General features: G+C 41.4%; 2 protein-coding genes across 4 annotated transcripts; one reads left to right on the top strand and one right to left on the bottom strand.

Moving 5' to 3' along the window:
- Positions 1-5,975: 5,975 nt before the first annotated feature.
- Positions 5,976-23,988, bottom strand: ube2ia (ubiquitin-conjugating enzyme E2Ia). The gene is made up of 7 exons (XM_067420584.1): positions 23,782-23,988; positions 12,802-12,896; positions 12,257-12,340; positions 11,993-12,065; positions 11,784-11,893; positions 6,919-6,998; positions 5,976-6,826 (listed from the first exon to the last, which is right to left on the bottom strand). Exons 2-7 carry the CDS (start codon positions 12,865-12,867, stop codon positions 6,766-6,768), a joined length of 474 nt encoding a protein of 157 aa, XP_067276685.1. The 5' UTR covers positions 12,868-12,896; positions 23,782-23,988; the 3' UTR covers positions 5,976-6,765.
- il21r.1 (interleukin 21 receptor, tandem duplicate 1) lies at positions 23,472-32,969 on the top strand. Of its 3 annotated transcripts, none has more exons than XM_067420581.1 (9): positions 23,472-23,603; positions 24,017-24,846; positions 25,092-25,215; positions 25,336-25,519; positions 25,650-25,846; positions 26,850-26,995; positions 27,091-27,341; positions 30,502-30,595; positions 31,993-32,969. In XM_067420581.1, the coding sequence occupies exons 3-9, from the start codon at positions 25,113-25,115 to the stop codon at positions 32,683-32,685; spliced, it is 1,668 nt and encodes a 555-aa protein (XP_067276682.1). In that variant the 5' UTR covers positions 23,472-23,603; positions 24,017-24,846; positions 25,092-25,112; the 3' UTR covers positions 32,686-32,969. The 3 variants fall into 3 exon arrangements, with proteins under 3 accessions (XP_067276682.1, XP_067276683.1, XP_067276684.1); XM_067420582.1 differs by having other exon boundaries at positions 23,474-23,603; positions 25,411-25,519; XM_067420583.1 differs by lacking the exon at positions 25,092-25,215 and having other exon boundaries at positions 23,475-23,603; positions 25,411-25,519.
- Positions 32,970-60,246: the final 27,277 nt, after the last annotated feature.

The raw sequence follows: 60,246 nt of genomic DNA, 5'->3' as shown, positions 1-60,246 counted from the left end.
AGACCGGAAGTTAACTTCGGGCCAGGCGCGTAACCGTAGCAACGCGCGTGCGTTCGATGAAACCGTCTTTAAATACATGTTCAGCGACATCTTCCTAAGAATTTTTTTTTTCTTTTTTTTTCATTTTGGCACAATTTTTTCTGTAAATAATGTTGATATGGCAACTAGAAAATACAATAAGTTTCATCATCCTGGCATGTAAAGTGTCAAACCATGCGTGTTGTGCCCCGCTCTCCGCTACCACCCATAGGTTAAATCCATAGCAATTTAGTTTGGCCAGTTACCAACAAACTTTTTCCACTAATTATTTTGCCTGTACAAAGCATTTGTTCATTAAAATACAGCAGTCAAATGTTGTGCATGGTGCTAATTAAATAAGTCTGTTATTGGTACCTGGATGCAGCTGAAATCACATTTCATGAGTCATTCATGCACAAATCTAGTTAATTCGAAAGACCTCAACGTCAAGTCTTAAGTTGATGAATAACAAAGCTCGGCTATAAACAGCCAGCCACAAATACAGAAATGTTTTTTCTTGATATTAAAATGACTCATGCATTTGAACTAATTTCATCAGTGCAGATCTAATTCCAACTTAATAAATGACAGCTTCTTGAAACAGGGTTCCTCAGACTCCAAAAAATGCTAGGTTAAAAACAACCCAGCTAAACTCTTCAGGACAGTGAGTGGCCCTCCAGGACAGAGTTTGAGGAACCCTGTCTTGAAATTAAATAATGTGTGTTAGATCTCCTCGCTCAGTGGATGACTACATATATATATGATGGACAATGTACAGAATGACCCTTCCATCTGTTTCCACGGGCACATCTTAAGCGCACCGGCCCGCTCAGACTATGGTATACCACACAGCTTTACTTTAAAGATGGGTATAGGCACTAGGATCTAGCATTGATTAATAGAAAAATGCTGGATCACATTACAATGATCACGTTTTAGAAATGCAAGGATACATGAAAGGAATTTCTCATCCTGGTCTCGGACTGTGACACCTGAACACACATTTCTCATTACATTCAGTTATTCCTAAATGGATATTATATGCAGCTAGACAGAGGAAATAAGTAATTTAAAAATGGAATGGATGTCAGGAGTAAAAGGTCTCTAAATGGCAATCAACATTTATGAAACGTGACTGAGGAAAATAATCAACGGCACCTTTCCAGAGACTTGGAAAAAGGGGAATAAATTGCTTCAATGTCGAGGATGTGCGTAGAGATGTGATAATGATTTAATTTGCATCGCAGAACTGTCATTTGCATTGTGTGTTAATCTTATTTAACCAGCTACTCAACAATGGCAATCAAAAAGGAATCCCTCAAGACACACAAATGACTCTAAAAGCCTCTGAGGACATTCTTATATTGACATTATTAGCAAAATGCAGATTGATGCATCGAAAAGCCCATTGTGTCATAAAAAACAGAGAATATTACTATTCAATTAGATCTCAAGAAAACATCAGAAGGTTTTTCCATTAAATCCAGTGAGCAGAGGGCTAGCTCTGGTGGTTGTTAGGCCATTTTTTATGGTTGCTATGGTGCGCTGGTTGGTTGCTATGGCACACGTCAAAGGGCCCGTTTCCAAGCTTCTATGATATTCAAACCCCAGATGGCTAAGGATTTTCATTGGCTATATCAATGGGATTTTCCCACTTATTTATTATCTGATCAAACTCATGACTTAGATCATAGGAAGGTATGATCTAAGTATGATCTAAGAAGACCTTTGACACCTAGCAGTTCATATCTGTAGCATAAACAAATGTTATATTTTTGAAAAATCTCATCAATATTGAGCAATATAGTGCAGCTTACCTCAGAAATTATATTGTCAGCTTTTAATGCTAGGGTTTAATTTTAAATGCATAAAGCCAAAAATTGTAAAATATCAAAATACTTTCAAAAAGAATGAAATAAAACCAGTAGTTACCAAGAAGTTATAATCTCCTTCTGCAATTAGCAGACTAACATATTAATGGGTCTTTCTGTCTCTCAGCTGACAGGATTTCCCACTAATAGTTTCTAGCCCATTTCCTTACAGCTTAGGCAGTAGAAATCATGCTGAATATATTCATATTCATAATTGCGCTAACCCCGCAAGAGCCTGGAGTCCATTTCCTCCTTCTATTAGAACAGCCTTGACAAGCTCACAGAACCCTGTGCTACAATTCTCATGGGAATGAGCGCACTGAGAACACCGTACCAAGTTAATGTCAGTGTGATTAAGCATTGCCTTTGTTAGAAAAAATAAATAAATAAATAAAACAATTAGCACAGAAATTTTCCATCTCGTTTCAATGAGAGGAGGTTTATCAAATTCAGGGCCAGGTATTGCTTCACCTTTAATTTTCTCTGAGGCATAGCTATCTGTCTTCTAGAAAAACCAACAAACCCTACGGTCTGTGCTATAGGCAGCATTGGAGCGCTTCTGCCAAATCTGACAGGACTAATAAATGAGTGTAACTGGTTTGTTGTCTGCATTGTGTTTTCTTGTGATTGAATAAATCGACTCTTATTTTGGCTTACTCTGATAACGAGACAAAACTGTCTAGTACACAATGTTTGCATTTGCCCATGCAAAGACATTGCAGAAATGGGCAAGAGGAGGAGCAAAGGAATAAATCAATAAAATAAAGATTTAACATGACCAAAAAACAAACATTCCTGATAAAAATAAATAAAAGAAAAACAGCCACGTGATATTTGAATTTGCCCTTGACATTTCTGTTGAAGTGCAGCATGTATCAAATTCACAGATGACAGACAATTAATCAAACTTGAAGTGAAAACATGAAAATATTTCAAACGTACGTGGAAAATAAAATCATACATATGATTTTGAAGGCAGATATGAAACTCGATTATTCAGAGCTTTAGAAACCGCTCCAGTCAGAAAATTAAAGGGGAAGATGCACACACATACAGACAGCTACTTATTCAGGTATACATGTTTGCGCAATTGTACATATTAAATGTGTAGAGTACAGTTAGTACAGTTAGAAGCATCACGTATGTGGATTTATGTAAACCACCAATATATGGCCTACAGAAGTCAGACCCAATCACAATGTTGCCTCGTCTCATTTCAGCAAACTTGGGTTAAGCCTATGCAACAAAATTGTGTAGACCCATAGACAGTAAAAGAAATGGACAGAGCTATCCCATTGACGTCAACGCTGAAAAAATGAAGTCAACCTAGGGGCACTCACTTCCTGATGGCTGAGCGAACTGCGCAGGCTCAGACTGAGCTTGACGACGTAGATGTGACGTGAGCCTCCTGTCTGACAGCTGTAGGTCTTCTAGTAGTTGTGGAACGTGAAATCTGAATCACGTTGTTTAAATATTTTCTCCCGTTGCTTTTGGCTCACTATGGGCTTCTCCCCATTCTTCTCCCTTGACTTTATCAGACTTTATGTTTCCACGTCCCTCTGACTGTCTCATAGACAGTAAAATATTGCCTCTGAGCGTCTCCTCAGGTCTATACGGTAATTTCTCAACTGTGCGACAGTCGCATTGGTTATGACGCAATCGTTAGCCTATTTTTACAAAAACAGCTTCTGCGGGGCGATAGTGTAAGATACAAGGTAACGGAGCCTTTTATGCATTGTCGTGTTTCTTTAGAAATAAAAAAATGGACAAATGGAGTCTTTAAACGCCTCAGATGTAAAGTTATTCACTGTCAAAGTGACTCAAAAATGAATGGGAGTCAATGGGATGCTAACAGCAGGTGATGGCTTGGTTAGCAATGGCCGCCCCTAGGGGTGGAACGCTTTCAGTGCTAGATTACCCCCTTGTGTAGACCTTATTCACAGCAGCCATCTTTGATTTTAGCTGCGCTGTTATTTACAGTGGTATTGGATTATTCTGCTGACTAAACTATGCAAAGAAATATTATTTGTTCTTTATTATACAGTACATGTACTTCCAGCGTATATTTACCTAAAAAGGCACGGTTAGGTTTAAGTAAGTTCACGGTTATTAGTTATTACCCAGTTATTGCAATTATTATAATAGTATGTATGGGGAACAGGACTGTAAAATAAAGTGCTAATTTTATATATATATAAATAAGCACTTTATTTTACAGTCCTGTTCCCCATACATACTATTATAATAATTGATATATATATAAATAAATCCTGGCAACGTGAGCTATGGAAAGTTATGTGATTTTTATAGGCACTTTATACAGCTTTTTAAAGTGAATGCCATTGAAAAGTCAACCCTCCACAGCCTTACGTTCATACCCGTCTCACCACAGTTCTGAATAGGTCTATTTCTTTAAAACAGGGAGCATTGCCTCCGGTGAGTCTTTTGTATGTGCTTTGTTAAACATAAAGCTAAACCTAGCATACATTTACGCAAGATAACTAAGTGAGCAAGCAAAGATGAGCATAACCAATGTCCTTTGCATTTGCAAAGGTTTATTTTTCTTCTCACTAAAATTATATTTAAGTAGAATAAGATGTCAAAAATAATCAAAGCTGATTTATTTTGCTTATAGTTAGCTGATTACCTTAAAAGAGCAAAATCATAAAGATGCATTAGATCAGGCACACAGCCTTATATAATTTCATGATTTGCTTTTTAAAAACATGTTTTATATACACTTTAATGTTCGTATTGATGTGCTGCACCATTGGGGGTATAAATAAATTTTAAAAGATGTTTTTTTTTTCCTTGGGGGGGGGGGGGGGGGGGTCCTTGCTTGTCAATGTTACATTATAGCCACATTTAATAGTTGTTTAACATTCTTTTTAAAATTCTGTTAATATGTAGAATTTATGAATATATTAGCCTAATGTATCATATTTAATACACATTTCTATGGTCAATAAATTATCAAAACAAATTGAACTAAAGCTACTTGGGTTTACTTGATTATTCATACTTTTTTCATGTTAATGTAAATGACTAGATGATTAAAAAAAAGAGACTGTTGTCATATTTGGCAGAGGCCTGGTAGGGTAGTCATGTGAAGGGGTCCAAGTAGGGGACCTATAGGTAGAAACTACTTCCCAACCTAATCCTTTCTTCTGCCATGAAAGTGATGAAAAACTGCCTTAAAAAAAATGTTTTGAACTTAATGCTCTTAAATTAAAGTTTATATTCAATAATTAGGTCATTTAATTATTTAGTTAGCTGCATTAAGTACTGAAATTATTTTATAAAACAGGCCATATAAAGTCTAGCCCAGTCTATTTTTATACCTTGAAAAGACTACAAGTCCCATTTTCCTTTTTGTTCATGTGACAATTATCTCATAAATAACCAATATTACTGTGGTTATGAAATCATATGCAAGAGCATCATAACTTAAGATGGCCCTTCACTCGCTGTCAAACGGGTGGTTCATCAAGATCATGCTCAAACAGGAGTCCTGAAACTGAGTCAAAAGCAGATTCATGCAATATCAAGCAGAAATTATAAACAAATATCAGTTGACAAAACGCATATTACCAATAGCCAGCCATATAAAAATGTTAACATTTTACATAAGGTAAATAGTTAATATAAATCAACTAACATGAACTACTGGTCATTTACTAATCTTTGTTAAAGTAATATATTTGTATCATCAATTGGTTTGAATAAAATTAATTTGTTTTCTAATTCATGTTGATAAAATTTGTATGAATCTTTTATGAAAACAAAAAAACAACAACAAAAAAAACACCTACTTTAATACTACTATGCTTATAAATAATGTTCAGTGACGTCACATAGCACAGGTCCAGGGACAGTGGACTCAATTCCAAACCACAACATCCGTTTGTTCCCACTCATATGACAAACCGAGCACACAAATTCAACCTCTCGATTCAATTAATTCCAGTCGCATAAAACATCTTCAAACATTTAAAATGAGAAACGCAAGAAGACTTACCTTTCAAGCTGTTGAAATCAATCCATTCATGGTGCGAACCATGCGAAAAATCTACCTGCAGTCACAACTGGCTTTGTATAAACATTTTTATTTACTCTATACACTTACATGAACAAAACACCATATAAACACAAAGAGACTGATGCAGCGGTTAACTAACCATTTGATTCAGAGGCCTTTTACGCATGTCTTTTTTTTTTCTTCCTTTTCTTTCTTTTTGTGAAACACAGACGGCCGAGGCAGCACGATGCTATCATACTGAACAGTACATGCTTAGTACACTGCCTGCATCAGGAATGGAAATCTCTCTAAAGACACTAATTCAAAGTAAAGAAAGTATAAAAAGTATCATTTTACAGCAGTTGAAATACTGACATTAATAGCAAGTTTTAAATCATTAAAACCATGAAAGAGACTAAGGAGGCCAGTCTGAAAGAAAACAAAGATTAAGCGAAACAAAAGTTTTAGGCTCATGCCTCTGCATCTGTGGAATCTCATTTCTTCTGCATGTGGATGTTGTTTGTGCCTTTTTTTTTTTTTTTGCAAATATGTAGCACTGTTACAAAGTAACCCCACCCACCCACCCACCAAAAAAAAGCCACACTGTGGATTTGCCCAACAGGGAAGGAAAAAAAAAATTATTATACATTATACAAAAGGCCAAATTTAAAACCTCCAGAAAGAGTTTGTTAGGGCGAGCATCAGTGGATTGACAATGGCACGACACATTCATTTCTTGAAGCCCAGCAGTAAATTAGTATGAAGTGGATGTGATTTGTGGGGTAGGGGGGTTGGGGGTAAGAAGGGTGAGAAGACCTGGTCAAAACCCATTTCCATTACAATGTGAAATCTTGAGGTTTACGGCGAGAACTTTTTGGCTTGTGCTCGGACCCTTTTTTCATACTCCACTCTGTTTTGGCTGAAACAGAAATGCAAACACAAGATTCATAAAAAGGCAATAAGAATTTCAGTCTCAATAGGCAAGACTAAATTTGAACTGCCGGCGCGTACCAGTAAATTGTGTATGCCTCAGCCTGTGCGGGGTCCTGAATATTTGGTTCATTGAGGAGTTCTTGGATTCCTAGCAAGATCTAAAAAAAAAAAAATACAATAAGAAGTCGATGCTTCATGAGATAATACTGCCCTCTTCAGGAATGCATTGAACATTTGTCTTATGGACAGTTTACAATCAAGACAAATCCATGCAACATTTGTTGTAGTTAAAATCTTCAAACAAACAGAAACTCCACTTGAAGACAAAATCCAATGAAACTACGAATCAATCCTTAAATGATCTTGAACTACACTTTGTTATTAGATATAATAATTAAAATGGACCATTTACCAGTGCCTCAATATTAGGGAAGTTCAATTTGGGAAGTCTGAAATGATCACTGATGCGTGTTAATAAGATCAAACGCTAACCAACAAGACTGATCAATTAGAAAGGATGCATGTCTGTGACAACAGCATTTTAAAAACAATAAGTTATCATTCCGTGTGTACAGGACACAACTTGTTCCCGAAACTGCGATGACTGGCACCATGGGAAACCATAGCAACGTTCTGGCATCTCACATGTTCGGAATCGTCATGTTCAGCAAATTTTAACGAAAGCGCAGTCGACGGAGGCATCGTGTTTTGCTTATGTTTGTGAAGGCTGCTAGACAGAGTGTGCTCTTGCAGTGTTGCCATGTCCACGCAGCAAGCATTCATGGGCTGGTTGTTTAAGCTTGGCTCATAAAGCGATCGAGTTTCCGGAGTTGTGTACAGGTGCAGGGATATTGCTATATATCAGGATATATAGAAATATATCGTCTGTCATCTCTTGTCATTAACAACTAGTGGTTCAGCTGGTTGGGTACAGACTGCATAGAATTTTTGTAAATGCGGTTGTCACTACCTGAATTTAATTCGGTTGTAGAATGTGGCTGTCAATCCCGTAAATTAGTGAACTGTGTGTACAGAACTGGATTAAAGCATTAGAAAGTGAATCGACAAGCAAATTTAGCTGAAGTGCGTAGGTGGCCATAGCTTTATATTATATAATGCAGCAGCTATTTGCACTGAGTGTAAATAGAATATAGATGCTATTTAAACTAAGTGCAAATAGCGATAGATGCTATTTACACCAAGTGTTAATAGCAACTAGATTCTATTTACACTCAGTGCAAATAACATTTTCTAAGTGCAAATAGCTGTAGTTTCTATTTACTAAGTGAAAATAGTGATATATTCTATTTAATCCATATGAAAAGTAGCAGTTATTTGCCACATAAATAGTAATTACATGTAATTTATCATTTATTTTTGACAGATTCATACTATTTGCAGCTCAGTTTTGTTGGACATTAACATGATGCAATAATAACGGAGTGTGAATTATTATTTTTATTTAAATTATTAAATGGCTGCAGCCTCAAAGGAACACAAAGCTCTCCTTACACCTATCCCTACCCAATAAATGGGTATTACTAAACATTTTGTATGCCACTATTTCAACATTTTCTTAATTTTTATTGAAAATAAATGCCTTTCCGATGTGATTTGTAATGAGAAAAGAGAGAAGAGCAAGCTTTACAAAAGGCGGATTCGAAGCAGTTTTGATCGTGACAGTGATCCATTCGCAATGCATACGCTTTACTGATTGCGCCACATTGATTGTTTGCCACAGCCAGGCACTGTTAAGTGGCGCCAGTTGCGAATAGCACTTGCCAACAAGGCACGCCATTTGCACTTAGTGTGAATAGACACATTCTGAATATATAAAGGTCTGTGTGAAAATTTTATTTATTTAACTAAATTAATACAAAAACAGTTCAATTCATGCTGAATGAAAGGCAAGCTACGAGAGCCCAACACTGGCACCCAATTTAGTTTAGCTTTAATTTGCTTTGGCATGATTATATGGCTACTTTTCATTCTTGTTCTGAATACGGTTAGAAATGAAAGGATTTGTGAGTGAAGGGAACTGAAACAGCCTATAGTTATGTTTATAATGTTTGGAAACATTTTGCTTTATTTACTAGTATTTTACATTATTTCTGAATGTAATAAAAGTAACTTATCCAGATTACCATCATCGATTATGCAGGGCCAAGCATGTGCATGCATCTCAACCGCAAAAAAATAAAAATAAATCAAACAAAAGCAAGGAGTTACGCTGGGGATCATTGTACAGCTGGAGTTACACCATCATGACTATAAGAATGCGTGTGCAGTCGCAGCCTTTTGGTTTGTCCAAATGCAGGTTGTACCATTGTGTGTTTTTTGTGGAAGCCTATCTATATCTGATTGATCTCAAATAGGACACATTTGGTTACAAATTAGAGCAGAAGTAAAAGTATGACAGTGTTCAGCTTTAAACGCAGCTCAAACAACACTGCACAACTAATAAATATGACTGTCATATTACATAACATCATAAAAGAGCAATATTGTAAAAAAAACATTGAATTATTTTAGTTTCATTGCATTGCTACAAGAAGAGCGCGTGCACAACACGAATAGCACGTAACTTAGTTAAAGTTCACTTATACAGTCACTTCATTTTGTCCAGATGTAATCTTTTATTTTGTATACATCCGATTCATCTCATATAGGATGCTTTTCTAGGAGTTAAATAACACGCTAGCAAAGAGCTTCAGTGTACCGGCGTTCAATCTGCATTTCAGCACGCAATTCAAACAGCAATGCACAATTAATAATAACTGGGACTGTCATATTGCGTTACATTAATGAGACCATTATTTTTATAAATAGCTGTGACATTTTTAGGTTTAGTTGTGCTCAGCACATTGTTCCAGGAAGAGTGCGGCCAAACATTCTGAGAATGAACCTCATTGGTTCTTGAGGAAGCAACAAACAAACAAACAACACTTGCAAATGCCGGAATGTCTGATTGAGGAACAAGAACTCTGACAAAATAATGGAAATTAGCATCTGACCTCACTAATGCATTTAGCGTCCCCATTCAAGACGTCACAATTAGGGAATCATACAAAAACGACTAATTTGCATGCCTTTCCTTTCACCTGCCTCTTCCCACATCCCTTCTGCAGCATTAGGTCAAAATCTATATGGTTTATTGTGAATTCTCATTACACGTTTGATATTGTTTGAAATGCCTCAATGCGACGGGTACAAAAGGTCTTATCCCCACAGAAGTAGACCAAAAGAAAGGTTTTAGGAGTTGAGAGATATTTTGCTTAATGTGTGATAGGTGTGGTGCGTCTTTGGCCAAATGCTCTCTACCTCCTGCCGTCAATACAGGTCTATGGGACAGTGATTAATGTAAATTCCCATTGTTAATACGTTTCCATTTGAAAGAGGTTTCGGTCTTGGTCTGGGCATTTAAGATGTTGCAAAGAGGTCGGGGCTCGAACCTCTATAATCGGTCAGCCTGTAAAGCTTATTTCAGTTTTACAGAAGTCAGTCAGGTATCCATATTTTATTTTGAACTTCAGAGTATTTGAGGTCATGTATAAATTATCTGAATTGATTATGTAATTGGCATAATACATTTACTTGACTAATAATAAATTGTTACACGGATTTATTCTGAAATTATTAATCATCTCTGGAATTATTAACCATCTCTAGTAGATTATGAACGGGTATAATTTCAATAAAGGGTCAAACGGAATAATTAAATGTGTAGTTAAATGCTACACCATGTAACTTTTCCGTTTGCGTAGTTTGATGACGACAAGTTTGAGCTCAGAATCTTGGGACATGTGGTTTTCACCTCACAGGCAGTGGAAAAGAATCGGGATAGGACTCGGGCAGAAAGCATGTTGATGGATGTGATTATTAACGTTACTGTAGTATGAAGCAGAGCAGGACCGAGTGTTGAGGAGCTGAGCAAGGCCGCTGGAGCGATTGTTGAGCAACACATACGGCTCGCGAGCAGCAGGACTTTTATAATGAAGGGACAAAGTCACTAATGCCATTTCCGCTTTTCCGGTCATGAGTATGAGGTAACGCAGCTCTGTTTATCATTTGATACATGTAAGTGGGTTGAAAATGATGTTATTGTGGTAGTCTGTGCATTTACACACTTGTTCACACTGCTAAGAGTAAAGTGTTTTTGCATAATAAAACCGGAAACAGAGGGTAACACAGATATGACAATTGACAGGCGACTCCCTCGGACGTCCTGGGTCCTTGATTAAAATAGCAATGTTCTCAATTTACAAATAGTTGGAAACATTGTGGATATTTTAAGAACTCAACTAAAAAAAATGTATAACACTGGCCTGGTGGTTTTTGTATATTTTACTGCAAAAATACTACATAATGCATCTTTAAACTATTAAATCTAAATGACGAAATAACCAATTAGTATTCTAACCTAATTCCGAGGTCATAAAATGGAGTCAGATAAAGATAAATTGGAATTAAAACCCTTTGCCCTACTGAAAAGGCAGAACATGCAGGAGACACCGCCCACCAATCGTAAGCCTCCATTAGGACAATTGTGCGGGCTTAAACTGCCGAACACGTGAGAATGAACCTCACTGGTTCTAGCATGTCAAACAAACACGCTTGATCTCCCATTTACCATATCTGATGTGTGTGAGGAATGTTAATGTGTAAATAAAAGCCCAAATTAATTCATTACATAAAGTGATCACTCACTTCAGAAAATTTGGTCAAAACTGCTCAATTCAGACAGATTAGTTTTACATTCCCTTTACAAACTACTGTCAAATCGGTAGTTGCTTAAATTGTCAATGTAGGGACAGAAAGCTCTAAAAATTTCATCAAGACACAAGACAGTTAGTGATAATATTTTTTTTTTTTACCATTTAATCTCATAACGCATCCCTGGTCAATTTACAAAGATTTTTAGGGGTGCAGCGTTTGGATCTTACCTGCTTGATTGTAATGGCAGGCCTCCAATCTTTGTCTTCCTCTAAAATAGACAAGCATACGGTACCAGACGGATATACATTCGGATGGAATAAAGGAGGCTCAAATTTACCTGTAGAAGAAGTCACATGATAAAAAACTGGCACAATTAAAAACACAAAGTGCATACGAATACAGATAATGGACTAGCTCAACTGGACATCTGATTTACACTTTGGTGGAGAGGAAGGATAGTCGTCCTTGAACAGCATCCGAAGTTTGAACAAGCCTCCCTCCCACGGTGTCTGAGGAAAAAATAATAATTTGTACTCAATTATATAACATTTCATTTTCATTTTCCAATCATACAAATGTTATTTATTATAGTTTTTAAAAAAATTAAATTAAAACGTCACAGGTGCAGCATTGGATATGAATGTACATACCAGGCATAAGTTGGGTGCGCTTCTACTGTAAACATTAAAATGGCACTTACTCCTTTTTTCCCTGGGATGGCACACTCCCAATTCATCAAGTTCATAGTTCCATCAGGGTTTTTTGTCGGTACAGCTACGAAACCCTTAAAAATAAAAATTTAAATGCTGTGGGTGGCTGCAAAAGTTTCAAAATGTCAAACCTTTTTAATATATGGTCTTGCTTGTATGAGCACATACACCCCCAACAGTTTCAATATTGACTTTTCAGTTGAATTAAAATAAAAGTGACATCTTAAAACAACAGCTTCTCTGCCACAAATGGAAAGCACTCCCCTTCAGTAACCCCATTCATTGCTTTTCATCCAAATGTTAATATTGCAGCTCTAACAATTTAACAAGCTTCTGGGGGGGGGGGGGGGGGGGGGGGGGAAGAAAAGAAAAAAAAGAAAAAAGAAAAGTTGATTTGGAACTGATAAAAACACCCTTCACGGGTCTACAAAAAGCCTGTTCCCTCTCAAACATTTAAAAGCAAAACAAGTCATCTCTCCCTCTCTATTCATTTCTGTAAAACAGCCTCTCATCTGTGATCAGAAAACATACTTACAAAAGGATGGTCTTTCCGCCAAGCCTTTCGTTCTTGTGCGAGACGACTTAACGCTATACCAGACATGACTTGTGGCCGAATAAATGATTGAAAACCTGCAGAGAAAAGAGACAATTTTCTCTTTATGCCTGATGCTCACATCTGTAAAACTATACACAGACATTGTGCAATTTTCTTCATTACTATTCCCTAATATTCACATTTCAACATCAATATTTACCTCAATAATAACAGTTTAGTTAAGATAAACAATTATGGGGAAAGACAGATAAAAATTTAGCAAATAAAATACATTTGAACTTCATTTTAAATAAAACGGTCTCAATTAATTGCTTGAGATTGTTCTAGTACAGAATAATTGTACATTTCTGACGGACAGTATGATTTGACGGAATCATACGATTCCTGGTTCTCTCAGTCTAAGGGTCCTGGAAAACCCAGCATGAGAAACCATGTACAGTGTAAATTAAAGGTGTGCCATTTTATCAGCAGTGATAAGCCTAATACTTTCAAACATCTTAACCCTTTTAACTGAACAGGTTGTCAAATTTAATACATTTCTAAAACCTGTTGCCATTTATGTACTCTGGGGTCTAACAATTGCAGCTCTCCCTTCAAAATTAGTATTGATTGTCATTTTTTTTCTTTTCTTAGTCCTGTGTCAAATACAGGCCACTGTTTATCAGGGCTGTGTGATATTGAAAAAAAAAATTTGATATGCAATACCTTGTTAAACAACGTGATATTCAATAGGATAAGTGTGTAAAATTTGATTTAAAATACCATTTACGTTTCACATTCTTTCTGTGAAAAGCAAGCATCACTACAACTTCTGAAAGTGACCAGCAGTGTTTTAGCAAAAACGAATGTCACAGATCTTACAATTTAATTTTAACAATCAATGTAAAAAAATTAATTAAAACGAATACCAATATTTAAATACCAAAACCAATTTGTTTGACTTGGTAATATATAGTTATATAAACCTAGGCTAAAACTTAACATCAAGAATATCCAGGTAAACTGCACTAGCGATGGATGTTTATTTTTGTCATTTTAGTTTGTCTTTGTTATCAAAAATAAGAACTAAAACCAGTAGTCTTCACATTCATTAAATATACACCGATACATAATAAAGCTACAAAGTCCATTCAATGAAAGGGCAAAGTGATTTTCTCTTGTTGTTTGACAGACAGCGGCAAGTTTACTGTATAAGCAGGTTAACTGTGTTAGCAGATTTACTGTATAGCAGGCAAAGACCTAATTCACAGATCTTATTGACACACATTCAGCTTCTTTCCCCAACTAATATTGTTCACTTTAAACAAAACTGAATGTTTACATGAATACTCATTAAGACGGCCATTTTGACATAACTGTGTGCGTACTTGACAGTTCAAGGGTGTAACAAGACAGGAAACAGAATTGAAGGGATCACACGCTTTTAGAGAAGCAGCTTGTGCGCACGTTTCGGTGTGTGTCAGACAGCCCAAAACTGCAAGTTGTTGTTTTTCGCAAGTTATTGCATTTAATATCCCTTCTTAACGTCCAGCAAGTCACATAAGTAACAGATGTGTGCCCAGTCTATTCTCTGTGAAAAGTGTATGTGTAACCCCTTCTATTCGGACCGGGACTCGAACCCGGGTCTGCCGGCATGAGTCGGACGCTCTAACAAGGAGGCTAAAGGCTGCAACCTCTAGCATCAGTCGCTAGAGCGTCTCTTGAGGTCAGCCTACTAGCTGGCCTCCGTAACATATGTTTTTTAGGTTGACGTTTTAGTCAGTGAAAATCTTTCATCATGCTGCATAAATGGTTAAATCGATAAAAATTATTATTTTGCTCAATTATAATTGTAATACGTGTCACCCATAGACCGGTAAAAAATATGGACGAAGTGGACTTCATCCGTTTCCGTTGACCAGAGTTAAAGCTTTCAGATGCCCCACACGGCGCTGACATCTTGGGACTGGAGTTGCGCAGTAGAGAGCAGAAAGTACAGCAGCGATATCAGAAGCCCGCCCACACTCACAGATGCAGAACAATTATTTATGTTGGTGTGAAATAAACAGTTATGGAAATGTAGAAATTAAAGCTAAAACTCCAATCTGCTCCCAAAAATCCAGAAAAAAGTCTGTTAGTGCCTCAGTGACAACTTCACTTAGAAAAGACGTCGATCTCAGCTGTCAATTATGAGGTCACTCCCCCCGTTTTTATAGCATCAAATAACTAACTAAAACTAAACTTTTTTTTTTTAAACGAACACTTGAAATGAAACCATCGTGATGATAACTGCCTACAATGACAAACTAACTTTGGGGAAAAAATATTTGACGTGTAATTTGATTGTTTAGTTTGCCTCGCATACATTAGAAAACACAGTGGCAGAAAGACTGGCGATCGAGGCGCGAAGGCTTCAGTTTCAGAGAGGAGTGCTGCAGGCTTGGTGTCCGCATGCAATTAGTTTACTTTATCAGAATTATTGCACTCTTTCACCAATAAACTGAAATTACACATGGTTTATTTTACCTCATGTAGATTTATTACCTCCTATTTATCATCTAAAATAATCACTCTACATTACAAAAAATAAAACATTAGCATGTCTAATAGGAACTCCAAATTACATTAAAGTGTTTCTATTAAAAACACAGACATTGACTTATATATTCATTAACAGATCACAAATAATAGGCGAGATCCATGTTTGGATTTATTACAGATCCCTGAGAAAGTTTGAGGGAAGATTTAGTGGCTCGTGACGGAAAACACCGACTGGCTGAATGACACTTTTGTTTAAGCAAAATCACCGTGCAGAGCTCTGTTTGTCAGCATTCACATCATTGGCAATGCTTCCCCGGCAGAGAGAGAGCATGCGTAGATTTGCCAAATTGCGAAGACGAAGCAAAACACACAGGGCAGAAAATGGATACTTTTAAAAGAAAAGTTCTGATTGGGAAATTTAAGCTTGTATGACATTGGCAACTGCAAGAATAAACGCTTGTAGTAGAGGCTTTTGTAGATATTTTGCCTCCTGACAAAATTAAATATTTTATAAATTACATTTTAAGTCCTGTCTCCCTTCCCCCATTATTGATATTGCTTGTTAATATAGTCAGTTATGGAATGACCTTGGTGACGTCTTGTCATCGCCTCATCTTAAGCTGGGCATACACGGTGTGATTTTAGTCCGATTTAGAGCCAAATTCTGACTCGTGCTTAGGGCTGCATGATTATGAAAAATCATAATTGTTGATTATTCTCTTGAAATTGAGCAGCTTTATACTAGGGGTGTAACGATACACTTGTCACGATTCGATATTCACGATACTCAACTTATCGATGACTTATTCTTTTTTTCCGAAACCTTAACCCACGTCTCGCAATCATTTGAATGCTTGTGTTTACTAGCCTACAGTATGCGAGTAGTGGTAAATCTGGTCATCAGATAAAGTCAGTATTGTGTCTCTTCAGAAGACTTGGATTAGACACTCGATTAGTTATTTTTTACAATGCTTTTATGACATTTATTGGATCTTTTTGATCCAAAGTTTGAGAGGAAGGAGTACCCAGAAAAGCGCTATATAAATGTAACTAATCATTATAGGAATGGACAGTCCCGCCGCTGGTCGTCTTGATGCCCTGTAACGGCCGTTTCACACCGCAAGCGTGAGCAGCGCATATTTTTTTCAGCACCCATGTTAATCAATGAGTGCATTCACACCGGGAGCAGGAGCAGCGCGTGAGCATCAAGCAGGAGCGTCGCGTGAGCAGCAGTGAAGCGGGGGTTTCGGCTGCGAGCCTATTTTTGCTGCGCTGCTGACGCTTCTGACGCTCAATTAAAGTGAAAGCACACTTTTAAAGGACAAAAAAAAAATGTAATTCCAAAAAGTGCCTAAAATGCACACAGGAAGCACGTGTAGTGTATTTGAACAATAACTGGAGTATGTCATAAAAGAAAACGAAGAATAAAAAATCTGTGGAAGATTTTAGCAATTTAAACTTATTTTGATTATTCAGTTTTGGTGAGAGTATAGGTTATGATTATAACAAATAAAGTAAACTAGCCAGAAAATATAAACTTTCGGTCTGCAGCTGCAGTCACGGTGTAAAGTGAAAGCACACTTTTGATGGACAAAATAAATATAATATCACAAAAGCGTTCAAAATGCATACAAGAAGCTAATGTGATGTGTTTTAACAATAACTGGAGTATGTAATTAAAGAAAACGAAGAATAAAAATCATCTGTAGATTTACCCATTTAAACTTGTTTTAATTATTTAGTTTGGGGTAAAGTATTATAAAAAGTAAAGTAAACTAGCTAGAAAATATAATAAAACTTTTGTTTAGTTTAGTATTTAATACTCAGACAGGTATAGGCTCTATCATTGTGGGAGCCGCTGCTGTGACGCTTCCAGTGTGAATACTCTCGCGCGTCTGCAGCTGCAGTCACGGTGTAGTTACGCTGAAGTGCTGCTCACGCTTGGTGTGAAACAGGCGTAAGCGTCAATACTTTATGATGCCCTGATATGATGCAGTAATCACGGCTTTGAACGATTACATAATCATGGCATCCATAGTCGCAAACGCGATTAGAAAGTCGATTTTGTTTTGTTTTTTCCTTCCTCCCTCCCTCTCTTCTGTGGAAGGCAGATTTTCAGCGTTATCGTACATCCTTTGCTGTGAGGTGTTCGTGCAGTGTACAGGGAGAAACCTCTCCCCATTCGGATTCATTTCTGGCATTCAGAAATTCTGGTCGCCTCTCGTGAGGATGTCGCACAGCTGAAACTCAAGTATCATCAAGTTCTGTAGGCAGCAATTTAACAAACTGCTGTATGCCTCCAGTTCAAGTTGTAAAATGTAAAATCCAATTCTTCCAAACCACCATATAGCCCATCCAACGCCTCTTATTAAAAAGCTTCTTGATCATTAATTACGTCTTTCACTTTTCCCTTAATAAAATTAAGTAAATATTAAATATCACAGGAAATGTGAACTGCCGTCCATCATTTGAAGATCGGAGATGAAAAAGTTTTGGAGAAGAATTTTTTTTTCGTTTACAGTAGGCAATTCAGTGGATATCACCCAATATAAATCACCCAGGCGCGAGAGTAATGGTGAAAACATTTTCACTGAGACCGATATTATTGCAGTGGTCTGACAGATTACAGACTGTCAATCATTTTAATTAAAAGCCTATAATTCATCATATGATCGGCCTAAGAGTTTTTAAATTGTTTAAAATTTAAAATGTTTAAATTGATTGAGTAGTAAGCCGATCTAGCTAATCTTTCATTATGCAGTGTGTCATTATGAATTGATGCGTTATGAAATTATTGCGGGGCAAATTAAGTGTAAATACATTTAATACAAGTATATATATAATAATAAAATGCATTGGAAATGCTAAATCCTCTTGATAGAGAGCTAATGCACTTGACCATAGGCCATCTCTCTATTAGGGATGGGGACTAAAACCCGGTATTAAAAAAACTTTTACTCCTAGACAGGTGTTGTGCACGCTAGGGAACATAAATGTACCATACGTCATTGCGCTGCTTTTAGGAATGGGTATTTATGTCAATTTCTCATTTCGATAGGTCTCAAATGAGAAATCGATTAACCGTGGGCGAGGCTTGTGCGGGGGGGCAAGGCGTCTCAGTCATTGAGATATGAAACTATTTTAAGACTGTTATGAAAATTTATGTTGACAAACATGAGAGATTTCTATGCAAATTTGAACATATTATGAACTTGACCGCACTGACTCTCGTTGTAGATTTCCTCAACAGTGAGCTGATACACGGGGAACTAAAGCAGAGAATACAACATTCTATTACAATCGCATTCTCATTGTAAGAAAACTGTGTATATGACAGATTGGCGCTGCACATCTTGCACTGTATTTCATGATCATACACAGTCTTTCCAGGCATCACTGCACAATTCAGTTTCACTTCTTTTCACGGTTTGGAAAGTGTGCTATCGAACGCTAACCAATCAGTAGGGTTGGGCATCGAGAACCGGTTCCAACTTGGAACCGTTTAAAAAAATAACGATTCCATTGGAATCGTTTAGAAAATTTATTTTCGGTTCCGATCTTCGGTTCCAAGTGCGCAAGTTTTGGTTTCCATGGCCACCTGATTTCCGGTGCTTGCGCGCCTGCTTGTTCATGGAAGCCCGGTAAGCGGCTCTGAAGTGTGGATTTATTTCACTTTTAAAAGCCTGGGTCGGCACAGTGCAACTAGTGTTGTCAAAAATATCGATACTGAAATATCTGAAAAGATACGATAGCCTGCTCAGCCTACACAATCCATCCCAGCTGCTCTCCTCTCCGACCGACAGCGAGTTGACACGCAGCCGCATATTCTCATTCAGCCGGTTAACCTCTGAACACGACGGACATGCGTTCTGCTGGACTTTTCCTTACGACAGCGTGTTAGTGTTAGTGATCGGTCTGAATTTCGCGCGGGATTGCACATAATTTCAAAAGACAGACAAAAAAAAAATTATATAAAAAATATCTAATTGACAGTATATGCAGCGTTTTTTCCCCGTTGTATTGAAAATAGCATTGAATATCGATGCGTTTTGACTCCACCCCTCAAAGAATCGGAATCGAAAAGAACCGGAATCGAAAGTAAGAATCGGAATCAGAATCGCTCAAATCAAAACGATGCCCAACCCTACCAATCAGACCTCAGTCACCGCCAAAAATGGTGCAGTAACCAATCCGAAATAAAGACAAATATGTTTTAAAGTCAGGGCGATCATCATTTTCATGATCGGTCGCTGTCACATTCGAGTACTCGATCACTGTTGCCCATCGCTTTATCATTGATATTGCGAGATGACACTTTTGATCATGTAAAAATGTATACTAATCTTATTGTGGACACCAGTATAATATGGCACACCCCTAATTCAAAGTGTTTACTTCTTTTTAATGGCTACAAAACTACAACCTAACAGTGTCCCTTTTGGAAGACTTTAGGGGCTGTTAACTTTAAACTTCTGAGACTGAGGTAGCAACAAGTCTTTTATTCCATACTGTGACATAAGGTACACCCGAGCACAAGCAAAAAAAAAAAAACAGTGCAGTGTTGGGTGTAACTAGTTATTATTTACTAGATACTACTAAGTTAGTAACTAAGTAATTTAATTACTGTTCCCTTAAAAGTAAGGGATTCATTTCTATTCTGTAATTACAGCTACTTTTGATGTAATTTAACTAAACACTAATATTTATATATATATATATATATATATATATATATATATATATATATATATATATATATATATATATATATATATATATATATATATATATATATATATATATATATATATATATATATATATATATATATATGCTGGGACGGTATTGATTTTCTTACAGCAGTTGAAAAGCAAGAAATTCCCACATTTCAGTGGTAAACCTCTTTTAAACCCGTGATATTTATATATATTTTTAAAGGCGCGTGTGTATATATATATTATATATATAAATAAAAGGGCTGTCAACGTTAAAGCCTGAGATTAATTAAAAGTCGTTAACACGTTAAAATAATTAAAAGCAATTAACGCAAATAAATTACAGAAGCGGAGCTGCAACATTAAAGTAATTTGCATCACGCAGTCTATCACAGAAGTCGGAAGTTTATCAATCACACTGAGCATCTGCACCTGCAACCCTGGTAGGAGGAAATTTCCATTCTAGCCATTTAATTTTTTTTACAGTCTATGATTTGACCTGATTCTCTTTTTGTGAGTTTAAGCATTAATCTCTGGGAAAGTGTTCAGTGATCCAGGAATCCAATTCATCCAAACAACGCTAATGTAAGGCCAGGCTGATTCACCAGAGCGAATAAAGACTCACAGCGCGTTTTAGTGATTTGTTCATTCCAGTGTTTGCTTTGATTTAAAGGTGCCAGCAGTAAAAATATCCAAAAAATGACCTACACGCATCAAAAGAATGAGAAGAAATAAGGGCGATGATGTCATTAAAAAAAAGTCAAGTTATAGTGCTACAGAGATATCAACCTTAATTAGCAGTAGCATTACTAGCCCCGGCCCGACAGGTATCATAATGCCAGTCTCGGCCATGGGTGGTGGTATGCGGGCAACATAACCACCAGCCAACCCGGCGTAATTGAACCTGATGTCAATCATGTGGAAAGTACAGCCCACTATTTCATTTCAGTTCAAGGAAGAGAGTGGACGGATGGCCAAAGCCCTTGGCCCCTTAAATGTATCTGATATGATAAAAATAGCTGTTTTTACATGACTGGAAAAAGCGGAAGTGCGGCCACCCAGCGACTGTGTCCCGTCATAATAAATGTCCCGGTACTCATGAGCCGTTTAGAATAGGCGCCCTCCAGTGGACGAAAAGTTGCATAGTGCACCTTTAAAACACGAGCTCTGTCGTATTCTGCGATTGTTTCTGAAGAGCGCAATTGTGGTTAGTGATGGGGAGTCGACTCCAAAAGAGACAAATCGACTCTCGGTGTCGACTCTATTGCGGTGTCCGAAAATCGCTCGTTTACTGAATCTCTCATCTACAGTGCATGGCAGTTGAGTGCACTATAACCAAGGAGTGAATGAAATGAAGCGAGCCGCGAGATAATTCAAAGTCTAATACACCACGCAGGCTAATACACCACGTCAGAGAGCTGCTGCAGAAACGTTGTCACACATTTGAGTGCGAAAACAATCACGGCGACTTTAGTTTGTAATAGGTTTCAATGCTGGCTTTAGTTTAATTGATGGTCTATATTATTGCAATAAATATAGATGTTATTTATACTAATAATTGATGGTTAACTGTGATCAAACTAACCATTTATCATAAAAATACTAACATCAAGAAGAAAAGCATCAATAGTGTGCATTATTTTATGTATAGTATTTTTAACTCACATTTTAAGACAATGATCATTTGCGTTTAGCGCCATTACTCGACAACATCTTTTTTTTCGTGACCTTTTCCTATGCAGAACTATGTATTGGCAATATATAGGAGATAAACATTCATAGCTATGAAAGTCATCACTTATTTGGACGGCCACGCTAAAAATGTGTGGTTTTAATAGGATTTTAGGACTTTGTGTCGGGCGAAATAATTTGACTTGTGGTGATGTACCCCTACTTGTGGTGTTGTACAGTAATCGCGTGAGAATCTGTTGATGCACAGAGAACGTGCGCGCACGATCTCACGCAGCATTCATTCAATACAGTCGCATTGTTAGGAAGGATAATGTTTGATTTGTCATGTGAGGACGTTAGTGATGACCGGTTCGCAAATGAATCGTTCGTTTGAACCGGTTCTTCTCTAATAAGCACTAATCCACACATTTCTTAAGTTTTTCCCTTTTTGACATCCCTGTCTCCCTCTCTCACACACACACTTATGACTCGAAATAAGCCAACATCCCAAAGTTATTCAGTCAACATACTTTTACAAGAGAACTGATGATGATAATCAGAGTTACTGAGCATGCGTGCAGCGGAGGGAGCGACGTTGTTGTGTTTAGTAATAGTAGTTTTTTCCAGTCAAAGCGGTTGATTTACGAGTTCTTTTGGTGTCTCCGTGTGGTTCTGCTCAGTATCACAGCTTTAGAGGTCTACATTTAAATTTACATAAAATGTTTAAAATGAAAAAAATGTTGTTGCTCTCTACACATACTAACTATACACTATGATGAATTGTGTAAAGGTTCTTTAGTAATGTTTTTTTTTTAAGGGTGCTTAGGTGCGTACAAATGTGAATGTATTATATTATTGAGTTATGGACTCCTTATATTTGTTTATTTGGTTTCCTTTTGGAGTCTCCAATGATCCTTGCAAAAAATAAAGTTGTTAATGGTTACTTTATAGTTATAGCAAATTCTGACAAAATTAGTGTGTTTAATAAGATAAATGGTGACTGCTTAAATTCATAATAAGAATGTATATACACACACCTTGAATTGCTTAACTACTAGTTGAGGTTGATATAACTTACCCAACAATTGGGGATAGGGTCGAGATTTGGTTGTCTGTATCAGTTCTTCGTTTTGAGACTGCTTGTAAAAAACAAATATGTATTTTTATATGTTTGGAGTCAATTATAATAGAGGCGGGTTTATACAATGATTGGAGAAGTCCAGCATGTCACCTGTGGCTTCACCTCATGATCTAGGGTGACATTGACTGAAGTAAAACAATAAATAAAAGTTTAAATGATTTTGCGTCAAATTACCATAATATTACGGTCGGTGATGAGACGATAATTTATATATAACGTTAGAGAAGCGATAAAATACAAACAATGTGTAACGTTAATGTTATAACACATGCGAATATGATCGTGCATTCCGACATAAGGTGTCAATTTAAGGTATCGTTAACGCTAATAAGATGAGTTGATTTACATTATAACACAAACATGACCAATAAATCGCTGAATATTTTTTCTGTAAAGCTTTAAATCTATAAAGAAAGTCTATAGTAAAGACATTCGGTGGGAAAACAATGCATGAATGAAGAATGCTAAATAAATATGCAAATTACTCTCGTGGTTCTTATTAAGCACGATCAAAACACATTTCTATAAATTAATAGGCTGGCTAATGTTTGGTTAGAATAAAAAGCAAACAACCCGCACTGAATGAATCTACCTGTCAGATGCGCATTTTTGCGCGATGCCGCACAGCAGCATCCCTCACTGCGCGCACAGCAGCCGCTGATTGTAAGTTACCATATCACGCGTTGTTGGAATAACTGCTCGCGTCAAACTACACGGACGGAGCGGTTTACTCTGTATGTGTGCAATTACAGTATTATAATACATGCACGCGCTATAGTTTGTCGAGTCGCGTGCGGTCTGGATAGGCTGTTAGCCTAGCATAGCTGTCTAGCTAACAAGACCCGCAAACAAAAAACACCGCAAACTACAGTAAACGTCCACAAATTAACCCTGTTTTTACACCAGACATACCTTGTCAGTGAAGAGCAGTACTGTACTCTAGATCAAAAGCCGTTTAATTGGGAAATAGCGTCAGGCTCAAAGCAAAAATTTAACGAAGTTTCCCTCCTGGAAAAAAAGAAAACACAGACATTTAGCCAAGATAATTAGGACCCGTGAGCGCACGCGCAGATGCCTGAATGAAATTATGTCAGCTATGTCCATATATACTGAGTCAAATGTAATGTCTTGTTTTCTACAATTATAGGCTGACGGCTTGCAAGGCATTCTCTATAAACGCAAAATGATGGATATCACCTGGACGTCCAATTTAAGGTAATACACGAACAGTTAATTGATTAATACAACAATGTAGCTGATTAAAACCTGGTGATTCATATTTTGTGGTTAGTGCAATAACCATACATTTTAAATTACTGCTTGTTTTTTTCAAACCGAGTCAGAGGAACCCACCGATTTAAGATGTAAACATTTTGGTCAGGCATTTCTTAGCCGCCCTTTAGGATGCTCTCAAGCGCACATATGCTTGAGGATATGCGAATAAATATAAATATTAGAATCTAATATCCATAACATGTTTTTTTTATGCAGTACTGTAGGCTGTATTAGCATTTACAGTACTCAGACCAAAATATAAATATGGTAGCCTACACATTATCACTTTTTATCACATTTATTATTTATTATTATGATTTATTTATTTTTAATCATTGACAATGATTAGTCTTTTTTTCTGCTATATTGACGCTGTATTGAAAATTAGATTCTGATGACACTGCACATTTATCCGGCCCCTGGTGGAAACACCTACACAACAGGAACCATCCTTAATTGGTCTTGTTGGGGGCGGAACATCTGCAAATGGGCTCTTGTTTTAACCACAACCACATCCTTGTCATACTTTCGTCACAAGCACTCTGACTGTGCATGTAGATCAGTAGATTATTGGCATAGTGTAACATTAAATGTCAGGAGAACCTATGCAATGTACAACTGGTATGTGATTGAGAATTGCAGATTATTATATTTTCAGGATTATTTTGTATTTTTGTAAACCGGTTCAATGAGAAGATCAAGGTAAGATTCAGAATCCCTTTACACATCTTTTATCAGTTTTTTTCTAACTCGCTCATTTCCTTGTTTAATCTTGATATGTTTATTTATAGACTAAACCAATTATGATGATAAACATCTTAAACATTTATGATGAGACTGTATTATAATTTACATGTGTATTTAATATCTTAAATGTGTTGTTATAAATATTTGAATGAATGTACCGTTTTAAATCATGTATTAAAGCATGTTTGCTTTCATTGCAGTTTGCATGTGGGCTCTGTACAATGCATTTGAGCAGGGCTGACCACAGTTTCTGTTGTTGTTCCTACACGATGGCTCTATGGCAAGCCATATTATTGCTTGTTGTTTGTGGACTTATTGAGTGCAGTAAGTTTGCATTTATTGCAATATAACCATTTCTCTAAAGTTATTCTGAGCATCTTGAAAATTAAGTGTAGAACATCCTCAGAAGGATATAGTTGCAATGGTGTGATTTGACCTATGCAGGTGTTGCTTTGAGAAGAAAAGCTTCTGCTTTCGGGACTCGATTGACCACCCTTCCTCTCACATCACTCTTTGCAGATGACGGCGTGTGCAGTGTGACCTGCACCACAGACTACATTTCCAAGCTGAACTGCTCTAATTCTGATTTGGCAGGAACTGCTTCGTGTGACGTTGTAGCAGATTGCAGGTACAGATCTAGCACATTGTGTCCTGTGAATGTGAATCTTTCTACTGAAACATTGTCTTGCCTCTGCTCATGGTAATTACCAAGGCATTGGTTAACATATTGTTTAATTGGCACGTTTCATGTCTTGCAGGGATGAATTTAACACTGTGAATGGGAACTGCAGTATCAAACCACCACAATCCTGGTGCACAATGGAACCATACGATATGGATATGATCATGTCCCCTGATACCAACTGCTCTATCGTAGTAACACAAACGGCCAAGCAAGGCAATAAGGAGACCCCGACAAAGCGTTACTCTAAACATTTTGTTTTACACAAATCTAGTACGTTCCTCTAACCACTTCATCAGCAGTTTAAAAATAAGCATCATATACAGTGAAATCCAAGTCTGAGATCATTAGTGGAAATGCTTAGAATTTATAATTGAATACGCTCTTAAAATTAACTTCAATCAATGGTTAAGGAACCTTTAACATCCATGGAACCTTTCCATTAGGGGTGAAACAATATATCACAATACAATATGTATGTATATTGGCTCGTGATATGTATTACATATTGTTCACCCAAAGTGAAAATTACTGTGATTTTTAGAATGATCAGAATTTTAGTGTCAGTACTACAATAAACGAACTACTATATCATTTGCCGCCATCTGTGTTTAAATGGTTGAATGTGAGGCGACATTTAAAGTGCTTTGGATGGTCTGTTGAAAGCGCTATATAAATGCATCTAAAAATAATTCTGTGTTTTCAGCTAGCTGCAGAATAATGACTATTTTTATTCTGGTGTCACCAATGTATCGAATCGTGACATGAGGGTATTGTTACACTCCTATTCTTTACAGCGGTAAAACACTCTTTAGATTATTAAAATGTCTTTCGGACAGGTTGTTTGGGAAACTTGAAATTGTTCTTCTGTGGCATCGCTGCAAAACCCCCCTTTGGGGCTTTTGTTTTTAAGAGTGTATGTAGATTTTCACTATCTCTTTCGCGTTAATGTTTGTGCCAAACCTGATGATCATGCATGATTTGAGATGATCCAAAGAACAGCTTGAGCTTCTATAAAAGAAGAACACAGTTTGTACAAAATGTCGCATGATTATCGTTCAATAGTTATTAGTGAGAGAAATTGTGCAGAATCTTGAGTATTTCTGCTTAATTTTATATCATAACCTTCCTCAAAATCCTATAAACCTTCTGGTAGAAATAAGTTTAAATCCTAGCTTTGTGATCTCAGACTTTTTGGACGTCACTGTAATTCAACAGCCTTGTTTACTTATGTACATATTACACTAACTTTTGTTTTCTCTGCTTTTTTTTGTAGTTAAACTAGAGCAACCTTTCAACCTAAGCATTGCAAAAATTGATGGAGGTTTCAACCTCACTTGGGATGTGGCTTATACAGAGCATGAACTATATAAACATTTGTACTACAGAGTACGATTACTAACTAAAAGTGACCCGAATAAGGTAAAAGATCAATTTGTCTATCCATATGGAGGGAAAATTACACACATTTAGCAGATTTTACTGAACAACATCCTTTAATGCTGATCATTCCACAGAAGGGGCACATTTATACCCTGGAGCAGAACCAGCAATTTATGGTTTTCGTCAGTGAAAATCTCCTGCCAGGGAAGCAGTACATGGCAGACGTTCAGGTCGCCATACATCCGCGCTGGATTATATCCATGTGGAGTGAATGGAGCAAGAGCGTTGACTGGACATCTGACACTCCAGAGACAGAGCAGTACTACTTCTTGCTGCTGGCACTTCCTCTTGTGGCGGTTCTGCTGCTGGTCTACAGTTGGAAACTGTGAGTATCACTTTTATTTGTCCAACATCTCATTTTGAACTGGTTTTACAAACAGGCCTTAAACTAAGCCAGGAGTAGGCCTTTGTTAAATTAGGATAAGTTGCTTTTATAAACGTGCCTTAAAGAAAACATCACTGGTGTGCATCATGAGACAAAACAATGGCACTGACATATTTTGAAATATGCCTGTGCAAGTTTCAGTTTAAACGGCTCAAACATGCTTTTTGTCTTAGACTAGGCTTAAGACTTGTCTGTGAAACCCAGGCTCAGTTGTTATGTCTTTGTCCAAAAAGCAACAAAACAAAAAACCTTCTCTGTACAAACTGTTTTCTTGTCAAAGAGGTTAAAGGTTGCTCCTAATCAAGGCTGTGAGGTACATTTTAAGACTTTAGGGAATTGTACAAGCTAATACAGAAGTCACTGTGGGATATGGAGAAGTGAAGCAAACTCAAACCTCTCTTCTTATGACTGTTACTTTATTTATGAGTCACATGAGTATCTTCATTATCTGTTAGTCATATGCCTTTTGATGCCTTGTATTAACCTTTGAAACCATATAAATTGGTTCATTCCTTCTTGAAAAACTGAAAGATTATGTACTGAGAAGTTTGCCTGATATCCCACATAGTGGTGGGCTTAAAGACTACAGACAAGTATGATCTTAACTTTCGATAGCGCCGCCTCTAAATGGTTTTTTTCCAGTAATCGATATGATGGCACTTACCGTACATGAATAGTTCTTTTTCTCCTCCCACGTTCACAAAAACCACAAAAGCAGCAGATATGTTTGTGCAGACCGTCTATTTTCATGTAGGTCAAAAACCGGAGGAAGTCAGCGAGCTACAAGCTCTGCAAGTGCATAGAGCTTGACAGTTTCTTTGACAGCTGCTGTTTTCACTTGTTTTTCAGCACATAATCGTTGTATGTCCAGCAATAACAGTCTGTTTTTACAAACCAATTCCAAAAAAAAATGGGACACTGTACAAATTGTAAATGAAAACTAAATGCAATTATGTGGAAGTTTCAAATTTCAATATGTTTTTCATAATACAACATAGATGACATATCAAATGTTTAAAGCATGTTTTCCAAAAAAGAACTTCAAATTTTGATTCGTCTGACCACTGAACAGTTTTCCACTTTCCCACAGTCCATTTTAAATGAGCCTTGGCCCAGAGAAAAAGCCTGCGCTTCTGGATCATATTTAGATATGGCTTCTTTATTGACCTATAGAGTTTTAGCCGGCAACGGCGAATGGCGCGGTGGATTGTGTTCTCCGGCAATGTTTTCTGGAAGTATTCCTGAGCCTATGTTGTGATTTCCATTACAGTAGCATTCCTGTATGTGGTGCAGTGCCATCTAAGGGCCCGAAGATCACGGGCATCCAGTATGGTTTTTCGGCCTTGACCCTTACACACAGAGATTGTTCCAGATTCTCTGAAGCTTTGGATCATATTATGCACTGAAGATGATGATGATAACTTCAACTTCCTTTCTGATATTGCTCCATTATTTTTCGTCCTGCACGAAATTGGTAGCCTGGCTCTGCCCTCCTACGTACTTCCGCTGAATTTTCATTTTCCTTCAGTACTACGTCTGGGACTGCTGTGTAGTCTTAGGTTTTCTCCGAACAAATTTTTACCGGTCCAATCAGAACAGAGGGAGTGGCTGAGAAAAATAACGTTGATGTCGAGCGCTAGTTTGAGATGTAGTTCAGTAATGACGGCGGAGAAAGATGCAAACTAAACCATTCATTGCATTGTGGCACCGCTTCCGAATATCCAGAAGTTAAAGCCCCGAGCAATAACAGTCTTTGCTGGGGTTTGTTGGTGGCCATGATGTTGTGGCCCTCCAACAGGGTAAATTCGGGAAAAGTTTGATTTTTCCAGATCGCTTCGTTAGTGATGAAGGAGTTGGCTGAAGCTATTCGGGCGGTAACTGTTTCTCGTGGGGTCGGAAGGTATTGCCATCATTTAAGTTACAGGGACTGGTCAGTTATTTTATTGCCGTCCGTCTCTCACCACCCATGTAAAAATCGCTGGCCGAGTTACCTACTGCTTTTGACAAACGCAAGGTCGTGTTGATGTAACAGCTGTCCGAATCTGAGTTTTCAACAATATATCACTTCAAAATTCACTGTTTGTAATCATTTTTGACCACTGCAGAACACCATACGGTTACTTTGCTGTTATTATGATGCATTTATAGACCTGTATTTCCTTAAAATGCTGGCAAGTATTTAGAAGAGCAATATATTTCATCACCGCTCAAACAAATTAAAATAAAAGCACTTAAACATTTGAATTGGTCCGTTATTTATAGCAGCATTTATTATCATAAGTATATGACATTTTATTTACAGCATACAATGATGTTACGGACCACGTGAGCGCCGCATTCCCGATCACAAAACTCTCCTCTCCACCGTGGCGTGAATAAATCACAATCCCAATGCACGAGTTTTAGGTTTTATCCTATAGTTTTTTTTTACTGAGGTGTCATGGACATGTGCACTTTTATTTTGTCGGATTTGCATGAGTGAAACAGGCGAAGGGCGCATGACATGCGTCACGACCAAACGTTAGCGATTGGTTATGGCAGATCCAGAGTGACTCAGGGCAGATCCAATAGTTTTAAACCTCAACAGAGTGCCCGCCTTCGTGGAAATAAACCCTTGTCAATGGAGAGTGGCCAGACTCAATGTACAAATGATATGTACAAGAGTCTGGTAAAAGCAGGCTAGGGAATTGGTGATCCTCTGCCCATCTTGACTTCTGAGAGGCTCTTTTTATACCTAATCCTGTTGCCAGTTGACCCAATAAGTTGCACATTGGCCCTCCAGCTGTTCCTTGTATTTACATGGAACTTTTCCGGCCTCCTATTTCTACCTGTCCCAAAAAATGTTGGAATGTGTAGCGCTCATAAAATCCAAAACTAGCCAATATTTGGCATGGCATTTCAATATGTCTCTCTTTCAACATTTGATATTATCTACATTCTATTGTGCATAAAATATAAGTTTATGAAATTTGTAAATTATTGCATTCCCTTTTTTTATTCACAATTTGTACAGTTTCCCAACTTTTTTAGAATCGGGTTTGTAAATGCAACCACCAAACTACACTCCAGTCCTATAACATTTTGTTTTTTGCATGTTTAGTGGGGGCATCAAGAAGCCGACCTTATGGCAGCACATCCCAAGCCCGCATGAGTACTTCACACCGCTCTATCATACATATCAAGGAGACTTTAAGGTATGTTATGTTTCTAAATCTCTTGTGCAACAGCAGAAGTCTTTGTACGTGTGTGTGTGAGCACGATAACATTAAGGGACTTTCATACATGCGACTAACTCGCAAGCGGGGACTGTGACATTTTCAAATGAGTCAGTCTGTAGGGGCTTCAAAGGAACAGGAGGGCTCACTTAACATTTGGTAGAAACTGCGTTAGATAATGAAAACTGAAAGTAGCAGCTTTCCCCTCTAATGGAAAGTACTATGAGTTCAAACCCAAACTCTGATAAGCAGGGTAGTTATAAATAGTTGTTTTTAACTAAAGGGGAATTTAGTGAACATTCCACTGGAAAAAATACTACCCCCTGTCTAAAGCTCTGTACAACAACATAAAAAGGAGATATTTTCTTGAGTTGTTATTGTCCCTATGAGCACTTCAGTAACCCTACGATATTAATAGTGGCAACTTGAAGATTTCTCTGATACGTTAGCGTTTTGAAATGTGTCTTTGATGTGAACTTGCAAGACTTCATGAGGAAGTGTGAATGTTTATTTGTAAAGGAACGCAATCAACGCATCCTCCAGTAGATGTCAGTAGCGTTCTGTGCATTAGCAACAGCGAGAGCACTGCGTCATTGAATGTAAAGTTTAAAAACATCAAACATCAAGCGCAAACATACTTTTTAAAACATTTAGAAGGATATATTTAAAAAAAAGTATAATTTCCCCCGCCCCATACTGTGAGACGTAAGGGTTTTGATCTGCTCCGTTTTGATGAAGCTAAATATACTGTGACACCCTCTGACTAATTTTCCAACCTCTCTTAATGCTAAAATAGATCATACTCAAAAAATTCTACAAAAATAAATTATTGAAAAAAGGTCTGCATGTTATTGTATTTTGTAGTTGTGCTGTTTAGCATTCATAATATCAGTTTTAATCAGTGTACACAAAACACCTGCAAATGCCGTTATTCTGACTAAATGGGAAGGGGGGGGGGTCATTCATTAAAAGCTTTTTCTCTTTATGAATGACTAGTAAACACATTAACACCTTTTAATGCTCAGGAAATGATGATTGCGATAAGCTCATTGCGGATGTTGCTTGCTTTATCTGCAAGTAGGTGTTGTTTTCAAGAAGGGTTCTGACATTATAACTTTTTTTTTAATTCATTAAAAAATGCATTAGAATTTCTGAACTGAATTATATAGTTTGGAAGTTTGGGGTCAGTATGATTTATTTTTTTGCTTTTATTCAGCAAGGGTGCATTATATTGATCAAGATTGAGATGTCAAACATGGTCCACTCTGTCAAACTTTCACACTCCTCACTTCCTGTTGATCCCTTCAGCCTTAAACTTATTGCATTTTATTTTCATGGTGAAATTTAAATAAGGATCTGCTTGTGTTTTATTTCAGAGATGGGTTGGACCAGTCCTGACCTTCAATACATTTGATTTCCATGAGAAGAGCACCACTTTGCAGGTGCTTTGTGAAAAGCAGCAGAATGAAACCTCAGAGCAACCTACTAACACTAGGGACGGTGAGCGGGACTTTGGTCTGGGGGGTCAAAACTCTTCGAAATTCTACTTCCTTGGAAGCAACGGTAACAGCGTCTCGCACTCCGGGGGCCATGTATCGATAGACACTGTTACAGTGTCTGGTCAGGAGGGCATCGTGGCCGACTGGTCGGCAGACAGTCACAGACAGAGCATAAAGGATTTCCTCAATGACAAAGATGTCAATCAGAGATCGGCTGATATCGCAGACAGGCAGCCTCTTGTACCTGAAGGCAATGGGAGTTTACGGGGTTTGGACTGCGACGACTGGCATCTACAGGAGCACGACCTGGAGAACATTGAACGGGGCTCGCTGGACTCTTACAATTCCAATGAGCAGTCCGATGATGGTTACCCACAGATGGGATTGGATTTAGACACCATAGACAGTGGATTTCTGGAGTCAGACTGTTCAAGCCCGTCGGCTTTTGATGGAAACGAGCAGATAGAGACTGAATCATTGGATGGCGTGGGAGGCTCCCATTCGAATTATGTCAAACAGTGGGTGGCTTTTACAGCGGTTCAAGTTGATGCCCACAGCACTGGAAAGTAGCTGTTCATGGGAGTTTATATTACTACATCGATTCAGTTTCAATCACAACTGAATATTAAATTGGAGATGGTGAAAGCATCTTCGAAATACCTGAAGACATTAATCACAGTCTGTTTGTGATTTTTACACTGAACTGTATTTGTGGCATAATGCCACAAAATAGACTAAATGTCAGTCAGTTGTATGATCATTCATAGGACGTGTAAGTCAGAGTTTGTAATTCTAATTGTACATTTTTGTTCATGCTCTATTTCTATCTGTCAGTAAAATATTGCAACGCTTGACATTATTAATGTGCGATTCATATCACAAGAACTTCTGTGGCAAAGATAATTAACAGAATCCCATGAATTATTTCACTGAACTATACTTGAAATGTTTTTCTTTTCAAATTGCCTCTCTTTTGGTCAGTTTTGCACTTTAAAACTTTATTTAATGCCCTATACTTCACTTCTGATCCCACAGTCACAATTACAAGGAATAATGTCTGAGTAAAATAAAATACATAAACAGGTTATTGTAACTATTTGTCGGAGTTGTGATGTATGAAGTCACAATTACCTTTTTATTTACGGAGTTCGGACTTTATAATTTTACATAATTCTATAATTGACATCTCTTACACTGGCTATGATATTAACACAACCTCTGCCTATAGGCAAGGCAAGGCAAAATTATTTATATAGCACATTTCATACACAGTGGCAATTCAAAGTGTTTTACATAGAAAGAAATTAAAATAGGGATACAAATGCATAAGAAAAAGAATACAATGTAAAGCTAATTAAAAATATTAAAATGATGATAACCAAAGAAAAGAACAAAGGTAAACTAAGGTCGGACGTACAGTGGCTCAGAGCTCATTCAGTAAATGCACAGCTGTACAGATGTGTTTTTTGAGTCTGGATTTGAATGTGGCGACTGTTGGAGCACATCTGATCTGTTCAGGAAGCTGGTTCCAACTACGGCTGGCATAATAGCTAAAAGCAGACTCTCCTTGCTTTGAGTGAACTCTTGGTATTTCTAACTGATTTGATCCTGCTGATCTGAGTGATCTGTTGGGTTTGTATTTAATCAGCATATCTGCGATGTATTGAGGTCCTAGCTCATTGAGAGATTTATAAACCAGTAGTAGTACTTTAATCGATCCTAAATGTAACTGGAAGCCAGTGTAACCTAAGGATTTTGACTGTTGGTGTGATATGGTCATATTTTCTGGTTCTGCTCACAATCCTGGCAGCAGCGTTCTGTATGAGCTGCAGCTGTCTAATGGTCTTTTTGGGAAGGCTGGTGAGAAGGCCATTACAATAGTCCACCCTACTGGTGATGACAGCATGAACCAGTTTCTCTAAGTCTTGTCTGGAAACAAAACATCTAATTCTTGCAATATTTTTCAAATGATAGTATGCTGATTTAGTTGTTGTTTGACATGACTACTGAAACTCAGGTCTGACTCCAAAATCACTCCAAGATTCCTGACTTGATTTTTTGTTATCAGACCTTTAGCCTCAAGATATGCGTTCACCTTGAGAATTTCATATTTGTTTCCAAATGTAGTGATTTCAGTTTTGTCTTTGTTTAACTGAAGATAGTTTTGGCACATCCAGTTGTTAACTTCATCAATGCATTTGCACAGGGAGTCAATGGGGCTGTGGTCATTAGGTGATAGTGCTAAGTAGAGCTGGGTGTCGTCAGCATAGCTGTGGTAAGCAATATTGTTATTTTTCATTATTTGGCTGAGTGGCAGCATATACAGGTTAAACAGGAGTGGTACAAGAATTGACCCTTTTGGAACTCCGCATGTCATGGACGTCCACTCAGTCTTATGGTCACCTATACTCACATAATAATCTCTCCCTTCTAAGTATGACCTGAACCATTTGAGGACCATCCCAGAAAGCCCGACCCAGTTTTCCAGCCTGTCTAGAAGTATGTTGTGGTCAACAGTGTCGAATGCAGCACTGAGGTCGAGTAGAACCAGAATTGATGTTTTACCTGTATCAGTATTTAAGCGAATATCATTTATAATCTTTATGAGCGCTGTCTCTGTGCTGTGATGCGGTCGGAAACCAGATAGAAAAGAATCCGTTTGAGTTTAAGAATTTGTTTAGTTGATTGAAAACAACTTTTTTCAATGATCTTGCCAATGAAGGGGAGATTTGAGATTGGTCTATAGTTGCTCAATATGGAGTTGTCCAGATTTCTCTTTTTCAGAAGAGGCTTAACTATTGCAGTTTTAAGGGTGGTTGGAAAAGTAATAGAGAAGTGAGGAGTTTACCACTTCTAGGAGATCTGCTTCCAAACAGTTAAACACACTTTTGAAAAAAGAAGTGGGGAGTGTGTAGGGCACACTCAATGAAAACAGGTTGATGTTTTAAGATGTTGTACTGTGTCTTCTAAAATTTTACCGTCAATTGTTTCGAAATAAGACATAGTAATTTTCTGAGGTTTTGGTCTGATCTGTCTGACCCCAGAGTAACTCAAGGATGTGCTGATTGCCTTTCTGATATTTTTGATTTTCTCTGAGAAGAAGGAAGCAAATCGTTCAGATTTTCTGCATTGTCTTTTTATTATTTGAACTGCTTGTTTTCCACTCTTTTTCCTGACTTTCAGAGGAGCAATATCATCAATTACACTCTTAACTTTTGAGTTAAAGGAGTCAAGGAGAGAATCAACAGAGTCTGCAGATATGCTTGGTGTTAGAGATAAAGCCTTCATAAACAGCACATTAGTGTTCTCATTAAGGCATCTCTTTTGACAGAGACAGCTCTAGCTTCAATGGCAGGAGAGATTGATATATCAAAGAAAATACAGAAATGATCAGACAGTGCCACATCCTTAATAACAATCGATGAAATGTTTAGACCCTTACTGATAAGTAAATCTAGTCGTGGTGTGTCCACGATTGTGTGTGGGTCCATGTACATACTGTGTCAAATCAAAAGTGTTAAGAACAGTCATGAGCTCTTTTGTTGTACTGGATTCAATATTGTCTAAGTGAATGTTAAAATCCCCAGCAATAGCAAAACAGTCAAACTCTGACGAAATTGTTGATAACAGTTCTGTTAAGTCCTCAGTGAAGCCTGCAGAGTATTTCGGAGGCCTGTAAATAATGATAAGCAGGATGCGTGGAGCACCTTTTAACACAATACCCAGATATTCTATAGAGAAAAGGTCACCAAATGATACTTGCTTACATTGATAAAAATCTTTAAAAAGAGCAGCAACACCTCCACCTCTCCTAACAGCTCTGCAAACACTCATAAAAGTAAAGTTAGGAGGGGCTGCTTCATTGAGGACTGTTGCACTACAGTTTTCTTCTAGCCACGTTTCATTTAGAAGCAAAAAATCTAGGTTGTTTGTGGTTATTAAGACATTGACTAGAAATGATTTATTCTTAAGTGAACGGATGTTTAAAAGCGCTAACTTAACAGTAATCATTTTTTTCTCCACATTAATCCTATTTTGACAAGTAACAGGCAGCAGATTATATTGGTTTGTTAAACGGCCTGACAAGGCCTTAGACTTTCTTTCACGTAACAGAACAGAGATAGAGAAAGAGACAGGCACACTGGGTTCCCCCTTGTTTTGTAAACATTTGATAAAGTTACTGTTATCATAGCGGGGACCCAAAAAACATCACTGAGAGCTGGAATCAGTTGTTTTTGGTTCACCCACAACAGATGCAGAAGGGTGTGGGCCCTGGCGTTGTGACTGAAGAAATCTCACAGGAGGAGGGCGAGCTAGGCCCACAGGCTTTGGTGGTTGTGGGGCTCGACGATTTTTGGTCGATATTTGGGGGCTCAAAGCGATCGAGTGTGATAGTCTGATTCCAGCATGAACCAAGTCCTCCATTTTCTTCTCTGAGAAGCTCAGATGCGGGGATGCTGGAGAGAAGAATGACATGTCCGGTTGCTCTGGTGTTATCGGAAGCTGAAATATGTTGTCCTGGCTTCCCTGTCCATTTTCCAGAAAATCATCCTTGGGTGCTGAATCTTGGAACAGTTCTAATCCTTCACAGTCTGTCTCTGGTGAGCTCTGTGGGCAGGGCTCAGCTGGGAGTGTGTCCGTGAGCAATTCTTGTTGTGGCGGCGTGGTCTTATCATTGTCCTTGTGGGATGTGTCAGCCACATGTCCATTCAGCTGCTGAAAAGAAGTCCTGTGGTCGTCCATACTCTGTATCAGGTTGAGTGGGTTAAAACACACAGATGAAGGATGATGAAGGGAAAAATAAATATTGTCCTTTAACACTCTTGCAGCAAGTTTGTTTGGGTGGTGGCCATTTGATGTAAACAATTGTGTCTGCCTCCAGAAGAGTTTTAAAGTTGTCGATGAAATTCACTCCCTTCATCATGCAGGTTTTTTGCAGCCCAAGCAACCGTGAGAATCTATTTGTTCCTCTTGCTGGCAGTGGTCCACTGATGAACGGCTGAACTTTCAGTTTGCTAAGTGTTTCAAAAAGTTCATTGAAATCCCTTTTAATGAGTTCTGACTGCTCTCTCTGAATATCGTTCTTCCCTACATAAATGATAAGTATTTGTGGTCTTGTGTTTTATCAGGATGTTCTGAATTTCCCTGTTTACATCAGAAATTGTTGCTTGTGGAAGGCAGCATGTAGTTGTATCTCTGCTGCTAATGTTTCTGACTGTGGAGTCACCCACTATCAGAGTCCTTGGCTCGGCTGCGCTCTGAGCTGAGAGCCGCTGTCTGCTCGAACTTGAGCGCCTGTTAGCATTAGTGTTAGCTGTGGGCTGATTTAATCTGTGTTCGATCACATTCATCACGTTTTGGGATTCATCACTCTCATTCATTAATACTTCAAATCTGTTTTCAAGATGTATAGATGGTGGTCGGAAACTAGTGTTTGCAATTCAGTAAGGGGTTCGAAGAACATTCCCATTAAGTCATGAAAACATTATTTCTTTTTGTTCTCTGAACATTCAAAATGACATGACCGTTTAGGAAACATTCCATTTTATCATTCTTAAAACATTGGGAATGTATTTTTCGAATATTCTTTGAACATTCTGAAACTATTAGCATTTTAAAAATTTAGGAGCGTCCAACCAAAACATTTGAACAAAAAAGTTTAACAAACCATGTAAAAACTGACGATTTGTTTTCGCCATGCAGTCCAATTGCATTTGGTCATTTGAATTATAATTGTTTATCACGCCTTTGTGGTCTAATTGGTTGAAGGACTATCCAATTATGTACAGAGCCATTTGAATAATGCTGGCCTCTTGTGCAGTAGAAAATACAGATCAGACTCCCCAGACTAATGTTCAGTCTTAAACTGAGCTTGGTCTGGTGATAGTAAAAATGTTTTGCTAACATTTTGTGCTAACTTTTTGTGAACATTATTAAAGACTGGTAGCTTGAAAAGCCAGACCCACATCAAGATGTTTGGTCTGGAAACTCGCCATTGGCAGGGCTCAATCCGAGGGGCGGAATAAGCAGTTGTCTTTCATCTCCCTCTGCACGCGATAGGATAGCACTACAATCACCCAGAGCGACAAAAGTGAAGCGGAGTTAACTGATAGATTAAACTTTTGCTGTAACCGGTCGGAAAACTCCGAACACATCTTCCCATTTTAAGATTGACTTCAGTGCCGTTCTTTTCTCAGAGAAAAGCTTGACTCCAATGGCCTTTTGCACAAAGTTGGTTTTAGTTGTTACCCAGGTAAGTTCGAGATTAGTTTGAGCAAACTCTGGTTTTTCGGGCTCGAGAAGGTGGATTGGTTTTTATCAGTCATCATCACCATGGTTACTTACACTACACAGCTGACCTGCTCTGGAGCAGGTTTTATTCTGGGTTTGAGACCGCAAACCCAAACTGGGCCAATCAGCAGCAAGTAAAGACACAATAAAGTAGCACTTTTAGCATAGCTTAGCATACATCATTGAATCGGATTAGACCATTAGCATCACGCTCAAAAATTACCAAAGACTTTATTTTTTCAAGGATTTGTCCTATTAAAAACTTGACTCTTCTGTAGTAACATCGTGTAATATAAAGGCCCTTTCACACCAGACGAGTAACTAAAAAGTGAAAAGAATAAGCGAATATTTTGCATGCAAATATTTTGCGTCAAAACCATTCACATCAGCCGCAACACAGATTTGCTCCAGCAGTCCAAAACATTCGTGGCGACCGCTGAGAAAACACGGACACTTCATCATTAGGTGAAGACGAGCTTTTCATTTTATTTAAAAGACCGAAAAAGAAGGTTTTGTTCAGCCAGTCTTAAAGAACAGTCTGAAGGGGAGTCTGCTAATCTCTACAGGAGCTAAAGCTTTATCATGGCCAGTTCTGATCCTACTTTAGAAAGTCTGTGGGACAATTTGAGGAGCAGAGACAGAAACGTTAGCAGCGCATTTGACGAGACTAACACACACTTCAGGAACCAATCGATCCGGAGCAGATGTTTCCAGTTCAGTCACAATATGAACATTTCAGTGCCACAGACGTACTAATGGACACACATTCACTTTCCACAATCAAGGACACCAGGTTTAGAAAAAATCAACCATTTATAAAAGGTTATTGTGGCAAGGGGGGCGTGGTTCAGCGAGGTCTGCAGCGGGAGAGAGAGCCGCGGGACGAGCGGTAAGTGAGTGGGTTGGAAGCAGATTAATAACACCTGTCTCTTGTTCCAGTAATGGGCGCGGAGAGGGTACAAAACACCGGTGGAACCGGAGACGAGGTAGAGAGAGAGACCGGACGGTTGATGCCAAACCCCCACAGAGACTGAGAAACCGGAAGCCGGAAGTGCCGACCCGGAAGTGATCGTTGTTTATGTGAATCCACACCGTTGTGTGAGTTTGAGTAAAGAAATAAAAGAGAAAGCATCAACCGTCCAGCCGACCCCCGTGTCCTCTTCCTTCCTCATACTATCGAACTTGTTACACTGGTGCCGAAACCCGGGAAGGAAGTAGGACCGCCATGCAAACGCCCTCCGCCTTGCCGTTTGCGGACATCATCACCTCCCTCGCGGCCCTCCACCAGGATCAACATCAGGCTATGCTGGACCTTCGGGCGGACCAAGAGCGCCGCTTCGCGGCCATAGTCCAAGGCCAGCAAGAGGACCGCGAGAGGTTCCGGAGCTGGATCGATCGGGAGGTTCGCGCCGAGGCCGCCGGGCTGGCCAGCGCACCGGTCCACGTGCCCCTGCATAAGATGGGGCCACAAGACGATCCGGAGGCCTTCATTGATCTCTTCCAGAAGGCCGCGGAGGCCTGCGGGTGGCCCCGGGCACAGTGGCCGGTGCCCCTGATACCATTACTCACGGGAGAAGCCCAGGCGGCCGCCCAACAACTGCCGGTGGCGAACCTCCTGGACTACGAAGACCTGAAGAGAGCCATTATTCAGCGGGTCGGCCGGACCCCAGAACAACACCGCCAAAGATTCCGATCATTGGAATGGGGCGAGGCCGGCCGACCCTTCGCGATGGCCCAACAGCTCCGGGACTCGTGCCGCAAATGGCTCCTGGCCGGTGGAAGCGACGTGGACCACATCGTCGATCTGGTGGTACTGGAGCAATTCATCGCTCGGCTACCAAAGAAGACTGCCGAGTGGGTCCAGTGCCACCGGCCCACGTCACTGACGACGGCCATCAACCTGGCGGAGGACCACCTGGTGGCGTGCCCGGGGGTCGGCGAACCCCTACTAACCTCTCCCTCTCTCTCTCCCCCCTCTGTCTCTCCCTCTCGCCCTGTCCCTCTCCCTAGGTCCCGCCCTCCGGGCCCTCCTCGCATTCCCCCCAGAGGCCGGGGTGGAATAGGCCCTGGGCACTTCGGGAGTTCGAGGGCCCCGCCGGGCTGCGGGGGTCGGGTGGGGATAATGGATCCAGTTCCACCCCCCCTCCGCGCTCATTTTCCAACCCACTCCCTAACCCTAACCCTAACCCGCAGGGGCGGCGGGTAGGCCTGGGCTGGCCTGCTGGCGGTGCGGCGACCCGGACCATTTTGTGGAACGATGTCCGATGATGGACGTCGGGACAATGATCCGGGTCCCGGACTTCCAGCGGACCACCCCCGATCAAGCAGGAGAGTACCAAATTCCTGTGAGTATCAAGGGGGGTACATATCAGGCCTTGGTGGATTCAGGATGTAACCAAACCTCGATCCATCAAAGCCTGATGCAGCCTGGGGCATTGGATACCGGCCGCGCGGTTAAGGTGCGGTGTGTGCACGGGGATGTGGTGGAGTATCCGCTGGTCCCAGTCACGATACAGTTTAGGGGAGAAAAGCATAGGGTTGAGATGGCGGTTAGTCCCCACCTCCGGCATCCGCTAATTCTGGGGACAAATTGGCCCGCCTTTCCGGCTTTATTGGGGTCGTTATGTGCGGATGCCGCTTGGGAGAACAAGGCTAGGATCGGGGCGGCGCGAGTGCAGCTTGGCGAGACTGACTTGGGACCCTTGGGGACAGCTCCAGAGGAACCGAGCGGGATCGAGAGACTGATTCTCTCGGACCGCGATGACTTCCCTCTGGAGCAGTCACAAGATGAGACCCTAAAAAATGCCTTCCAGCAGGTCCGCTCTATCGACGGCCAGTCTCTCCAACCCGCCTTGCCCGTCACGTATCCTTATTTTGCCATAATTAAGGATTGGTTGTATCGAGTGACCCAAGACACTCAGACAAAGGTAGATACAACCCAGTTATTAGTACCAAAGAGCCGCCGGGAAATGCTTTTCCAGGCGGCTCACTCTAACCCGATGGCGGGCCACCTGGGACAGGCGGCCACACTGAATCGCTTAATGACCCGATTTTTTTGGCCAGGTATTCATGACAACGTGCGCAGGTGGTGCGCGTCTTGTCCTGAATGTCAGTTGGTGAATCCACTGGCCTCCCCAAAAGCGCCCTTGCGCCCACTTCCATTAATGCAGGTCCCCTTCGAAAGAATTGCGATGGACCTCATCGGGCCATTAGAGCGATCCGCACGCGGCCATCGTTTTGCGTTAGTTATCGTGGGCTACGCAACACGATATCCGGAAGCAGTGGCCCTCCGCAACATCTCAGCGAAGAGTGTTGCGGACGCACTGTTTCGACTAATCTCCCGGGTGGGGATTCCAAAAGAGATCCTCACTGATCAAGGCACGGCGTTTATGTCATGTACATTAAGCGAACTATACGGGTTATTGGGCATTAAGTCCATTCGAACAAGCGTCTATCACCCACAAACGGACGGCTTGGTTGAACGGTTTAATCGTACACTTAAATCCATGATCCTTAAGTTCGTACAGGAAGACACCAAAAATTGGGATAGGTGGTTAGAACCCCTCTTATTTGCCGTGCGGGAGGTCCCCTTAGCCTCCACGGGGTTTTCCCCCTTCGAGCTTCTCTACGGGCACCAGCCACGGGGGGTGCTGGACGTCCTGCGAGAAACTTGGGAGGAGGGGCCTTCTTTGGCGAAGAATGAAATTCAATATGTGCTGGACTTGCGAACAAAGCTCCACACCTTGGGGCGGCTATCTAGGGAGAATTTGTTGCAAGCCCAGGACTGCCAGAGCCGGTCATATAACAGGGGTACGAAGCTACGCAAATTCACACCGGGAGAGAAAGTGCTTGTATTACTCCCTACGTCGAGCTCTAAATTAATGTCAAAGTGGCAGGGGCCGTTTGAGGTCGCACGACAGATTGGAGACCTCGATTATGAAGTGATACGATCCGATAGTAACGGGGCACGTCAAATATACCACCTCAACCTCCTTAAGAAATGGAATGAGGTGGAATCAGTGTTGTTGGCAACGGTGATCGGGGGAGAGGATGATCTCGGGCCAGAGGCGAGCATCAAAGCACAATCGGTCGCGCTGGCCCCTGGGGGAGATCATCTCTCACCGTCCCAACTCACTGATTTATTAAAATTACAGGCGGAGTTCGCCGACGTGTTCTCGCCCCTACCGGGACGTACCAACTTGATTCAGCACCATATCGAGACCGAGCCGGGCGTGGTAGTTCGCAGCCGGCCGTATCGCTTGCCTGAACACAAGAAAAAGGTGGTTCAGGAGGAATTAGGGGCAATGCTCGATATGGGAGTAATAGAGGAGTCCAACAGTGACTGGGCGAGCCCGATAGTTTTGGTCCCTAAGACCGATGGCTCGGTCAGGTTCTGTGTGGACTATCGCAAGGTGAATGCAGTGTCGAAATTCGACGCTTATCCAATGCCGCGGGTTGACGAGTTGCTTGATCGGCTGGGCACGGCTCGATTTTATTCGACATTGGACTTAACAAAGGGCTATTGGCATATCCCCTTGTCTCCATTGTCCAAAGAAAAGACAGCTTTCACCACGCCGTTTGGATTGCACCAATTTGTCACGCTTCCTTTCGGTTTGTTCGGGGCGCCCGCTAACTTCCAGCGCCTCATGGACAGGATTTTGCGTCCCCATGCCGCATATGCTGCTGCCTATCTGGATGATATCGTGATTTACAGTCACGATTGCCAGCGGCATATGCAGCATGTCAGGGCGGTCTTGAGGTCGCTGAGGGGAGCGGGGCTCACGGCCAACCCAAAGAAGTGTGCGATAGGGCGGGTGGAAGTAAGGTATCTGGGCTTCCACTTGGGTCATGGACAGGTGCGTCCCCAAATTGATAAGACCGCCGCGATTGCAACCTGTCCGAGACCCAAGACCAAAAAGGAGGTAAGGCAGTTCTTGGGGCTGGCGGGATATTATAGACGGTTTATACCAAATTATTCGGACCTCACCAGCCCTTTGACTGACCTTACTAGAAAGGGGCTACCAGATACGGTCCAGTGGACGGAGCCGTGCCAGCAGGCCTTCACCCAAGTTAAGGCTGCTCTATGTGGCGGGCCGCTTTTACACTCCCCTAACTTTTCTCTCCCTTTCTTGTTGCAGACTGACGCGTCGGACAGGGGGCTGGGCGCAGTCCTGGCCCAGGAGGTGGAGGGGGGAGAGCGGCCGGTGCTGTACATTAGCCGCAAGCTCTCAAAGAGAGAGGCTAAGTACAGCACCATCGAAAAAGAGTGCCTTGCCATCAGGTGGTCCGTTCTCACCCTCCGCTACTACCTTCTGGGGCGGGAGTTCAACCTCTGTTCGGACCACGCTCCTCTCCAATGGCTCCACCGCATGAAGGATACCAACGCGCGGATCACCCGTTGGTATCTAGCTCTTCAGCTGTTTAAGTTCCAGGTGGTCCACAGGCCGGGTGCTCAGATGGCTGTGGCCGACTTCCTCTCCAGAAATGGGGGGGGGGGGCTGCAGGCCGGACGGCTCCCCGGCCTGAGTCGGGCGGTGGGGGTATGTGGCAAGGGGGGCGTGGTTCAGCGAGGTCTGCAGCGGGAGAGAGAGCCGCGGGACGAGTGGTAAGTGAGTGGGTTGGAAGCAGATTAATAACACCTGTCTCTTGTTCCAGTAATGGGCGCGGAGAGGGTACAAAACACAGGTGGAACCGGAGACGAGGGAGAGAGAGAGACCGGACGGTTGATGCCAAACCCCCACAGAGACTGAGAAACCGGAAGCCGGAAGTGCCGACCCGGAAATGATCGTTGTTTATGTGAATCCACACCGTTGTGTGTGTGCTTTGAGTTTGAGTAAAGAAATAAAAGAGAAAGCATCAACCGTCCAGCCGACCCCCGTGTCCTCTTCCTTCCTCATACTATCGAAATTGTTACAGTTATAATGTATTGCTGTCTGTAGAATACAGTGGGCAAACACAGCTGCAGCTGTACAGCCTACAGTTGTAATCTCATGAGAAACGCCAGGCCTGGCAAAGGCTAAAGTTGATTGAATAGCTTGTGATATCAACTGGACGTTTCGTCACCTTTGTTTTCTCTCATGTGATTGGTTGAAGCCGTTTTTGTCGCCGTTTTTGTCGCCGTCCATTAAGGAACAAAATCTATTGTTCCTTAATGTAATTTTTATTGTTACCATTTATCTATTCAGGGGACATCTCAGCCCACCTGTCTTTCACTTTCTCACAGTCACACACCTGGTTAAGGGTGTTTCTCACAGTCACACACCTGAATAAGGGTCTTTCTCACAGTCACATACCTGGTTAAGGGTCTTTCTCACAGTCACACACCTAGATAAGGGTCTTTCTTACAGTCACACACCTAGTTGAGGTTCATTCTCACAGTCACACACCTAGTTAAGGGTCTTTCTCACAGTCACACACCTAGATAAGGGTCTTTCTTACAGTAACACACCTAGTTAAGGTTCATTCTCACAGTCACACACCTAGTTAAGGGTTTTTCTCACAGTCACACACCTAGTTAAGGGTCTTTCTCACAGTCACACACCTGGTTAAGGGTCTTTCTCACAGTCACACACCTGGTTAAGGGTGTTCTCTTTCATCATCTCGTTTCGAGATCCACCTATGGGAAGGGCATCCGTACCTGACCTCTGCAGAAGCATCCAATTGCACCAAGTCTGACAAGACAGGCAGTAGCGCGCAGCCAATGCCCAGTAAGGCCCCACCCCTTACCCGCGGGCATATATAGGCTGCATACGCTACTGTACATCAGTTGACATTCGCTTCTCACGATCTCTGCACTGACACAGTTCGGTTAGATTTGCGCTGCTCTCTTATTGTCTGCAGGAGGAAATATCGCCAGATCAGCCTCGGCCGGGCGTGACAGTTCATTCTGCCACATTCTGTGTCTGCATTCGGAGCCGCTCGCGCTCTCGTCCGTCTTCCTGTTCCACGGCTGCCGCCACGGACCTTCAGAGTTTTTCGCGGGCATGTCGCTCTCTCAGTCTGCTTCCTCTGTCTCTCGCCTATTACGGGTCTGCCCGGCCGCGTGTGGGTCTCTTATCGCCGCTAAGGATTTTCACCCTTTCTGTGTGGTCTGCTTGGGCCTCAAGCACGCAGAAGAGGCAATAGAGAACCCGGAGAACTGCAGTTACTGCCTGGTACTGCCTAGGAAACTCCTGCGACACCGATGAACACGATGGCGACAGCGCGCTACCGGGGACCTCCCGGGGCGCGACGGCTCGTATTTTGGCTGACCAGCCCAATTCTGAGTTCCCCCAAGAGGACATCTTCACGGGTAACCTCCCACTCGCCGAATCTTGCCGGGTCCGGTGATTACGACGACGCGGGCCTTCTTGAAATTTCGGAGGACGAGGAGGCCATCCCGCCCTCTGTTATTCCCCTGGCTAGCGCCCCCGCGGCCTTGCCTCAATCCATCCTCCTGGATGTGTGTGAGCGAGCGGCCGCTCGTCTCAACATTATATGGCCGGCTCCACAGAGCGCCACCGACCGGGAGAGGGATATTTATGACAGTAAAGTGTTGGGAGCCTTCCTAACAGGATGGACCGTTTTTCTGCCTCAGTGCACCAGGCCATTTATAAATCCTCGGCCTTGGCCGTGAGGACTCTGAATGTCTCCTCCCTCCTTTCCGCTTACCAAGCGGAGATCCTGGACGATCTGGGCCAGCAGTTAGATAAGGGATCTTCTCCCTCTCCTGCACTGCAAAAGGAGATCATCACGGTTAACGACCTCGTTCTCCGTAATGCTCGCCAGGTCGTCCAAGCCTGCGGGGGCGCTCTATGGCGCTTTCTGTGGTAGGAGAGCGCTCGCTCTGGCTCAACCTGTCTGGCATCCCGGATAGCGAAAAGAAACGTATCACAGGCGCCCCGGTAGAGCCCGGCCGGGCTCTCTTTGGCCCTGCAGTTGCTATGATGCAACAACGATGCGATGACAAGAAGGGGTACGAGACCTTCTTATTGTGTCTTCCCAGGAAGACGGTCCCATGCCAGGCGCCCCCTGTGCGTTTGCCTACCCCCCCGGTCCCGGGACGTAATTTTAGTCAGGTCAAGGGAAAGCCTCGAAATAAGTTTTCTGGGCTCTCTTCCGGCCCCAGAACTACTGTCCAAAGGACGGAAGGTTCCTGCTGTAGGGTGTCCCCCTCCCGTGGCTGCCCAGTCCATGTGTTTAGTGGACGATGTGTGTTCTCCCCTGTTCAAGGGGATTGTCGTTAGGAAAAGTTCAAAAGTTCCCCTCACCTAAATAATAAAGGCTTCGGCCCCAGTGTTTCCCAGAAAACACAACACACAGAGACACAAAAAACAATGAATCTAACGAATCAAATGAATTCGTCACAGCGAGATACCCTCTCAATGTAGGGAAATACTGTAATTGTGAACCTGCACATGTCGTCCCTAGTTTCTACACTAGAGGGCGCCATTGTATCACAAATAAGCCAGCTAGGCATGCTCGAAGCCAGCATGGCCCGGACGGGCATTCACACGAGCTGTGTGTCAGCCTGGCTTACTGTATTGCGCATGATATTACAGGGCTATCGCCTGCAGATTGCTATGAAACAACCACGTTTCAGCAGCGTTCTCTTTTCTCACACAGAAGAAAGCACGGCCCACGTCCTGAAGGAGGAAATCTCCTCTCTTCTATACAAAGGTGCATTTCAGGTGGTTCCCCACAATCTGATAAACCAGGGTTTCTTTTCCCGTCATTTCCTGGTCTCAAAGAAGGACGGTTCCCTCCGTCCTATTCTGGACCCCAGGGTGTTGAACAAACATTTGAGGAAATACAGATTCATAATGTTAACCCTTGGTTCGCTCGCCCGTGTCATGAAACAGAACGACTGGTTCACATCAGTCGATCTGAAAGATGCTTTTTTCCACATAAGCATTCACCCTCCACACCGGAAGTCTCTTCGGTTCGCCTATCAAGGCATTTATTACGAACTCACGGTGCTTCCGTTCGGGCAAAAATTAAGTCCCCGAACTTTCTGTTTGCGTGTGGAAGCGGGCTTCACTCCCCGGAGAATGTCTGGTCTACGGATTCTGACATGCATATGCGATTGGCTCATCATAGCCGATTCGAGGGAGAAGGTGTCGCAGGACACCTCCCGTGTGCTCGCGCACATCCCATCTCTGTACTTCAGGGGGAATGTAAACAAAAGCGGCTTTACACCCGCTCAGAGGGTGATCCTTCAGGGCATGGAGCTGAACTCAGTCTCCATGCGAGCGCGTCTCTCAAGAGCGCGCTCTCTCTCTGACGAACTGTCTGTCACAGTTCAGAGAGGGGGCGAGGGGGCGATATCGCACATGTCTCAGGGAGGGTCTTATGGCTTTAGCTATCCAGTTTTGCCGCTAGGACCCCTGAGGATGAGGGCGTTCACGAAATGGGTTTTGCCACTACATTTCAGCCCGTTACACGATCTTTGCCGCTCTGTAACAGTGACGCGCACCTGCGCTGCAGCTCTGTGCCACTGGGAGAGCACAGACTTTTACGCGCAGGGTACCCCTCTGGGGACTGTCATGTTGCGGGAAGTCGTGACGACGGACGTGTAACAGGCTGGGCTGCCACCCAGGAGGGCAGAACTGTGAACGGTTTGCGGCTGAGCAAACTATGTTCAGAACACATAGATTATTTAGAGCTTCTAACCAATTGGAAGGCTCTGAATCATTTTCTGCCTCGTCTACAGGGACATCATGTGCTCGTACGCTGTGACGATACCACGGCAGTGGCTATCAATCGTCAAGGCGGCGCGCGCTCGCCGAAGCTTCATGCCCTAGCTTACAAGCGGTTGGCAGGGAGCGGGCGACTCATTTTCCGGAAAATCTGAACAGAGGCGCGGATCTTCTATCGAGGGGGAACCCGCTCTTCGGAGATTGGCGCCTCCACCCTCAGATAGTAGACATGATATGGATGGGGCTACGGGCGCCCGTAGATCTGTTCGCCTTGGGCGAAAACAGCCTTTGTCCTATGTTCTTCTCGCTAAAGGACTTGGACGTGCCCCTCGAGGTGGACGCACTGGCCCACCCGTGGCCCAGGGTCCTGCTGTATGCCTTTCCTCCCCTGTGCCTGATAATTCTCACACTGGCCAGGGCGAGAGAAGGGTTTTTTTCTCTCATCCTGATAGCACCCAGGTGGCCCAAAGCGCCTTGGCTGGCAGAGATAATCCCTCTGTTATATGCCCAGCCGTGGTGCCTCCCCCTCCGCACGGACCTATTGTCTTAAGCGAACGGGAGGATTTATCACCCGCACCCGGACAGGGTAGCTCTCTGGGCTTGGCCCGTGAGAGGACGAACCTAAGCGCGTTAGGGCTTCCCCCACGCGTGTTGGCTACTATACAGAATGCCAGGGCCGTTTCTACACGGTCCTTGTATGGCTGTAAGTGGCAGGTGTTCGATGAGTGGTGTGATGGGCGGGGTCTCACGTCATATCAGTGCTCAGTCGCTGATATCTTGTGTTTCCTCCAAGACCTTATGGATAAAGGCAGGTCTTTTTCCACTATTAAGGTCTATCTGGCAGCTATCTCTGCTTGTCATGTGGGTTTTGAGGGCTCAACGGTTGGGCAGCATTCTCTAATCCGCAGATTTATGAAGGGCGCCCGTCGCTCGTTGCCAGTCATTAGGAGAACGATCCCTGAATGGGACCTCTCCACGGTGCTGGAAGCTCTGTCTCAATTCCCTTTTGAGCCTCTGGGGAATATTCCCCTTAAGTTGCTGTCCTTCAAAACAGCCTTGCTCTTGGCCTTGGCGTCAGCCAAACGTGTCAGTGAGTTACATGCACTCTCGGTCCACCCCTCGTGCATGAATTACTCTCTGGGTGGAGATAAGGTTTTTTCTCATGCCTAATCCAGCATTCATGTCGAAATTTTTCACTGCGTTCACATCGGAGGTGTTGGAGCTATCCGCTTTGTGTCTAGGACCAGCGCGTTCCGGAAGAGTGACCAACTCTTTGTTTCATGGGCTCCTCCTCGCAAAGGGGATCCCCTGTCTAAACAACGCCTCTCACATTGGCTTGTGGACGCTATAATCCTGACATATGAATCAAAGGGAGTGCAACCCCCAGGGAACATCAGAGCTCATTCCACGAGGGGCTTGGCCGCCTCTTGGGCTCTGTTCAGGGGAGTATCATTGCAGGATATCTGTTCTGCTGCCAGTTGGCCTTCTCCCCATACGTGTGTGCATTACTACAGGCTGAATGTCACCAGAACCTCAGTAGCACATTCGGTCTTGGGGGTGGGGTCTTCCTAACCCTGCCTTCTTTATGTGTGCCACACATAGCCTATGTTTCATGTCCTGCTTCACACCGCAGTTACGCGGTTGCGTTGGTGTGGCGAGTTCATGATTATGAGACGCGTCGTGCACCACTCCTCGGGGTGACCGTCTTTTTCTGGCTAACAGGACCTCACTGTGAGTGTATTGGGCAATCGGGGAGCTGTCCATGTCTCTCCCATAGGTGGATCTCGAAACGAGATGATGAAAGAGAACAATAGGTTACTGTCGTAACCCCGGTTCTCTGAAACATCGAGTGGAGAGATTCACCAGCTTTGCCCCGCTTACCGCACGAGAAGCGAATATACTTACTGATGTACAGTAGCGTATGCAGCCTATATATGCCCGCGGGTAAGGGGTGGGGCCTTACTGGGCATTGGCTGCTCGCTCCTACCTGTCTTGTCAGACTTGGTGCAATTGGATACTTCTGCAGAGGTCAGGTACAGATGCCCTTCCCATAGGTGGATCTCTCCACTCGATGTTTCAGAGAACCGGGGTTACGACAGTAACCTATTGTTTCTCACAGTCACACACCTGGTTAAGGGGCTTTCTCACAGTCACACACCTGGTTAAGGGTGTTTCTCACAGTCACACACCTAGTTAAGGGTCTTTCTCACAGTCACACACCTGGTTAAGGGTCTTTCTCACAGTCACACACCTAGTTAAGGGTCTTTCTCACAGTCACACACCTGGTTAAGGGTCTTTCTCACAGTCACACACCTAGTAAAGGGTCTTTCTCACAGTCACACACCTAGTAAAGGGTCTTTCTCACAGTCACACACCTAGTAAAGGGTGTTTCTCACAGTCACACACCTAGTTAAGGGTCTTTCTCACAGTCACACACCTAGTTAAGGAAGCAGTCGTGGGAAAGTCACATTAACTTTTTTTCTGTCTGAAAATGTCATAAATATTTATATTTTTAATTCTGTAATTTAGTATAAGGTAAAAGACATAATTATCTTAGTCATATTCAAAATGCGTTCAGACCCTCCCTTTGCTATAACACCTGTAAACGTTCTATGTAGTTTCTGTATATCATAATGTGAGGAAACTTTCTCTTCTCTTCATTTTTACATTATGTACATTTTTACATTTTATTATACTCTTAAGAGTGTTCACAGGAGCAATTTAATTGAATGTGAGAATTTAAGACATGATTCCATATGTGATGTTTGGCAAAGAGAGAACCAGTTTAGACCTCCTACAGAAACAGGAACTTCTCTGTATATAAAAGCAACTTGATGCCCTTCACTGCCACAGACATCAACTTTCACGCTATTATGTAACATTTCTCTAACGCTTCGGAATACATTTGGTGAGCTGATACAATTGTGTCTGTTCTAACATCATGTTCATGTCATGTTCTTTCAAATTTTAGCCTTTATACAGGAATGCATAATATGTATTTGTGATTTTTAACCATTTTTTATTAAATAGTCTACACATTCAGACTAAGCACCTAATTTGTAAAACTCTGCTTAGAATTGAAATGAATGGAAACTAAGGGACTTGTATTGAACATATTTCTTTATCAGTTTAATAATTGTTCCGTTAATGGTTAATTTTTCAATTGGGTCTTTCAGTTGCATGCTGAATTATGCGTTGAAATCTGGAAGTGTGTGTACAGAGAATCATGAACCGCACTGGAATCATCTGCATTTTCTTGGCTTTCTCAGTGGAACTTAACACCAGTTTACAGGGTTAAACACACTTCTCAAATCTGCACTTTCAGTCACAATGGATTTTACAAGTACTTCCACAAATATGTGACCCTTTTCTTGTTTACTCTTTCAGCTCTGACAAAGGGGCTCATCTGTGTGACAGATTACTGGGTTACCGTCAGTTGCTCCTTAAAACTACCTGACACATCCACTAGAAACACATCATACTTCCTGGAATTTCATTGGAATGTTGAATTGTAAGTAGTTATTCATTGCCATTGTCTGTTTAGTCATTCATACACTATTTTTACGCATTGCTGAATGTGCATTACCAGTGAAGATCCAGATATGGAAAACGGGCCGTATAGATGCTCATTCCAGAGGACAGGGGAAGATCGCACCTGTAGTTTCACAGCAAAAAGGCCTAAGGACGTAATGACTAGTGTTGATATTTGTACTGTGACACTTCATTATTTGGAAAACGGCAATAACAAATCGTCTGTCTTGGTTGATGGTTTTTATCCGGCAAAAAACAGTGAGTAGATCTTCATGTAACTAAAGAACAACTTTTTTTCTTCTTCTTATATTTCACATACATGAAGCTTCTCTCTTTTCCCAGTTAAGCCAAAAGCCCCATTTAATCTGACGTTACAGTATGCAAATGGAACGTACTGTTTCTTTTGGAAGAACGGCTATGAAGATCATTATTACAAAAACTCTCTACCCATCATGTACAATTTCCTGTTCTACAAAGATGGAGATCATGACAGCGTAAGATTAATTACAGTTATGATTCAGCTGTAATGTCCACCATTCATGGCACATGCTCTCAGAGAACATCCTCTGTTTCAGCCACATCAAAACGCCATCTATATGTGTGTGTTCTTGCTTTGAACATTAATGTTTTCTATGAATGGTTTCACATTAATCTCCTTTTTTAAAGGCGGTTAGTGTTCATCCAGACAGTAAAAAGACAATTCAGATTGATGAAATGACGCTTGATCCAGGCACTACGTACACGGCTATGGTGAGGACTGGGATACAAGAAAAAAGGGATTACAGCGGAACTTGGAGTGACTGGAGCAGCCCGGTCAAATGGAAGACGGCATACAGAGGTGAATACTGATTTATATCTACTCTCTCGTGCTTGATTTCCAATCTATCTGCATGTGAGATTAAAGGTACAGTAAGTGATTTCTGAGTAACGCTGTTCAAAGTAAATCGGTGATGGTGAGGAGAGAGAGAGAATGAGCAAGAGGGAGATTCAAAGAAAGACTGTAGAAAGAGATGTCTGAGAGACTTTACAAAGGAGAAAATAGCACTGCATGGCAAAACAAGGGTTATGATCAGGCAAGAGCTTTAGGGCCCGTGTTAATATTAGAAAAGGTTCCCACAAGGTCTTAAAGAGTGTAAAATTAAAGTCTTGAGTTAAACGGGTCTTAATTTTCATACGTCCATGTAACTCTTCCTCTATTGCTCATTGAAATGCTCCCGCAGCACTTTTTGTGTGTGTGTGTTTATTCCGGGGTTTTTGTACTTCTTTCTTTCACTAGTCCAACTATAGTTCCTTGTATTACATTTGCAAATGAGACCAACATGCATCCCAGCAAACATTGGTCCGACGGCAACGTCGTGTCCCTGGCCAAAAATAGTCGCGGAAGGACGGCATGAATCAGTAAACATGTGTAACACAGAACATTTCTTAAAAATGCATTCAGATACGTTTGTTCATGTCTACAGTTCTCTGGAGTTGCATGTATAATTGTTACTTTGACTTTTAGCTCCGTGTAGTTCAATATACGCCCTGTTGTGATTCGGTTGTGAGAGGATGTCACCTGGCGAGGTCTTTTACACGTGCAATTATAGTCCATCCTGACCCTTATGTTATGAAATCCTTGTAAAATGTGCAAACGCTGTGCTTACACATTGGTTAATACTGCAATAATTAATTTAAGTGCAACAAGTAGTTTTTTAGAGGTTGCGATCTGACATCCTCTACACGTCTAGTCAAGCAAGACTAGCTAGCAAAAAAACAGGAATTATCTTTATAGCCCCTTCCACACTGCGATTCCAGCAAATACACGGATAATGCGACCCGGCATTTGTTCCCGGGCCGCTAGATTTGGTCCATTCACACTGCCAGCGAAATACTGTAATATGTGCGCTTTCACACACAACCCTTAAAGGTCCCGGGTCGAGTTGACACGTGACATACGGATGTGACGTATAACGGCGAGTGATCTCAGCTTCAGCGCGGATAGTAAGGAGCTCCGTGGTCTCGACTTGTGTCCAGTTTGCGCACATTTCTGCTTGTTTAATTTTTGTTTCTTTTGTATAAGAACACTCTTTTACGTTTAAAACACAGACTAGCTCTTCTGGCATTGCAGGGTTGTATTAGTGAAAAAGCAAGCTCTAGGAGTCGCACGATAATTACGTACACGCTGGGCCGCATTAATGCACAGGCTTACCTGGGCTTAAGCCCAGGGCCCCGGGCTGGGGGAGGGCCCCAATGATGCCGGAAAATATTATAACCGGATTTTATAATATGTTGGCTGTCCCTTTAAAATTACGCTTTATCGCGTTGAATGCACATGCAGGCTTTGTAAGTCCTGCTCGAGAAATGTCAGTCAAACCCTCACACTCAATAAACCCTGGAATCATCAGTCACAGTTAGAGCTTAGAGCTTAAAAAATCAAGCCCGACCCTACCGAGCCCCTTATTTTGTCCGGGCCGGCACATTAGCTGTAATTATGAGCCCGATTTAAACCCGACCATTTTTCAATACATGGGTGTTCTGATGAGAAAGATCGAGCATGTAATGAGCGAAGCAGACCGGTGTATGAGTAAAAGTATGTTCCCTCAAAAGACGTATGTGCAAATGTGTGACAGTTCTGTTAGATTCCGAGAGAAGCGCACTCTTGAATATCACGCGAAAATGTGGCTATAAAGGGGCTATAAAGATAATTCCTGCTCAGCCGCGCTGTATATCACTTCAAATAAAGCACAAAAGAAACTACCAACATGCAAAATCGTATATTTCAGTAATCTATCAGTAATCAAAACCGCAAACTATAATTAAACTAAAATATTCTGCCTTGTAATAGCAATATAGCCGAAGGCATAAGCTGATGATATGATTTTTTTTCATGCACAAAAAATATGAGCACTGTGCATTTATACTGAAATATAGGCGCTTATTTTGCTTTAACTTGTAAAGTAGCCAATACAAACAACAATGGATAATATTTAAATGCATCAAATAAACATCACACAGTTACACACCTGGTTAAGGGTCTTTCTCACAGTCACACACCTGGTTAAGGGTCTTTCTCACAGTCACACACCTGGTTAAGGGTCTTTCTCACAGTCACATACCTGGTTAAGGGTCTTTCTCACAGTCACACACCTGGTTAAGGGTCTTTCTCACAGTCACACACCTGGTTAAGGGTCTTTCTCACAGTGACACACCTGGTTAAGGGTCTTTCTCACAGTCACACACCTGGTTAAGGGTCTTTCTCACAGTGACACACCTGGTTAAGGGTCTTTCTCACAGTCACACACCTAGTTAAGGGTCTTTCTCACAGTCACACACCTGGTTAAGGGTCTTTCTCACAGTCACACACCTAGTTAAGGGTCTTTCTCACAGTCACACACCTGGTTAAGGGTCTTTCTCACAGTCACACACCTGGTTAAGGGTCTTTCTCACAGTCACATACCTGGTTAAGGGTCTTTCTTACAGTCACACACCTGGTTAAGGGTCTTTCTCACAGTCACACACCTGGTTAAGGGTCTTTCTCACAGTCACACACCTAGTTAAGGGTCTTTCTCACAGTTACACACCTAGTTAAGGGTCTTTCTCACAGTCACACACCTGGATAAGGGTCTTTCTCACAGTCACACACCTGGATAAGGGTCTTTCTCACAGTCACACACCTAGTTAAGGGTCTTTCTCACAGTCACACACCTGGTTAAGGGTCTTTCTCACAGTCACACACCTGGTTAAGGGTCTTTCTCACAGTCACACACCTGGTTAAGGGTCTTTCTCACAGTCACACACCTAGTTAAGGGTCTTTCTCACAGTTACACACCTGGTTAAGGGTCTTTCTCACAGTCACACACCTAGTTAAGGGTCCTTCTCACAGTCACACACCTAGTTAAGGGTCCTTCTCACAGTCACACACCTAGTTAAGGGTCTTTCTCACAGTGACACACCTAGTAAAGGGTCTTTCTCACAGTCACACACCTGGTTAAGGGTCTTTCTCACAGTCACACACCTAGTTAAGGGTCTTTCTCACAGTCACACACCTGGTTAAGGGTCCTTCTCACAGTCACACACCTAGTTAAGGGTCCTTCTCACAGTCACACACCTAGTTAAGGGTCTTTCTCACAGTCACACACCTAGTAAAGGGTCTTTCTCACAGTCACACACCTGGTTAAGGGTCTTTCTCACAGTCACACACCTAGTTAAGGGTCCTTCTCACAGTCACACACCTAGTTAAGGGTCTTTCTCACAGTGACACACCTAGTAAAGGGTCTTTCTCACAGTCACACACCTGGTTAAGGGTCTTTCTCACAGTCACACACCTAGTTAAGGGTCTTTCTCACAGTCACACACCTGGTTAAGGGTCCTTCTCACAGTCACACACCTAGTTAAGGGTCTATCTCACAGTCACACACCTGGTTAAGGGTCTTTCTCACAGTCACACACCTGGTTAAGGGTCTTTCTCACAGTCACACACCTGGTTAAGGGTCTTTCTCACAGTCACACACCTGGTTAAGGGTCTTTCTCACAGTGACACACCTGGTTAAGGGTCTTTCTCACAGTCACACACCTAGTTAAGGGTCTTTCTCACAGTCACACACCTGGTTAAGGGTCTTTCTCACAGTCACACACCTAGTTAAGGGTCTTTCTCACAGTCACACACCTGGTTAAGGGTCTTTCTCACAGTCACACACCTGGTTAAGGGTCTTTCTCACAGTCACATACCTGGTTAAGGGTCTTTCTTACAGTCACACACCTGGTTAAGGGTCTTTCTCACAGTCACACACCTGGTTAAGGGTCTTTCTCACAGTCACACACCTAGTTAAGGGTCTTTCTCACAGTTACACACCTAGTTAAGGGTCTTTCTCACAGTCACACACCTGGATAAGGGTCTTTCTCACAGTCACACACCTGGATAAGGGTCTTTCTCACAGTCACACACCTAGTTAAGGGTCTTTCTCACAGTCACACACCTGGTTAAGGGTCTTTCTCACAGTCACACACCTGGTTAAGGGTCTTTCTCACAGTCACACACCTGGTTAAGGGTCTTTCTCACAGTCACACACCTAGTTAAGGGTCTTTCTCACAGTTACACACCTGGTTAAGGGTCTTTCTCACAGTCACACACCTAGTTAAGGGTCCTTCTCACAGTCACACACCTAGTTAAGGGTCCTTCTCACAGTCACACACCTAGTTAAGGGTCTTTCTCACAGTGACACACCTAGTAAAGGGTCTTTCTCACAGTCACACACCTGGTTAAGGGTCTTTCTCACAGTCACACACCTAGTTAAGGGTCTTTCTCACAGTCACACACCTGGTTAAGGGTCCTTCTCACAGTCACACACCTAGTTAAGGGTCCTTCTCACAGTCACACACCTAGTTAAGGGTCTTTCTCACAGTCACACACCTAGTAAAGGGTCTTTCTCACAGTCACACACCTGGTTAAGGGTCTTTCTCACAGTCACACACCTGGTTAAGGGTCTTTCTCACAGTCACACACCTAGTTAAGGGTCTTTCTCACAGTCACACACCTGGTTAAGGGTCTTTCTCACAGTCACACACCTAGTGAAGGGTCCTTCTCACAGTCACACACCTAGTTAAGGGTCCTTCTCACAGTCACACACCTAGTTAAGGGTGTTTCTCACAGTCACACACCTAGTTAAGGGTCTTTCTCACAGTCACACACCTAGTTAAGGGTCTTCCTCACAGTCACACACCTAGTTAAGTTTTTTATTTTTTAGGGCAGCACAGTGGTATTGAAGAGGGAGGGGACATATGCTGATCCCCCAACTGATGGACCCATCTAACACCCATTTAAAGCAGAACATCTTTTATACAATAAAATAAAATAAAATGTAATGCTTTTATGTGTTGATTGTTTTTATTATTATATATTTTTATTCATTTTTTTCATTTTCCGATGTAGCACATTGTGATTTTTTGGAATGAAGTGTGTTATAAATAAAAGGTATTATTATTATTATTATACATGTTGTTCCATTGCTTTTTTATTTAGCAGTACACCATTAAGATATTTTGAGAATAAATGCATGTCATTTACCTCACATTTTCCCTTTTATTTATAAAAATATATATATATATATATATATATATATATATATATATATATATATATATATATATATATATATATATATATATATATATATATATATATATTCTCTTCCCTCAGATACTGTAAAGAGGTGGAACCCGAATGCTCCAGACTCTGAGATTGATGCAGCGATGGAGAAACCCCTGAAGCCCTATACTGGAAGAGCTGGGGGGGTGCTTACAATAATGAGCCAAACTACTTTAATGTGTTTAAGGGATAGTTCACCCAAAAATGAAATTGTCATCATTTTTATCCCTTTCTATGTTCTGCTGAACACAAATATATTTTGAAGCCAGTTTGTAACCAAGCATATCTAAACTCCTATTAACTATCATACTATTTTTTGCATACTATGGTAGTTAATGTGTTGTGAGATCTGTTCGGTTAGGTTCTTCCAAATATCTTTGTGTTCAGCAGAACATAGAAAGGTATACAGGTTTGAAACATGACAGAATTTTCATTTTTTGGTGAACTATCCCTATAGGCAGTAACACTTTACAATAAGGTTGTATCAGTTAACATTAATGAATGGATTAGTTAACATGAAACGAGCAATACATTTGTTACTGTGTATTTGTTCATCTTTGTTAACGTTAGTTAATACAAATACAGCTGTTCATGTTAATTCACAGTGCATTTAACTAATGTTAACAAGATTTTAATTATGCATTAGTAAATGTTGAATTAACATTAACAAAAAGAAATAAATGCTTTATAAGTGCAGTTCATTATTAGTTGATGTTAACTAATGAACCTTATTGTAAAATGTTATCTTATAGGCTAATAATTCAGTATTTTGAATTTGGTATTTTAGTTTGGTTAACAGATGTTAAACAATGATGAAAAATAAATAAGGTGGAAAAGTTGTGGCTGTTCAAAACAATAAAATGTTGTGGTAAATCAGAACATGCCTGTTTTTTTGCTTATGTCCACAATGTGTTCTTGTTTGTAATGAAAAACATTGTATGGACGTTCAGGTCTGACTGGACCGATTTTGGACCTTTTTAGAACCTCACGTCATAACTGATTGTCTTTCACGATGTTACACAATGGGTGTGTGATTATTTTATGTACGCAGGCTTATAAATACACGTAAATTATGTAGCAACACATTTAAACAGCCAGAAGACGTCGCATTTAGACATCCAGGGACGCGCAGCAGAGACATGCAGTTCACGGCCAGATGACGTCAAATACGTAGGTTCAACTTTCATTTTGGAACTATTTTTCAACCGTGACGGGATGCAATATTTTTTCCCCCAGGATGGTAGGGGAAGGTGCCGCCTTTTTCGTCTATGATTGGCTAGAAGGACTCTCCTCCGATTGGTTCTCACGTTCATGGCAGTCTGTCAGCTAGACTCCATTTCCCAGATTCCTCCCAAGGGGGTAATCTAGCGCTCGGAAAGCGCTCCACCCCTAGGGGCTGCCATTGCTAACCAAGCCATCACCTCCTCTTAGCATCCCATTGACTCCCATTCATTTTTGAGTCACTTTGACAGTGAATAACTTTACATCTGAGACGTTTAAAGACTCCATTTGTCCATTGTTTATTTATAAAGAAACACGACAATGTATAAAAGGCTCCATTACCTTGTATCTTACACTATCGCCCCGCAGAAGCTGTTTTTGTAAAAATAGGCTAACGATTGCGTCATAACCAACGCGACTCTGTCGCACAGTTGAGAAATTACCGTATAGACCTGAGGAAACGCTCAGAGGCAATCTTTTACTGTCTATGAGACAGTCGGGGGGACGTGTAGACATAAAGTCTGATAAAGTCAAGGGGGAAGACTGGGGAGAAGCCCATAGTGAGCCAAAAGCAACGGGAGAAAATATTTAAACAACGTGATTCAGATTTCACTTTCCACAACTACTAGAAGACCTACAGCTGTCAGACAGGAGGCTCACGTCACATCTACGCCGTCAAGCTCAGTGTCACGGAGACGAACCCCGTGATTCCCTCTGCTGGCCAGCAGAGGGCCCCATCTCCCGAATACTAACATACACGCACCCATTCACCCATCTACACTGACTTGCACTACATTTCCCATAAACCCCGTCCTTGGACTTTGATCACCGCCCAGCTGCAGCTTATCAGGACCATGTATTTAACAGACTGTGTTCTCTAGGCAGACGCGAAGTCTTGATTCTGCCACGGCCATCATTTCTGAGCGTTATTTTCCTGTCTGATTCCCTGTTGCTGTTGTGCTTTGTTTATCGTCTACGAACCTTTGCTGCCTGTCTACTGACCCTTTTGCCTGCCCACTGGACTGTGATTCTTTGCCTGTTATCCCGACCTGTTTGCTTGTTTACCGACCACTCTTCAGCCTGTTCTACATTGTTGTATCTGCTGTTACCGACCCCTGCCTGTACGACCAAGAGTTCATTCATTAAAGCCTGCTCATGGATCCGATGTTGAGTTCTGAGTCATTACAGAAGACTTCGCCACCACAGGATCCAGCGGCCTATGAACATCTGTGTACTAACATGGCGGCCCAAGCCAGTCAGATTGCAGCAAACCAGCACCAGCTG

This window comes from Pseudorasbora parva, chromosome 2 (genome assembly GCF_024679245.1).
Source record: "Pseudorasbora parva isolate DD20220531a chromosome 2, ASM2467924v1, whole genome shotgun sequence".
Classification (NCBI taxonomy): domain Eukaryota; kingdom Metazoa; phylum Chordata; class Actinopteri; order Cypriniformes; family Gobionidae; genus Pseudorasbora; species Pseudorasbora parva.
The sequence above is the reverse complement of the archived record's forward strand: the minus strand, read 5'-3'. Positions and strand labels throughout refer to the sequence as shown.

Bases quoted from the DNA above. Each gene is read 5' to 3' on its own strand.
- ube2ia (XM_067420584.1), bottom strand. From the start codon at position 12,867: ATGTCTGGTATAGCGTTAAGTCGTCTCGCACAAGAACGAAAGGCTTGG. The intron at 12,066-12,256 runs GTAAGTGCCATT...TTTTTTCCTCAG, and splicing joins CCATCCCAGGGAAAAAAGGA to ACACCGTGGGAGGGAGGCTT. The intron at 6,827-6,918 runs GTACGCGCCGGC...TTTCTGTTTCAG, and splicing joins GAGGCATACACAATTTACTG to CCAAAACAGAGTGGAGTATG.
- il21r.1 (XM_067420581.1), top strand. From the start codon at position 25,113: ATGCATTTGAGCAGGGCTGACCACAGTTTCTGTTGTTGTTCCTACACG. The intron at 25,847-26,849 runs GTACGTTCCTCT...TTTTTTTTGTAG, and splicing joins TTTTGTTTTACACAAATCTA to TTAAACTAGAGCAACCTTTC. The intron at 30,596-31,992 runs GTATGTTATGTT...GTTTTATTTCAG, and splicing joins CATATCAAGGAGACTTTAAG to AGATGGGTTGGACCAGTCCT.